Source organism: Cupressus sempervirens, chromosome 1, assembly GCF_028749045.1.
Source record: "Cupressus sempervirens isolate cs-2001-9-10 chromosome 1, ASM2874904v1, whole genome shotgun sequence".
Taxonomy (NCBI): Eukaryota; Viridiplantae; Streptophyta; class Pinopsida; order Cupressales; family Cupressaceae; genus Cupressus; species Cupressus sempervirens.
The window spans coordinates 693,098,839-693,159,786 of NC_143118.1; the positions used below are offsets into that span (position 1 = coordinate 693,098,839).

The window sequence follows — 60,948 nt, forward strand, 5'->3', positions numbered from 1 at the left end:
TTTGGGTTATGATATTGGCTCTCTCCCTTCTATGTATTTGGGGCTTCCTTTGGGGACCAAACCTCCTGACCTCTTTTGGAACAATCTCATTGATAGATTCAATAGAAAGTTGGCAGGTTGGAAAGGCATTACCCTAAGTTAGGCCAATAAAGTGCTTTTGATCAAATCTACTTTTCAGATTTTTCCAACTTATGCATTAAGCCTTTTCTCTATACCTACCAAAGTGGTTGATACCTTGGAGTCCATTCAAAGGATTTTTTTGTTGTTTGGTATTGAATTAAATAAGAAGTACTCGTTGGTGGCTTGGGAGACTATTTGTAGAACTAAAAAGTAGGGGGGTTGGGGATTAGAAATCTTAAGCAGTTCAATATGGCTCTGCAAGCTAAACAGATATGGAGGATTTTTCAAATCCACTGGGGAATGGAGGGATATTTTGAAGGACAAATATGTGGCTAATATTAATTTTAAATAGTTCATCAGTAGGGACTATGACCCAAGGGGATCCAACATCTAGAATGGCATTCTAACGACTAAGTGCATAACTACTGAGAAAGCAAAATGGAAACTTGGTAATGGTGAAGATATACATTTTTTGTATGATGACTAGCTAAGAAAAGGGTCCTTATGAAACATCAAGCCATATAATAGATGTGAAAACTTATGTATGGAAAGATTTGGCCATAGAGTGAATGACTACAGGGTCAATAGTGAATGAGTGAATCTAACTAACTTGTCCCAAGAGCTAAAGCCATTGATGGACATAATTATGCATATCCCTATGTCCCTCAACAAGGATGCCATTATTTGGGGAGAGATGAAGGACGACAACTACATTTTTGCCTCAGGCTATGAAACCATGCAAAATATTGAAACAATCCCTATTTGGGCCAAAGCTTGGTATCCTGGACTTATCCCCAAAATAAACATTTTTTTTCTGGATTATGCTCCAAAACCGTATCTTGACGGTGGACAACCTTACCAAGAGGGGGCATCTAATGCCTAATAGATGCATTCTCTACAAAAACCTTAGTGAGAGTGTGGATCATATCATTATTCACTGCCACTTCACCAAAGACATATGGTCTTATTTCTTGTCTTTCTTCAAGGTGACCTGGTCTTTTCCCAATAACACTATAGAAATCTTTGAACAATGGAACTATGGTGTTATTGGGATGTGAATAAGTTCTTGTGGGAATGGAATTTGTCTCATGTCCATTGGGGAGTGTGGAAGGAGCAAAATATCAAAAATTTTAGGGAGAAAGAAACTAATGCCAAAGTTATCTTCCACAAAAGCCTTAATGCTTTGTTAGAAAACTATATTATTAATAAACTTTATAACCCTCTTCTTAGTATAAAGGAAATTGATATAAATAGGAGGGAGGACTGCATATGGACTCTCTCGCCTAAGGGTTGGTGTAAAGTAAACTTTGATGGGGCTGCTAAAGGCAACCTTGGTAAGGTTGGGGTGGGGGAATCATCAAAAATGCCCATGGCAAAGGAATTGCTTCTATTTATTCTCCTCTAGGGTTGCAAACTAATCACTATGTGGAGGTAACTATGGCACACCAAACCATCAAAATTTCTCAGGACATGGGAGTCAGAAATCTATGGCTGGAAGGAGATTCTAAGATATAATAGTTTATCTTAATGAGAAGAATGAGCCTACGTGGATGATTGTGAATATCATTGAAGAGTGCAATTAGATCCTTAAGTCCTTTGATAATATATATGTGGCGCATGAGTATAGGGAAGCCAATCAAGTGGCTAACAAGTTGGCAAACTGGGTAGTCAAGAATGATGAAATGAAAAGATGGATGGATAAACAAAATATTATGTTGGAAATCTTAGATTTGATAGAAAGGGAGAGGATCCTGAGCAGATTGGGAAACATTAACGGTCAATTATGAAAGGTTATGTGTTATGGAAAATGTGTCAAAAAATGATGTGTAAATACAATAGCCAAAGTATGAAGCACATTATTAATATTCATCAACACACTTTGAGGCCTGATTTTGGGTATAATTTGCATAAGGGTAAAAGAAGTTTTGCAAAAATAATACATAGAAATTGGAATCGAGCTTCAAAAGATATCACTACTAGAAGAAGACATTACAAAGAGGACGGAAGTATGGTGGGGTAAAGACATAGGAGAGAACCTGAGGATGAAGCAATAAGTGGCATCAATGCTCTAATGTGTGGAGCATTTTGGAAAAAGGTGAAGTTACCACATTTATCGAATGACTTCATGGGTGGAAACCCTCTATTACACGTATCATGGTTAAGAGTTGGAATGAGGGGATTGTCAAAATTGATGGAGTGGATTTCATGGTGATGGAGGAGGTTATCTCTGCAGTGACAAGCATACCCATTATTGGGAAGAAATTCTACAGAGATAGATGTATTTTTGGGCAAGTTGTAATCGAATTTACCAAGGATGTGGAGGAAAAGAAGGCTTTAGTGAAGAAAAGTACCTACTATTTGTCAAGCTCTATCAAGGCCCTATGGAGGCTTGTGTTGATGGTTATTGTCAAGTACATCTCCCTGGACACAAGATTTGACTGCCTCTACACTCATCACTTTGTGCTACTTAACCATTTTAGGTATGGGGCAAAAGTTTCAGTTCCTTTTTTCCTATATTCATCAATTAATGAGAACATTAATGACTATAGGGAGAAGTCTATTGCTAATCCTACTTTCCACGAGGAGATTTTATTGTTAATTTATGAATTATTTAAGACTAGGACAATGGGGAAAGAAATTAAAAATAGGAAGGTGAGCAAGGAGAGTAAAGATGAGTGGGATGAGTGAGGAGAAGATTATATCCCATTCGATACTAAGGATAGTCAAGAGATGCATTGAAATATAGATGAGGATGCTACCCCACAACATAAAAAGGGGAAAAGGAAAATCAAAATGGAGAAAAAGGAGACTCCAGACCCTAAATAGAACATTGAGATCTTGCCTGACAGAGACTACAATGAGAGGGTAGAGGGCATGGATATAGAGGGTGGCATTGCTGATGGGGAGGAAGATACAAATTTTAGAGAAGAGGAAAATAAGGAGAGGACAGGAGGAAAGAGAAACATTACTATTAAGATGCATGTCAATAGAGAAGAGGATTAGGATGGCAAGCCTTTTAGGAGGCTGAAAAGAGGGAAAGATATCAAAAAAGAATCCAAGGAGAAAAGGCAGGAGGGGGGGAAGGATAGGGATGAGAAGATGAGAATCAGGGGAGTGGGGAAGAGAATGAGCAGGTTTTTGAGGAATATGGGTCTAGCCATTACACTTGCAAGATTTTGGGCAAAGACAAGAAGGTGGTTTGGAGGAATTTTGACAATGTTACTGCGAGGATAGGGCTCAATAAAGAGATTATGAAAACTCTGGTAAAGGAGAATAAGGAGGGAAAAAATCAAATGGAGGAGCTTATTCATCCTGCCCTTGTTATTTTGAGTGAAATCACTAAGGAGAACCCTCAGATAGATGTGCTTAATAATTCAAAGAACAATGCAATTGACAGCTTTAGAACCACAAAATGGATTTACCATGAAATCTAGGAGCTTATATATAGAGTGGGCATATTGGAGAGGGACAATTGCAACAATAAGAATAAGAAAACCAAGGAGGAAAAGGATATGGAAAACAGAGTGGAGGAAGTGAAGAGGAGAGTCCAAAGCATGGAGGGCACCCTACAAAAAATTGTTGAACAAAGCTATAATATTCTTAAAACTTTTAATGACAACATAAAGGTGTTGATAAACAAAATTGAGGAACATTGGGTTAGTAAGGAGGAAGACCATTCTCCCAATAGTGGTAAGGATAAGTCTCATAAGGATGGATCGGGGAAGAGGACCAAATCTAGTCTAAAGAAAAAGGACACCCAGGAACTTGATAAAGATCTTTCTGACCTTAAGGAGGTGGCTGGAAGACTGTCCAAGCTAGAGATTCGTGCTGTAGAAATTCTCAAAGAAATTGCCTAAGTTGTTCTCCTAGCTTTGGGCCTTTCCTATTTTTTTGTTCTACTTCCCTGTTTTCTTTTTTTGGTTTTATCTAGATATTCCTGAGGTAGGCTATTGTTTTTAGCTTGTGGCTAGTATGTTGTCGATACTTTAAGTGCATGTTAATATTTTAGTTATGTGGAGTTTCAGGGCCCCATCAAAACCTATTTTCCTTAATAAAAAACAACAAAGAATAAAGAATACAATTGTGTCATAAGATTGAAAAATGAGGCATAGATAAAACAACATAAGAATATTGCATAACGCATGATTCACATAGAAGAACTCTTGCAAGTAAAATCTCTGCCATGAAGAGAGGCCAAGAATGCATTATCAACACAAATCTGATTATAATACATTCACTTTTAGTAACCTCTTTACATTCAAAATAACATCATTTGTGTACTTGTGAAAAACCTCCTTATGCCTTACACTTATTCGTGTTCTTACTTATGCTTGGTCATACAAATTAGCTCTACATTCAAATATTATTCATACTTTTTATATCCAATAATTTTCTACCTTTGACTTCCTTCATATAAGTTGAAACGAAATTGGCATTGGCTGCAATAATTTTCTTCCAAATTTGGGTGCTCAATCTTGTAATATAAACATTACATTAAATGTAATAATTGACACATGTTGCCTCTTTTAGGCTCTCACTTAGAGAAGCCCAAATACCACTCATTTATCCACTTCATATGTAATTTGATTATCTTATTCAAGGAATCAACATATGAGGAATATTAAGATTAAATTATTATGCTCATAATTCACCTTTACCATTGCCAGTGAAACCTATCACCCCTTATGAATGTATTTACAAACAACTATAAGAATAATTGTTACAAATACATTTTCCCAATCTATTGCATCTTATAGTAGGTATTCAGGAGGTTTAGGTAAAGCACCTTCTGAGTGAAGGTGGTACCACCTATCTATATTTCCACTGATTCTTTGAGGTCCCTAGAGAGGTCAACCTCAACACATACCCTACGTTGGGGCTGAGCATTGAAAAACTTGTCTGACTCAAGGAAAACAACCTTGCCGATAGTTTGCACAATGACTTGCAAAAAGGACCAGCATGGGATAGGAATCCAACGGAACTCCACCTATATGGGCACCTTAAGCTTTCATTTATCAAAAACAACAAAATCACATGACTAGTGCTGAAAAACAAAAAGAGAGGAATGGATAGTCCAGGGACCTCGAATAAAAACATGCTCAACTTGGCCAAGAGTGCCAAGATGAAAAAAGAAAAAAGCATTTGGTAAGGCTTTGAGCACTATTGCCAATGGAATATTGGATCTTCATATATGTGCTCAAAATAAAGTGAATATATTTCCAAAGAAAAAATGAAGATAGTATTGCCAATGTCGTACAATGCTTGGATAATTTTTGCCTTGACTCTAGGTCTGCTATTCAATGACACAAGACCCTTTGTTATAGACAATTCTTCTTGACATGCCTTTAATGGCTATAGTGCTACAGGTGGAAATGGGTTCAACATGGAAAAATCTTTAAGTTTTTGGGCATTCTATTGGCTTTTCAATCTTCTCCTGTGGAGTTGTGGAATATTGTCCTAGCACAGATTGAGAATAAATTGGACTATTTGATCACCAAGCCTCTCTCCCTTGTAGGAAAATTTTAGATTTGTTCTAAAGTGTTGGTTGTTATGAATGTCTACTACTCCTCATGTTGGGCTCCTTCCAAGGCTTCATACCTCAAGCTTGAGTGTCTCCTAAGGCATTTCCTCTAGGCCTATGATGTTGTTCATCACGACTTTCACAGAGTTTCCTAGGATTTATGTTGTTTGCCCAAAGACTTTGGTGGTCTTGGACTGCTTTCCACTTGCAAATAGGGGATTTCCCTCTATGTTAAGTGGTTCATTTGGGCTCTCACTAGTGATGAGGCCTATAAAATCTTGTTGTGGAATTGCATATCTTCAAGCTTTCTGATTAATTAGCCAGCTTGGAAGTGGATTGTCTTTCAAACCCTTCTCGTGACCACTGAACCTGTGTAGATTTAGGGTACTTTTGTTCCTAAAAGCATTTGGAAAGCCTTGGAAGCCATCAAGTCATGTCTTCAATGGGTTGGTAATGGGTTCAAAGATGGGCTCTCTATGAACCAAAAAAACTTGTGGTGGTCTCCCTTATTTGTTGTTCAAGGTGTTCCATTGGCTAAAGTTCAAGCAGCTAGAGAAATGCACTTATTTCTAAGGGGAATCAAGACACCCAAATATTTTTTTTCCATGGTTACTATGAGCCTTCTCTCATGGGAGGACCTATAGGTGTAGTTCAAGCTTATCCATCCAAATCGACAGACAATTGATCTTCTAGTTTCTACAGTGCCTCCCTATTTGTTAAACAAGCTTGAAATTCACTCATCTCACACATGGTGTAAAGATTGGAAGTGGTATCCTACCACTCCTATGACCAATTACAAACCCAAGTTGGGCTTTTGATGGTTGGTTCCCCACCTTCTGGTGGTTGATACTCTCAATCAACGTTGGCATTTGCAATCCTCTCACAAGGCATGGAGTCTTAGATTTTCCACAGTTTGGAACACCATCACGGAGCCAAAAATAGCTCACTTTTCCTTGTGCTTCCTTTTCTAGGGGTTTCCTTTGGGCCGTTGGATATAACATATGGGAGTCCCAGACCCTAGATGTCCTTTTTGTGGTCAGCCAGAAAGCTTCCTGCATATTTTTTGGTTATGCACGCAGGCCCAGAACTATTGGCTCTAGATCCATGATTTTTTTAAGCCTTTCTACCCACAGGCTTTTACATGGCATATTGTTGTGCTGGGAGATTTTCCCAAGCTTCCTTTCAAGTACTCCCAGATATGGCATGCTTTTAGAATGGTGATTTTGTTACTATTTGGAAGGACTATAATGTTGTTTTATTCTCTCACAACTTTCTTGATATACATGTTGTTGTGTACTCTAAAGCACAATTTGTAATAATGTCATGATGCAGACTCAATTATAGATAGATAAGGTCAAGCTAGAGGTTTCTCACCTCTAGGAGCTTTTAACACATTGGAGAAATGCCCCTTGTACGATTGCCCAAGTGCCACCAGATGCCTTTTCTGGTGATCGTCACTCTCCTAGTGGTAGTTTTGGCGGTCGTTGTCACTCAGCCTCACCTCTGTGAAGGTTGGATTTGGGTTGGTCCCATGTGGCTCCTCCTACTGCCTCTAATGTGGGCTAGCCTTTTTCTCATAGAGACCCTAGGCTTTTCCTTAGCTGGACTTAGCTATCTCTCCACCTAGGCCAGAGGGAGAAAAAGAACCTGATGATTTTGTTGTCACCCCTGCTGATGGTTGGGCTCCCCCTGAGCCAACTTCCAAACCCCAGGACTTATGGGGTTATGATGATAAGGACCCTCCCTCGACTAGCACTGCTCTTGCAGCCTGAGGGCTTTATTTTGTTACAATTTTTTTAATGAATAGTTGTCTTATCTGCCTTCGTGCTGAGTGAACTCGCGTGGTGGTCTTGTATCCCCAACCCCTTTTTTTGTGGATATGTATCTTTAGTGTTGAATTAATAGGAAAGGTCTATTCATAAAATAAAAAATGCATCCCTACTCACATGCATACATGCCAACAAGATAGTTTTGCACCTTGTGAAAATCCAAGCAATTGGATTGAATCTATTGATTAAAAAGGATGCTTTTAGATTTTAGGGTTTTGATTATGAAAAATAACATGATCAACTCAATCATTAACACCCTCAAAATATATCATATTATTATCAATCAATTCTAATGCACTTCATGTTTAATGCCAAGAAAGATTATGTGTATGATGTTCATTAAATCTATGATAATGAAAAGCACATACTCCTTATATACTTTAGGTAACCCTTTTGATAGTTACAATGGATGGATTGGAGAAAGATCAACAAAATTAGCATTATGTACAATGTCTTTCTATCAATTTGAGCCTTGAAGCAAAGACAATTTAGAAGTATTAACTACATGATGACTGTTAATATTTCTCTTTCTTATTGATACCAATCTAAAAAGTACTTAACTTTTTTTTTCATGAAAGCTTGAAAAATAGGAAGGCACATGAGGCATATGCCACAATGCATAAAATCTCAAAATTTTACTTCTAGATTTTCTTAAAATGACTATGTGAGTCTATAAATGAAGAATAGTTTTTTATTTATACATTGTCCTTAGTTGAAAATAACAATTCCTTAAACATGATACTCTAAGACTCATCAAAAAGAAGCTAATGCTAAATCATAACACATAATAAATAAAACTTACTTTATTCATTAATTATTCCAACAGATTCTTGTGCACACTAGAACAAATTATAAGATATTTTATTCAAAAAAATTAAGTACAATTAATCAAAAGATTGCATGACACCAAGATTCAAAGAATACAAAAATATTGAATAATATATTATCTCAAATTGTGTGGAAATGATTTATCTAGTATGTAAAGCTTGATATTTCCAAAACTTATGACAAGGCTAGCTAGAACTTACTTTTTGTTCTTCTTTCAAAGTAAGGATTCCATAATGACATCATTAACATCATTCGGGAGATTGTTTGAAATGTTCATTACTCTATTCTTGTCGATGGAACCCCCTAGGGGTTCTTCAAGGCTAGGAAGGCACTAAGGAAGGGAGACCCCTCTCACCTTATCTTTTTGTATTGGTTGTTGAAGTCATGATCATAAAATTCTCTCACTTAACCAACAAAAACAACATTCAAAGTATATGTGCTACCACCACCCATTCTTTGGAGGTTTTGTTGTAATTTGCTAATGGAAATTTTATGTTCATGGTCTCCTTGGTCATTGAGGCCAAAAATTGGAAGAAATTCATAGATGACTATGCTTTAGTCTCTGGCTAATAGCTCAACTATTACCACTACTATATTTTTGCCTAATTTCTAACAACACTTTGTTGCTAGTTCTGAAAAATTATTATCGGACAAAAAATGAATGTAGTCGTCGATAAAATGTCATTGAAACTATCAACTAGGGTAGAAGTCATCATCCACCCAACAATATCTACCATCAAAGACATAGGGGAAATCAATTACATTATCTTGACCAACAATGTTGTCATTAGTGATATGATACACTCATCAAAACTCGTGTCAAAGATGATTGTATTAGCGTTGAAAATATGATGACTAATTATGTCAGGCAAATGATATGGGAACTAACAATTTCCATTTTGGTAGTAGTATAGTGGACTCTCATCATTAACCATTTTTTAAGATTTAACTTGAAAATTATAGAAATTATCTAAAATAACATGAAAATGATTAGCTGAGAGTGTTGTACAAGGTTCATATATCTAGCTTAAAGGAACATTATTGTAATGAGAATCAACTTAAAGACATTTACACAAGAGATTGGCATGATCTCTTTTGTAAATGTCTTTAAGTTGATTCTCATTCCAATAATGTGCCTTTAAACTAGATATATCACTTTTGTACAATCAAGATTGTTCATCTAATCATTTGCATGTTATATTAAGAATATTTCCACAGTTTTTAAGTTAGACCTTAGAAAAATAGTTTATAGTGAGAGAATATTATACCACTACCAACATGAAGACCGCCAATTACCAAATCATTTGCTTGACACAATTATGCAGTACATAGGTCATTGGACTTCCAAAAAAGAGCACCAGTGTGATTTGCAAGTCCAAAGAATATAGAATAATAGGAAATATCAAAGCACATTATAGGTTTATTAATATTTTCATAATTTAAAAGGGGTTCCATGTTACTGATGTTCCATTTATACCAAGTAGGTGTTGCTACAATGATTGTGACAAGCTAGGTGGATAATTCCATGAGACATAATAGCATGTACATTATATTACCAACTACAATGGGGTATGTAAATGGTTGCCTAAGAGAAATATGATGCAATAACTAGTCACTTGGAAAAAGTTGCAAAAAAAGCAAGTCTTTTTCCTAAGTTTAAAATATACTACTCATCAAAGTTACTATAACCGTGCCATAACAATATAGAAAAAAAAATCCCCTAATAATTGTTATGAGATTTTTTCGAATGTGGAACCAAATTAGTTCACAAAAAAAGACCGAGCTTGGGTTTGTGGGGAAGCACTCATAATTTACTTTATTATATCTTTTCACTGATAGACTTTTAAGTCTGCTTGCCCTGTAACAAGCCATTGCATAGTTTGAACTATACTTAATAAATTTACTTGTGGCAGTTTTCTCCCACAATGAGTTTCTAACATAAACATAATGTTAAGGTAATTTTGTTGAAATAATTACTTTCCATTTAACTTTATAAGTTATTATCTCATGGTATACGTCTATTTCATTTCCAACACTATGTCAAGTAAAGAAACATATGTAAGATGATTTTATAAAAACAACAACATTCCATGAGACTTATGAATGATATGGTCCTAAGGTGGAGTTTTACAATTGATAGAGCTCTTGAATGTGAAGGATTTTTTGTACAATTATAGTTTGAGAAGGTGATTGGGTATTGAGTTAATGACATAAAAGAGTATAAAAAATAAACCATTTAACTTTTTTTATAATTAAATATTTTATTACTACTTACCAGGTTAGTGGATTCTATGATACTAATAGTCCATATTGAAGCCTCTCTATATCCTTATGTTATCCAAATTAAGGATTTCAATTTATGGAAGAAGAGAAAAGTGAAGAAGATACTTTTGCAATAGAATATCTTCAAAGATCATCAAGCATCTATAGTTCAATTCTAAGACAATATAATCTAAATTACATTAGGCTGACAATCATGCTTTAGTTCATATATTGCAAATTTTTTATGAACTATTAATTCATAACTGGAATAGTTAAAAGTAGTTGGCAATCATACTTAGAATGATTCAATTATTATGAACTATTCTAATAATTATATACATGTTCAGCCTAATTTTTTTTATAAACTATTCTAATTATAAAAGTTCATCCTAATATATAATTTAGATCATTATGAAATTTTCTCTTGTTCATTGTATTATGTGAAAGAATAATGTGCCTTGTCTATTATTCTTTATTTTGCATACGTATCTACTAGTACATTTCCAACTATAAAAATTATTTAACAACAATCCCACACTTTACCGTTCACTGTGTCTATAATCCCACACATCCAGTTGATCTCGAATGATGATATGCGCTTATTGAATGTTGAGTGTTTGTATTGAGTACTCCAAAATCATCCATTTCATACCTTCATTTGTACATTGTGTCTTTCTAGTCTCTTTGTTCTCACATGTCCATTTCATTTCATTCTCTAAAACTTTTCTCACAAGATATAATTATTTGATTTCATATGATCATTTCTAGTTTCTTTATACTCACAAAATATAATAAGTTTATTGAAATGATGTCTAAAACCTTTCTCGTGAGATAATGTGTTATAGTCTCTTCATTAGTGGCATGGAACTTGAATCCAAGATGTAACCAAAGTTACGAGCCCCCATTATTGAATTATCTTCCCAATCTACTCACAAAAATACAAGAAAACAAATGGATTGTTTCAACTACCCTACCAAATTACCAGATGCCCACTTATCCTTTTGCAAAATTTGATGTATGGTCAGTTGTGGGGAGACGTTGTGTTGACTTCTTATATGGGTGTTACAAGAGGTGGGAAAATGGGACGAGATGGGATGTGTGGAGAGGCACACATCAAAGATGAATACAAATGAATCTTATGGCTAGTCTAAAATGGATTCCCTCAGCCTGGTGTGTACATGTGTAAGAAAAACATCACCATAAACATGCTTTCTTGGTGTTGGAAGAGTATGTGTATCTATCATTGTCATTTAAGGAGGGGGAAGGGAGGTTTTGGTTTTGTAGGGGTGGGGGGTGTAATAAAATCTCCTCCTATGATGTATCTCAAAAGCCTAAGAGAGACAATGCATGTGTGTGTAAATATGCACGTGTTGTCGGTAATGGTAGAAAGTAAGTAAATGTAAAGCAAGGTCATAGGGGAATAAAAAGGAGTTTATGGGGTTGTAGCTAAGATTGATAAAGGATTATTTGGATTTCCTATTGTATACTCAGCATGTGGATATACTTAGGGCACACATGTACTATATGAATATATGAATACCATGGGAATGGACATATTGTACAGTTGGGCCAAGGGGTTCTATTTGTGTTGCAACTTAGTGCTGACAAAAAGTCATCCCTAAAATATTGGTGCCACAAATTATGTTACTCAAATGTGACAAGGGTTACAATGTTCTTAGGGTGTATTTCATGGTGTTTTCCACATTTTTTTCCATTCCAAAAAAAATCATTTACAAATAAAATCAGTTTTCAAGCCAAGCAATTTCATTTTCAAATGACATAAATTAGGTTCATCAATAGTGCACAACATTCATCAATATTGATTAGCACTTATCATTCACATTCAGGAGCACATAAAATATTCAACCATTGTCAAATAAAGTACATTAAATTATTATTATTTTTTCCCTTCAATTAAAAATATTTTTTATTTAACTTTTTTACCTATGTGACAGATCTAATTTAATGTTTCCCACTCTATTCTTGAGCCTGTTGAACCTTAGTTGAATAGCCTTCCTTGTAGACTTTCTTGACCTCATTTACAAGAAGTTTGTTGAACAAATAGCCCTATACTTTTGCCAACATCATATTTTTTTTCTTTCATTGTTTCATTCAAAAAAAAATTATTTTCAATTTATAAATATTTTGGTACAATATTTCATTTACTAATACTTACAACTCATGCGACAAGTTTCACATATGATGTTCGACCTTTTACGCATGATGGGCTTGAATATCTCCATTTTAATATCGAATGAAGGCACAAGACACATGACACAATTTGTATATCAAACATAGGTTATAGTGGATGAGGTAGTATATACATGCACAATTTATATGATACTATGAGAAGAAATGAGTGTTTGAGATTATCCAAGCATAATTTGTGTGTAAGGGTGTGTGTGCATGAATATACACTCAGTATTTAGTATGCACAAATCATTGTTTGAGATCAAATGGGTGTGTCAAGTTATACACATAGTGAAAAGTAGAGGAGGGAATTAAGCATACTAGGGAGGTCCCAAGGCTCGCAATTGTTGAGGTCCACTTCAACAATTGCCCTTCCTATGAATTGTTGTCTAAAACCTTTCTCATGAGATAATGTGTTCCTATTTACACATGCATCTTGATGGTAAAAAGTATCTTTCCAAAATAGTCATTCAAACATATATATCATAATAAAGAAATATGATCTAGTTGTGGTCCAGTTATGGTCCAAAACAAAGTAATCAATCCTTATACAATTTCTTGCTATCTTCTTTTTCACATATGGTCCCAACAAATAAGTGCAATTATAATGCAAAGAAGACATCGTAAACAGAAAAATTTAGCCTACCAAGCCTTACAACAATTACAATCGATTCCTTTGTCACACACTATAGTTATTGATTGTGCATCACTGACCCAAGTAAAGTATCCACACCCATTATTTCCTTACATTTTTAAATCTTCATTAACTATTACTATAACAATTAGTTATTACACTAATTTTTAACACAATTAATAATTGTATTAAAAACCCTTTATCTATTTGGGAAACAAAAAAATTGAATCCCATGATTATTTTGTGTGTTCAAGGTCTTCAACTAGAATGTCCCCTTTTCAAATAATTAAATAATAATAACTTTTGCTAAGGAAGGCAGACTCAAAAAAGTGAAGTTTCGGCAAAAGGGGCTAATCTTTGGAAACCAATGGATTAATAAATGAAAAATATTATTAAAATATGTATTATTGACCCATCTTGGTTGTGAGTTAGGGTTGTGCCCTCTTCTAAAGGGATTTGGAGGCATTTCAGGCTCATTCTAGAACTTGATTTTTGCTCATTACTTTGTTGTTCTTCAGAGGCTGCCAAACCTGTGGAGAAGGGGACCCAAGGACAGGAGTTTGTAGGTTTCTAGGGAGGCGAAGGATAGGATTTTGAGGCCATTCCATGTGCAAGCTCATGTAGAGTTTTCCCTTGTGCTTAACAATGCAAATTTGTGAGTTTTCAGGTGTGTTTATTGTAAGAGTTTTGTCACGCCCCACCAAGGGATCCAAAAGAATTAACCTAAAGTTTGTCGAACAATTTTTTAAAAAAAAAGAAAACATGAAAGATAACATCATACACCTCAAACACATAGTAGCGGAAGCAATGACATGTAATCATCTAAAGAATACATAACGGGTTACATTCCTTAAGGATCCCAAGACGTTGAGTCACATTTAATCTAACTATACTAAGTCTAACAACTACCACATCAACATGAAAGAATAATCAAAAGTCCAAAGTTCATGATATACATTTGTTTCAATGCCTCTTCGCAAATGAAATTTTGGAATGCTCAATCATCCACTGTACATGTCACAGGGTATGAAAGGCTTAAAAGAATAAACACATGTGAAAATAAAAATACTTCATCCTCATTGAATCCATGATACAAGTATAGTAAAGTCAATGATACCATCCATCATACATGATCATCCATCTATTAATTAAGATTATGATCCATCATAAAACACAATTAATCTAAGTGCGCAGTTCCTCCCAATCGTTAATAGCATCATTAGACCATCGTGGGCCCTAGCCATCCCCCGCGCATAACATTCCAAGTCACCGAAGAGATCATTGGTATTATCATATTAGGAATGTCACTCCTAAAACATACTACAACATATGCATAAAGAAATCTAACATGCAAGAATAAAGCATAAGATGATCCTACAAAGCAAATAACATCATCTATCACATGCTAATCATCAATATAAAGAAACATACCAGTAAATAACATCCATCATAATGATCCAAGAACATAATGAAGGTAAATGCCAACAAAGATAGCGCTGGAGGAGATGGTCTCAAGTCAAAATCCACATGTCAAGAGTACATTATCCAAAAATTGCCAATCGTCATCAATGAAAGTAAATAACCACAATAACCACATCCAACAATAAGTACACCACCAGAGGTACACCAACTCTATAGAGGAGACTCACGCTACATTCTAGGGAGTGTCATCACATGGCTACTCTAGTTACCCTTGATTGGTCTCTCATTAGACCCCGGACCTTCAAGCAATAAGTTACCCTGGACTGGTTACTCTGAACCTTGGACCCTCAACGTGGTACATGTGGAACTAGAAAGCCCTCTCGTGAAGACAAGGCAATCATCCCATTCCCATCCTCAGTCTATATAAGTACTCAAGGTATGGGCGGGTCAAATATTTCTAACTTATCTTTTTAATGTGTTTCCCCAAAATTATTAATTGCTAGGTTATCACTTATTACATAACTTGCAATAGGTTACCCTGGTACTGACCACTTTGGGCCTTGGACCCCTACTACAAGCCACTCCCAAAGACATGTACCTAGACAACCTCTCTTAAGAACTTAAAGCACCATTTTGTCCCATACCACAACACTCATAATAATCAATCTTGGTTCCTTAACAGGAAACCTGACAAAAAGATGGTACTTCCACTCAAGTGTACATAATTGTTGCATAGAGTAAACCTCACAAATATAATTTTCAATTTCAATCATAGGACATATCATAATATCTAGCCACATAAACAGTATGAAAGATATCTCACAACACATCTAGTGTACGCTTATGAAATCACAAATCCAGAATCATATAAATCACCTCAGTCATAAACAAACAACTGGAAAGCATCAAAATATATCCCACTATATTCACATTAGTTCTCTATGAGCAACTGGAAAGCACCAAAAAAGATAATCATAACATTTGCAACAGTTCTTTACAAATAACTGAAAAGCATTAAATGATAACCCGCAAGATCCATTGGTTCTCAAAAAGTAACCGAAAAAGTATCTCACAATAATTTTGATCGAAGACTCCAAAGTGAACAAGTCAAACATGTCACAACATGACATCATCAAGAACAAATCATTCAAAGGTAAAATGTAATTTCATGTTCTGGTTTTATTTTGAAACACAATATCAGTTCATAGCAAAGTTTTGATTTTCAATTCAATTTCAGTTTCCAAATCTAAAGAGGTACATCTTACTCGAAATAGTTTTAACCCTTTCCCATATTTGATAAGAGTCCATTTACCCCACTTGATTTAAAACAATTTTTGAAAATAATCTGGGGCAAGCTATTCATTTAACTTATTGAAGCAAATAACTCCGATCTAAACAATAATACTAAGAATAATGTTAGAGTACATCCATAACATTCATTTGATTAAATTTAATTAAACAAATTTTTAATTAAATTAATCAACGATTATCAAAATTTGAATACTTATCTTACTACATCAAGAATTATTAGTCACAAATAATTAATAAAATTATCAATAATTTTATTAATTAAAATTTAGCTAATATTAAATGCATCACTACTTATAATGAATTATAACAAAATTTCTTCATTTATTTTTATTGAAATAATAATGAATAATTATAAAAATCTTATTAGATAATTATAAATTCAATCTTAGAATTCATTTACAATAATAATAAACTAGTACCAAAATCTATTTGAATTGTTTTGAGTAAATGAATCATATGTGTTGTGATGATTCATCAGAGGAATGTCTTGTACACTAGTTTTTATTGAAAACTGGCCTAAGATTTGATTAGTCTATGAAATACTAATTTATATTCAAATGTTTGCTGAAGGATTGGCTCAAGACTCAGGTGGGGTGGAGGAATGATATTCATATTCAGATGGATTGTTGAGGTTATAAACAATTAAAACATGCGTCATTGGAAGCGTTATATAATGTCCAGGTGTTGAGATAATGGGTGTTGCACACATTGCATAATATTGTTATATTTTATTTTGTTATGTAATGTTGTGCCTAGATGGACGTGCAACATGTAAAGATTTCCATGAAATATTCTTGATTAGTTGTATTGTAACATTGTGATAATATTTCATGTAATTATTTAATATTTGGGAAAAGAATTAAATGCCCAATATTAAATGTGGGGTCAGTGGGTTAGGAAGCACATGGTTTATGTAATACCACTTGGTGGTTTTGTGGGACTTGCTACTATATAAGCAGCCACAAGGGTAGTTGTTGTAGAGTGACAAGGAGAAGTCAAAAGGCAAGAGTCGAGCAGGACAAGGCTTGACAGGTTAGCCAAGGGAGCATTTGTGAAGGTTGAAAGCATGGCATGGGATGTGTGGATTCATGCTTGTTCACATAGTTTGCTCGGTTGTGGCTATGGCCATGAAGGCTTCCATGGTTGTATTGCAATAGTATTTTTGCTGAATAATACATGGTGATGGATGCTTTTGGAGGCTGGGTTTTTCCCTCAATGAGGTTTCTCAGGGTATATCTTGTGTCACATTTTGTGGGTATGTTGTTTATTCTCTTGCATGTGGATTTTAATTCCGTATTTATTTAAGATCTATTATGGGTTATGTGGAAATGGTTATATTCTTTGTTGCCAAGTTTCCTTACAAGTGGTATCAGAGCTATGATTTTATTATTGTAACCCTAGATTGAATCCATGGGAATGCATGAGAGGATAAAGAAAGGGCAAGATAAATGAATGATTTATTGCAGATCTGAGGGTTTTGGGTTTGCTATTATGATGGGATGTTAAAATATTTGGGCATGTGAAATTGTTGGACCAAAGGATTTTTTTCGGATGTTTCATTTAAAATGAGGGTTTTGGGGGGTAACTTGCATAAATGGCCTCCTGGGTAAAAATAGACCTCACCATTGGGTCCGGGTTGACATTTTCATAAATCTTGATATATAATATGCCCTAGTTTGGCCATGTTCAAAGGAAATGAAAGAGTTTTTAGGTTTCAGCCCATGATGGCCGTCAAATTTAATTCCGTCAGAATTTTCGTCACTGAAAAAATAAAAAATAAAAAATCATACTGAAAATGGAAAAAAGACTGTCTTAGTAAAACGGCCATAACTTTCTCTCAGAATATCGAATTTCAGAGTTCTTATAGGCGTTGGGAAGCTAATTCAGAGCACTACAAGATGGTGTAGGTTTGGTTCTATAATTTTGAGATTTTGTCAGTTTTTAAGAGCCCTAAAGTCAGATGTTGTTTATTTTGAGCACGAATTGGGGCATAACTTGGGCATACGGAGTCAAATTTTGGACTTCGAGTAGTCAACGAAAAGCTCTTGGAGAGCTCTACACATTGTTTCAGATTTGGTGTAGGTTTGGCATGATTTAGTTGTTGATATATTGATCTAAATAGTTTATGGTATATTTTGACTATGGTAACATTGTGAGTTTATGGCATTGGAGATTTAAGATTTGATGTCATTGTATACTCAGTTCATATTTCAGATTGGTCTCATGATGATATGGTTATCAGTGTTTGGTTTGGATATGCATGATGACTTGTTGGGTCTACAAGTTGTGCAGTGTTGTAAGCGGTCTATACTTACAGGTTGCATTTATGGCTTGGTTATGGGTTGTCTTTGCCCATTGATCTTTCATTATTGATGCATATTCACATTGGTGGCTTGGATTTGGGTTGTCTATGCCCTAAGTCACATGATTTACTATTTTCTTCATGTAGAAGGGATGAGATGTTGTTACCAGGTACAGTCATGGTGGAGGATTATGGTTGACTATTTTATGCTGACAGGTTGGACATATTGAGAGCCTAGATGCTCAGTTCATGGATTTGATCATGGTGCCATGGATTTTGGCATGACATAATTGGTTATACAAGTACATCCTTGATGTTCATTAGCTTGGATTTCTGATATAGTTATGGTGGTATATCTTATTAGTTGAGGATCATGGTTATTTAGTTTCTTTTTAAGGAACTCATGATGTGCACTTTGAGTTCTTTGATAGTTTGATGCCTTGGTTGATTCTCATGGTTAGAGGATGGATTTGTTCATCATATGTCATGGATAGCTTGGATACACGATTTAGTGGGAGCTTGTGATAGTGATGAGGTGACAGTGCAGGATTAGTTCTTGGTTTGGTTTGGATCTTCATGTAGGAGATGGATTTTATGATGCCATAGGTGACTTGGTACCACAGTTGAGTGGGAGTTTTGTTGGCATTGATATATTTATTGAGTGTTTGCAGATGTTGGAGGTTTGTCTTAGATCCTGTTGCTACAGAAGCGTCTTTGACATTTGCATGGTGCACTTGTTATCTTCATGGTGTGTGAAGATGGTTAGATCTTGAGGACTCATCGAGTTCTTGGTTATCTTCATGGTGTGTGGAGATGGTTCTTCCTAGTATGTGGAGATGGTTTTCTTCATGGTGTATGGAGATGGTTGCATCTTGAGGACTCACAGGGTTCTTGGCAAAGGTGTGGTTTATGCTTTTATTTGGCATGTTATCCTTGGTATGAGGATGGTTTCATTATTATGTCATGGTATACTCTTGATACGCGTTTAGAGTTGTGACAAGTTATGGTGTGTTCATATGGAGCATGTTATCTCTTTAGTTGAGATGGTAAGATCATGTTGTCATGTTTATGTTCCTGAGGCCATGGTTGGAACTTGGACATTGATCTTGGTTTAGTTTTTTGGTATTGAGTACACTAATCATAAGCTGGATACTTCATGATATTGCTATGTTGCATTTGGAGTTGGCATGGATTTATTGGTTACAGGTGCTCATGGATACTTAGAGACAGTGGTGATGCTGATTTCTCTTAGATTAGAGAAGTATTTGTTGGGATGGTTGATAGTTTCAGCAGGAAGTTCGAGGGGCAGTCACCTGATATGGACTTGAGAGGAGATTGTTTTTAGATGAGTCTTGGTTGGAGACTTGGGTATCTTGATGATCATTCTCATTCCCCACTCTTGGTCTACTCGGCGGTTTGCTATTGAGAGGTATAGCCCATTGTTTCTCTCACTTACATTATATTTATTCTTATCTTTCATGGATATGGATCTTGAGCTATGGTACATGAGTTAGTTTTGGAGGGTTCATTTGAGAGATGGTTTAGCATTGGTTATCTCCATGTGCATATTATGTTATGTTGGTTGAGTTTGGGAGATGGTTTTATATTGGGCATTTTCCTTGGATTAGGAATGGTTATTCCTTGGTTTAGGAATGGTTTTATTGATTTTGATCTTCTTGTGAGAGGCTTACATCCATGATTAGTTATATGGTATGGTTTGGGTGTTGTTGAGGCTTCTTGTTGGGGTTTTATGGAGGAGATCATACTTGCACAATTTACATCTAGAGGTGTGTGTAGAAGGACATGATACAGGTTATGATTTATGTGGTTGCTCTAGTCTTGGTTATCTTCCTGGATGTTCAGTTTTGCCTGCATTGGATTTGATATTGGTTAGAGATTGTGCTCACTGGTTTGTGCTCATGTATGTCATGTGAGAGATGACATGGTTATTCCTTTATCTCTTTCCTCTGTTGATTGTGGTGAACTTGGGAGAGCATTGGAGACTTGTTATGAGATTTGTTCTTATAGGATATTGGATTATGTATTGTGGATGTCCTTGATACTACATGGATTCACTTCTTTGAGATGTTGTGAGTGGATTGGTTATAGATTTGACATTATCTTTTGCAGTGGGAGCTTCTTGGTATATATGTGGCAGGTATTGCTCTTGAGGCTTGTGATTGCAGGTTGCAGATTGGATATGTCGGTGATATAAGATTCACTTGTTATACCTTTGAGGTATGGATAGTTGGATGGGTTTGGCACTTTGTTGTGGGTGCTATTTCAGCTATGGATATTTTGACAACTACGAATACATGTGATTACCTTTGGATCAGGTTTTTGTGATTGGAATTTCAGTTGGTACAGGATTTTATGATCTTCTAATGCGACAGGTTGGGTGGCTTTCTCTTTGGATGGCTTCTATGTATGTCCAGTGAGAGTGGCATAATAGGAGGTGAGATCATTCATGTTCGAGATGCTGGATACTTTGATTTTGTTGCGGATACCAGGATGGAGCACTTGGTGTATTTTGATCCATGATGGTGGATGTGCTTGGAGGGATTGTTTCCTTGTTCATTTATGTGGCTACGGATTGACCCTATGCAATGTATACAACAAGTAGGAGATTGTTCAGATAATGGGTGTTGCACACATTGCATAATATTGTTATATTTTATTTTGTTATGTAATGTTGTGCCTAGATGGACGTGCAACATGTAAAGATTCTCATGGAATATTCTTGATTAGTTGTATTGTAACATTGTGATAATATTTCATGTAATTATTTAATATTGGGGAAAAGAATTAAATGCTCAATATTAAATGTGAGGTCAGTGGGTTAGGAAGCACATGGTTTATGTAATACCACTTGGTGGTTTTGTGGGACTTGCTACTATATAAGCAGCCACAAGGGTAGTTGTTGTAGAGTGACAAGGAGAAGACAAAAGGCAAGAGTCGAGCAGGACAAGGCTTGACAGGTTAGCCAAGGGAGCATTTGTGAAGGTTGAAAGCATGGCATGAGATGTGTGGATTCATGCTTGTTCACATAGTTTTCTCGGTTGTGGCTATGGCCATGAAGGCTTCCATGCTTGTATTGCAATGGTATTTTTGTTGAATAATACATGGTGATGGATGCTTTTGGAGGCTTGGTTTTTCCCTCAATGAGGTTTCCCAGGGTATATCTTGTGTCACATTTTGTGGGTATGTTGTCTATTCTCTTGCATGTGGATTTTAATTCCGTATTTATTTCAGATCTATTATGGGTTATGTGGAAACGGTTATATTCTTTGTTGCCAAGTTTCCTTACACCAGGTGGGTTATGAAGGAATCTTATTCAGATTCACTGTTAAAGAATGACTTATAACTGGATAGAGTGTAGACATCACGCCAGATTGGAAAACAGAAATGGAACAATAGAACATAGGTGTAGATTTATTTATTTTTTCTAAAATGAGAATTACACATTTAATTCTTAGATACTGAAGAAAGAACAAAATCACCAAAATCTATCAACAACTAAAGTAGTTAATATTAAATTGCCGGATTAATGCTTATTGGCCTTGTCACCTGAAGGGTTTTGCTGAAAAACCTACCAGGCATCCAAATTTCTCAAACTTCTCTTTGCCAACCGAACATGAACTTCATAATAATAAAGAAGAAAGAAAACATTAAAAAAAATGATTATTAACATCAAAGTTCCACATGGCTTAAGTACTATAACCCTGTTGGCTTTTCAATAAACAAAGGGCCATGCAATTAAAATCGTAGGCCTACATGGTTAATTCGCCATCCATGGGAATAGCAGGGGGGTAGGGAAGAATCTTATTTGGAACAAGTTTTTTTCCAAGATATATTTGCTACACACACTACTCCCATTCCCTCCAAGATAGCTCTTTTTAAAAAAATGAGAATATAATCCAAAACATCTAATTTTTGCAACAGCTCACACATACCGTCTCAGACGCTTCCAAATACATCCTTCAAAAATGTGAACATAAAACTAGCACATCCAATTGTGTCAAAGCTGGCCTAACATAGTTCAAACTAGGATTAAGCTAAGTTCATAAGTTAGCGAGGATTGATCATGATACATGGTAATCAACCTAACTTACTGCTACACCACAGTTATATAACATTGGTTATTGCATACTGGAGCAGGTGCTACGAAACTTCCATGTCAAACTTTTGTGTGTACAAGCTGATGCAATAGTTCATTCGGATACAAGGAAGATGAATTGATGACCTCCAAAAACAAAGGATAGTAAGTACACATTAAGTTTTCCAGCAGACAATAGACCCCAACAACTCAACTATTAGGAGTCTTAGAATATGAAACCGTCAACTCATGAGATGTCTAATGATGTGGAAGAGAAAATTGTGACATAAATAAGAACCACCAACATAAAGGAAAGATTGTGTGGTGCCAGGAAAAACTAACTGGTGTTCATGAGTGCTCTTATTTTGACTGTGATCCCCAAACAATATTGTGTAGATCATGCAGAGTTACGTCTACAGAGATATTACCCACCAGGTATTTGACCAAATCCCCTGATGAAAGTTCCTTGTGAAATAGGGAACATGTGATTGATAGAATGAGCACTATGATACCCATGGTCTCAATATGAAAAGCCAGTTTAAATGGATACTATGTTCTTTGAAGAGGAGTGGGCATGCAAACCTCAAAGGGGCATAGGATTCAAAACAAAACTCACAAATGAGAAGTGAGAGACTCAGAGTTGGTGGCACGAGAAGTAAAATATTACCTAATGGTGATTGAATTTAATATATATAAAAACTAGATTCTCAAATCAAATAACATATCACATATCACATACATTGACGATGATCTCTCCTTGGTTTCATATGTGTAGGGTATTATACAATCGTCTGTTATTATTATCAAATCGTGTGGCTCCCCACATCGCAGGTACACTGCAGGCCACACGTCAATAATGAATATTGGGTTTGTAATCTTCCATCTGGGCACATATATCATGGTGGGATATATCGGACGAGAATGGAAAACAAGTTACCATAGCTGAGGAGTTCAAAAAGACAAGAATACGAACACAAACAGCACATACTAATCGTTGATTTACTTGGCAATTAGAATAACAAAGCAATAGTAACAGATCCTGTGTATTTATTTCAAACCAACATAACTACCCACTTGATGAATAAACAAATCAAAATTGAGAGAAAGCAACTGAACTCACTGGGCACCCTCGGGAGGCTGCACTTCTTCATACTAAAATGGTCCTTCTAAAGAATCAAGATCGAGCTGCTTGTAGTCTTCAAACCCCAATTTTGTGACTTGCTGATAGAAGAGCATACAAATTTGCAACCAAAGACAACGTAGCTAAGCCCAATTGTGAAGTCCCCCCCCCAACTAAACTCCCAAGTGACTAGGAGTGATGGATTTAAAGACCTCTCAGGGAGCACCTAGAATCCTCTAGAAGCAACCAGGAGATAAGCGGTGACAACTAAGCACGAGCCTTATCCTACCTTCTAGATAAATGAATGAGAATGATAAGGTTGTAGACACCATGTTCTTAATTAGTACGCTAACGCCTATGTCGTAGACAACTCGTGCATCAAGGAGGTACACATACTTCTAGGTGAGTAATTATTAAAATAATTCACATTACTTTATTTAATATTCACCTAACCATTTTTTTCAATTAATTTATTATTTTATAAATCTCATGCACTTATAATGCAATTCATGACATTTTTTATAAATTAATTTATTTTTCACTTTAAATTTTATTTTTTTGAAACTTAATTAATAAAAAAATTATTTAAATAATAATATTATTTAACATTTATTTAAAAATGAACACTAAACATATTATTATTAATTTTAAATATTATCACGTTCAAACTTTGAACTTATAATTTTCATCTCCAAATTTAATTAGTTTATTTAATTAATTTCCAAATTAATTAAATTAAATTAAATAATAAAATATCATATTAATTTTCCATTTAATTAAGTTATTAATTAAATCTTTTAATTAAACCTAATTAATAGAAAATATACCAAGGACGCACAAAGTAAAATATAGAAATCCATCATAGCGAAATGCAAACTAGGGTAGGCACTACAAGTTTGGTGTTTCCGGTTGAGTATTTCATATCGGTTTAGTTTTCTGCTATATTGCAGGCATTTAGATGTTAAAATAGAGTTGAATATAGGTATTGGGTCATGGTTATACTTCTGTAATAGATTATTAGTGTTTTGTGGTGTTTCTGGGTTATTTTGTGTTGTTTTCGAGAGCCCGATGAGCATTGTTTTTGTCCTCCATTTGGGAGTTGTTGTGTAAACTCTATACAGATCTAGAAATGTCATTTTTTTGGACCATTATGCTGGCAAAAATTTTGTAAAAATGTCTACTTTCAGATTTATTAATAATATGTGAAGCTGTGAAGTTTTTGGCACTAATTTAGGCATACCCGATTTGGGTTTATTGAGAAATTGGTTCATCTTTTGAAATATTGGTTGTTTGATTTTAAAATCTGATTAGAGGCTTCAAATATCATATAAAATTAGAAAGGGGATATTTTAGTGCTATTAGAGCTATGATCTTGCCAGCCTGAGGGTTTGTAGAAGTTTGCATGCAACTAAGTGAAAGAGAACAGAGATATTCACAGCGAGAAAAAGAATAAATAAATTTTGATCAAACCTATAGTTAAAAGTAAAAGAACAAAATCCAAGGAAGGAAAAAGTATGGCTGACCCATATGAGATGGCAAAAAAATTCTTCCTAGATATCCAGAATACTCAGAAGCAAACAGTGGATAGTTTGGCAGAAATTAGAGAGGCTTTGCGGATATTGACAGGAAAATTGCAAGGAGTTGCATCTACTAATGAGAAAGGGAGCACTTCAAAGGAGCCAAGAAATATAAAACTCATACCATCTAAATAAAAAAAAACTATTTTCATGCCTGCAGATGAGCCACCAATACCAAATCCAGCCCTTAGTCCTGTGGAAGAGGTTACAGGTAACTTGATTGCATTAAGAGCTACTAACAATGGCTTAGATGATGACTTTCATAGTTCGATTCCTTTTAGAGAATATGTGGATATGATGAACACTTTGATGCCCAAGAAAGAGTACATGAGGGAGCATGACATAAGTGGAAGAGAGCTCAAAAGTAAAATAAGCAAGTTTACAACACCTACATTTGATGGAACAAATAAAATTTCAGCGAGAGCATGGCTACAAAAATTATAGACCTTCTTCACACTTAACCCCATGAAGGAGAGTGGTGTCGTTCAATTTGCAAGTCTACACTTGGAAGATGTAGCCTATGATTGATGGTATCATGGAATGAATACTCAAGGTCATGATCAAGTAACTATATTTGATGATTTCAGTCAAAGAGTGATAGATAGATTTGACCTCAAGGATGATGAAGAGTATTTTAAAGAATTGTCAAAGTTCAAGCAAACCAAATCAGCTAATAATTATATAGAGGAGTTTCAAAAAGTGGTTGTTATGGTCAGTGAAAAGAGGATTGTATATATTTTCCTTGATAGTTTGGAAGATTCTGTTAAGGGTCTGGTTAAGGCTTTCTCACCCTCAACCTTAAAGGAAGCTATCAAAAGAAGCTTGCAACTTGAAACTTGTGTCCCTATGAAACCAATCACCAATCAAAAACCCCCAAATCTTTGGCAACATAAGGAGAATTTTTAGAAAAAGACTTTTCCAGTACTACCACCAAAGAATGTGATAAATGTAGCAAAAAAGAAGGTAGATGAAGAGACTAGGAGTGAATTACGAAGGAAAAAGATTTGTTTCACTTGTAGAGAACCATGGGTTCCAGGACACAAATTTTTGGGGAAAGGTCAAGTGCACTATATTGAAGTTGTTTTAGAATTTGATTCGTATGAGCACAAGGAATTTCATGACACTAAGGAGGAGGAAGAAGAAGGGAAGGAAAAAGAAATCAACAAGGATAGCACTTTAGCATCATTATCAGGAGTCCCAAGATACCATCCCTTTCGAATTCGAGGGGTACTATCAGGGCAAAGGTTGACAATTCTTCTTGATTGCAGGACAACTCACAATTTTATTGATGAGGGATTTGTCATGAAAAGAGGGCTTAAAGCAAAAAAATTTGAGGGATTCAATGTTACTGTAGCTGATGGATTCACTATGCCTTGTACACAAGTGGTGAAACAACTCAAGATGACCTTAGGAGATTATGAGTTATGTGATGACTTCTATGTTGTTGGCATTAGGGAGACAGATCTTGTATTGGGTGTTCAGTGGTTGCACTCTATTGGAGGCTATTACATGAACCATCAAACTATGGAGTTTAAATTTCATTCCAATGGGAAAGAAGTCTTATTGAGAGGCTTAACGAATGGAGCACCTAAGGTGGTCACTACAAAGAGGATGGAGAGGACTTTTCAAAGAGGACAAGTAGCATGGATAGCAGGAGTCATAATCCATCCAACAAGCTCTCCAAAGAATCAAAGTAATTTCTATTTTGAAATTCGAAATATTCTTGATAAGCATAGTACAATTTTCAATGATTTGCCTCTGAGATTACCACCAGATAGAGGTTTTGAGCATGTTATAGAGTTAGAACAGGGTGCCAAACCAATTATAACAACTCCATACTACCATCCAAGAGGTTATAAGGAAGAAATAGAAAAAACTATTAAGGAACTCCTGGACATAGGATTCATAAGGCCTAGCTCTAGTCCATTTGCATCATCTATGGTACTTGTTAAGAAAAAGGATGGTACAATGATAATGTGTATAGACTACAGGGCTCTAAATAGGAAGACCATAAAAAATACGTATCCCATACCACACATAGATGAACTCATTGATGAGTCACATGGTGTTGTATACTTCTATAAAATTGACTTAAAATCAGGGTACCATCAAATCCGAATGAGGAGGGAAGATGTGGGAAAGACTGCTTTCAGATGTCACTATGGGAACTTTGAATTTCTTGTTATGCCATTTGGCCTCACTAATGCACCATTAACATTCCACTCTTGTATGAATAAGGTATTTAGCAAGCATCTTCGAAAATTTGTTTTGGTATTTTTTGATGATATCTTGATTTACAGTAAAACATGGGAACAACATCTAAAGCACATAGACACTATTTTGGGAATCTTGGAGTAGAAATCCTTCTATGCTAAGCTATCTAAATGTGAGTTTGGTTTGACAAAGATCCTATATTTAGGACACATTATAAGTTCTAAAGGAGTATAGGTTGATCAACAAAAAATCCAGGCAATTTTGGATTGGCCTCCACACACTAATCTTGCATAGTTGAGATGTTTCTTTGGGTTGTGTAGCTACTATAGGAGATTTGCAAAGGGATTTTCTCAAATTGCTTTCCCTTTGACTAATTTGACAATGAAAGGGGCTTTTGTTTGGACATAAGAGGCACAAAAAACATTTGATAAGCTTAAGGAGGTAATGAGTTCATGCCCTATGCTTGCAATTCTAGATTTCTCTTTACCTTTTGTTGTTGAATGTGATGCTTATGGAGAAGGTATAGGGGCTGTCCTAACTCAAAGGGGACATCCAATAGCATTTGAGACTAGAAAATTAAATCCATTAGAGAAACATTACTCCATCTATGATAAGGAAATGTTGGCAATCATACATGCACAAGTTCATAAGTTTAGACAATATTTAGTATGTGGGAGATTCATTGTAAAGACGGACCATAATAGCCTCAGGTTCTTCTTGAACCAAAGGGATTTGAATGATCATCAACAAAAATGGGTAAGCAAATTGCAAGCTTATGATTTTGATATTGAATACATGAAAGGAAAGAATAATGTGGTTGTTGATGCTCTCTCAAAAAAGCCCACTTTGTGTTCCTTAACATCTATCTTTGCTGATTGGAAAGTCTTCATAATCTCAGAGTATGCTAAAGATTCCTTTGCAACCAAGATTTTGGATAAGTTAGTGGATGATAACAGGTACAAGTTTTTTGATGAATTGATTTATTACAAGAATAAGATATTCTTAATGCCAGGATAAAAAATTGAGAGGATATTGAGGGTCTTTCATGACACACCTTTGGCTGGTCATCAAGGATACTTCAAGACATACAGGAAAATTTGAGAGCGGTTTGCATGGAACGATATGAAGGAGGATGTCCTTAAACACATTAAGGAATATATGGTATGCCAACAAAACAAGAGTGAGCAAATTTTTCCTACATGGTTGTTGTAGCCACTTCTATCCTGAACAAAAATGGGAAAGTATTTCCATGGACTTCATCACTGGGTTGCCCAAGGTTCAAGGTAAGGATTGCATATATGTTGTGGTAGATAGACTAACTAAGTATGCACATTTATTTCCCATCACATCTAATTTCAAGGCATCCCAAGTGGCTTAATTGTTCTGCAAGGAAATTTTTAGATTACATGGCTTGCCTAGAAACATTGTCAATGACTAGGACAGTAGATTCCTCGGCTCTTTTTGGAAGGAGCTCTTTCATTTAGCAGGAACTAAACTCACTCCTAGTACTATCTATCACCCTCAAACAGATGGACAAACAGAGATAGTTAATAAATGGATAAAGGGATATTTGAGGAACTATGTTTCAAATCAACAACATGCTTGGCTGAAATGGTTGCACGTAGGGGAGTATTGTTATAATACATCTCATCATATGTCTATTGGCATGTCTCCTTTTCATGTTCTTTATGGTTATGATGCCCTTTCTTTTGTTGATCTAGTACTTTCAGATAGCAGAGTACCTACAGCAAGTGATTTTTTCAAGTAAAGCCAAGACATAATAAAGTCCCTCGAGGATAATCTACAACATACACAGAACCAATAGAAGTTGTATGTTGATAGGAAAAGGACTGAAAGATCTTTTGAGGTGGGAGATTTGGTATTTTTTAGGTTGCAACCATATAAGCAAAGCACCTTGAAGAGGAGTGGGGCAGAGAAGCTCAAGCCAAGGTTATGTGGGCCTTATAAGATCGTCAGGAAGGTAGGAGAGGTAGCTTATGGATTGGAGCTCCCACCAAACAAAAAAATACATAATGTTTTCCATGTCTCTTGCCTGAAGAAGGTTCTAGGCTAGAAAAACATAGTATCTATAGAATTACTACCTCTTGATGATGAAGGTAAATTAGTTTTGATACCAGAAGAGGTTTTGGATACAAGAGAGAAAAGATTGAGAAATAGGAGCATCATAGAGCATTTGGTCAAATGGAAAGGATTACCATTGGAGGATGCAACTTGGGAAGGACCACATATTCTTGAGCATCCCAACCTTCATTTCTTGAGAACAAGCAATATTTAGGAGGGGATGACTTGTCATGTCCCCTTTTCAAATAATTAAAAAATAATAACTTTTGCTAAGGCATGCAGACTCAAAAAAGTGAAGTTTTGGAAAAAGGGGCTAATCTTTGGAAACCAATGGATTAATAAATGAAAATTATTATTAAAATATGTATTATTGACCCCTCTTGGTCATGAATTAGGGTTGTGCCCTCTTTTAAAGGGATTTGGAGGCATTTCGGGCTCATTCTAGAACTTAATTTTTGCTCATTGCTTTGTTATTCTTCAAAGGTTGCCAAACCTGTGGAGAAGGGGAACCAAGGATTGGATTTTTTAGGTTTCTAAGGAGGCTAAGGATAGGATTTTGAGTCCATTCCATGTGCAAGCTCATGCAGAGTTTTCCTTCGTGCTGAACAGTGCAAATTTGTAAGTTTTTGGGTGTGTTTATTGTAAGAGTTTGGTGTTTCCGATTGATTATTTCATATCAGTTTGGTTTGATGCTATATTGTAGACATTTAGATGTTTAAATAGAGCTAAATATAGGTATTAGTTTGTAGTTATACTTCTGTAATACATTATTAGTGTTTTGTGTTGTTTTCAAGTTATTTTGTGTTATTTTCGGGAGCCTGATGAGCATTGTTTTTGTCCTCCATTTGGGAGCTGTTGTGTAAAATCTATAAAGATATAAAAATTTCATTTTTGTGGTCCATTATGCTAGAATTTTTATTGTAAAAATGTCTACTTTCAAATTTATTAATAATATGTGAAGCTGTGAAGTTTTTGGCACTAATTCGGGCATACCCGATTTGGGTTTATTGAGAAATTGGTTCATCTTTTGAAATATTGGTTGTTTGATTTTAAAATTTGATAAGAGGCTTTAAATATCATATAAAATTAGAAAGGGGACATTTCATCAACAAACATGGGCCAACATCATGTTGGAAATGTTTTAGAATAATTGAGAGGGGAGGGCAGGGGTTGAATCAGTTATCCAAGGTCTAAATACCCTAATAATACGTTTTTCACTAATTATAGTGAGCCCATTAAACTATTCATCCATCCAAGCTTAAAACAACCATCTTAGAAAGTTACAAAAAAATTTCATGCAGGAATAAAACATGCAAGATCAACACATGACACAGTGATTTACGTGGAAACCTAATTTGGAAAAAACCACCAATAACATGCTACTCAATTTTCACTCTTCTGAAGTGATGCCTTGTTAAAGGCTTACAACACATTGTTAAATGTGACCTTGTTAAAGGATTTCACCACACTGTTAGGAATGGTTCTGGTCAAAGGACTTTGGAACATTCACTTGGAATGTCACCCTGTTAAAGGATTTACAACATGGCTATTAAACCAACCTAAGTCCATAAGATTTATACTAACTATTACAATTGCTAGAGAGTAACTATAAGGGCTTTTGATCTAATACAACTCACAACATATCTTGCAAATTTTAGATCATACTTCAGTTCAATCCTTTTCTTGGCTTCAATCACTATGGCTCTGACAACTTGTCTTCCTCTCAAGCTTCGTCTCCTTGAGTCTTCTTGCTCATCACACCAATGCAATCATCTCTGTGGTCACCTATCGAAACAAAGTTTTTGTTCTCTCTTCCTCCTTAGCACCTTCTTCAACACTTCATGCTTTCATACTTGACCAACCCTTAGCTTCGTGACCTTATGACTCCTTAAATAGAAATCTGGAATAATTTTCCCGCTTGATTCTCCCTCTCCAACTTTCAGGTTTCAATAGATTAGGTAGCATACAATGTATCTATCCCATATCTCATTTTTATCTTGAAATTTCATCTAGAATCTAGTTGTATTCACCCAAAAATGTTTTACATAGAGTTTTGTGCCACCAGCTCATCATTCTTATCTTCTATCTGGTTCACAAATTTCTAGATAACAACCATGTCAGCTCAAATCTGGTGAATCTTTGACTTTTCAAATAATGCAGCAACTCGGGACTTATTGGCTTGCTAATGCTTGACATATGAACATAACTCGGTACTTGATCTTTACTCAGCACTTGATCTTCACTTGACACTTGATCTTCACTCGGCTCCTATTAAAAATTTGCTCGGCTTGAACTAGCTTACTCAACTCCCTCTGATGAATTTAATCAAGCTTTGCAGACAGTCATATTACGACTTCTTCTTCTACAGTTTCTAAGTGTATTCAACCTCTTCATCTTCAAGTATATTGTCAATACATCACTTTATCATTGTCTTAACTGATCTTTTCACTTCATTACAAAACCATAACTCAACTTTTCCCTTAGGTACTTTTGTTACATCTTATTGATTCTTCATCAATCAACTAAGTGATAGTGCTTGGATCTTATAAGCAATTGCCATTCCAACAAATAGCAGGTTTGACATCAGTGACAAAATAATGATTGAGCACATTCTGTAGCAACAATATCTTTCATACAATGATCTTTTTCAATCAGATTACAACAATCTCCCTGTTTGACATTGATGGAAAACCAAATTGATCAACCAAACCAAAACTTATTGATCAACCAAGTTAACAAAATTCTAACTAGGCTAAACCAGTAAATCAAATGCCAAAAAAAAACTTGTTGACTTTTGTATCTCCCTCTGATCTCTTGAGCTACTCCTTCTGAGATTTGTCATCTTGATTTCTTTCTTTGCTTCTGCTCCTCCCTTTCATATCTCTTGTCCTTTTCACTTCATGATCTAATTAGTTTCTGCTATTTCTCTATTTCATGGATTTGACCAATTGTAGCTATTTCTCCCTCTTTTCTAGATTTGATCAGTTTCTGCTATTTCTCCCTCTTTGACAACAATGCCAAAGACATATTATTTCAGCATCTAATCATGCAAGTGTAGCATTTACAAGAAATTCTAGTATCTACCTCTGTCACCTTACTTGTAACTTGTTTGGAATGTCAGTGCTTTGATTACTTTAGGCTAAACCTAAAGTAAGTACCCTCTGCATCAACTTATATCATCTGAACAATCAACTCATTTGATGTAGCGTAGTCTTGTTGTTACTTAAGTAGCCTTGGTTAGGGGTATCACCCCTAACTTACCTCTAAGATATTCAAATGCATCTTTAGGTAATGGTTTTGTGAAGATGTCAGCAGTTTGTTCTTTTGTATTGATATATTACATCTTCACTTGCTTGTCTTCCACCAATTCTCTTACATAGTGATACTTGATTGCAATATGCTTTGTTTTGGCATGCATCATAGGGTTCTTTGATATGTTGATAGCACTTGTGTTATCACAATAAAGTATCACAGACTCAATTATTTCTTCCTTCATTCCTTTCAACAGATGCTTGATCCACACAATATTGGTACAATTTATAGCAGCAGCAATATACTCAGCTTCTACTCTGGACTGTTATGTACAACTTTTCTTTTTACTAGTCCAAGTGACTAATATTTTTCCTAAGAAAAGTGCTCCTCCACTAGTGCTTTTTCTATCATATATGTTACCTCCCCAATCTGCATCAGCGTAGGTCTTCAAATCAAATTTTTCAGTCCTCTTATAGTAAAAACCAAAATCATCTATACCTTTTAGATACTTCATTATTCTCTTGATAGCCATAAGATGATTTTCTCTTGGGTTTGCAAAAAATCTTACCACTATTCCAATAAATAAAGCAATATTTGGTCTACTATGTACAACATATTGTAGCTTTACAATCATGGATCTGTACACTGTTTGGTTTACTTTAGCTGAATCATCATTCTTAGATAACTTATGTCTTGTCACCATTGGTGTACTCACTAGTTTTGATTCATCTAAATCAAATGTTTTGAGTATTTCCTTGATATATTTTGATTGGTTTACAAATATACCATGTTTTAATTGATGTACTTGCAATCCAAAAAAAAAAATTGATTTCTCCAAACATTAACATCTCAAATTCATGTTTCATCTGATCAGAAAAATCTTTGCATAGAGCATCTTTTCCTCCAAATATTATATCATCAACAAAGATCTCAGATATCAAAACATCTTTACCTTTCTCTTCCTTGATATAGAGATTGTTGTTGTCAACTGTTTTCTCAAATCCTATCTTGACAAGATATTTGTGAAGTCTCTCATACCCTGCTCTAAGTGCTTGTTTCAAACCATAGAGTGCTTTATGTAGTTTACAAACCATATCCCTATTGTTCTCATCAACAAATCCCTCTGGTTGTTCAATATAGACTTCCTCTTCCAATATACCATTTAGAAAAGTAGACTTTACATCCATCTGATAGACTTTAAAACCTTTATATGCAGCATATGCAAGTAAATTTCTTACTCCTTCCATTCTAGCAACAGGGGCAAATGTTTCCCCATAATCTAATCCTTCTTCTTGAGCATAACCCTTACATACTAGTCTGGCTTTGTTTCTATTAATCTCACCATTCTCATCTAGCTTTTTTCTGAATACCCACTTGGTGCCAATCACATTCTTGTCAGCTAGCTTGGGAACTAAACTCCAAGTTTTGTTCTTCTTTATTTGATCAATCTCTTCTTCCATAGTTTTATACCAGTCACCATCTTGTAATGCATCATACACTGTCTTACGTTCAAATTTTCTTAACAAACGTGATTCATTTCTTAGTCTATTCCTTGTCATTGGTCTTGCATCTTTGTCACCAATTATCTGTTCAATAGGGTGATGTCTCTTCCACTAATACATTAGGGGTCAATTTGCGACGTCAATTTGCAACGACAAGAAAATGTAATGTGTTTTTGGCTTTAAAAAAAAAAAATTAGCCTGATGATGTCACAATTGCGACGCTAACGGGATATAAGAGAAAAAAAACCAAAAAACATTGCTCATTTGAAAGAAATCGACACAGGGTTCTTCGAAAAGGAAAGGCGGGAGACTTTAGTAGCATTGAGAGGGGAAGAGACCCGCATGTGGCGCTAACTCGAGGCATTGTGAGGGGCAGAGACCTGCATTGGCTAACTCGACACATTGAGAGGGGCAGAGACCTGTATTTGCTAACTGCTTGCTTGACCTACTATATTCTATGGGGATCTCTGTGGCGAAAGGGCCAAGGGCAACATTCAGAGGAGGATGATGGCAAGGTGCAAAACAAACAAACCCATTACTCTTAGAATCCTTTTTTCTCCAATCATTATTATTATTATTATATATATGAAGTAGAAAATGGGAGGAGACACAACCGTACCAAATGTAAATTATCTCCTAGCTGCCAAAAATGCGGTGGGCTCAAGCTATTTGCAATTTATCTTCCCATGTCCTACAGATGGTCATGCATTCTCATTATAACTGTAAATGTTTCTCATGAATGCCCTTTCATTTCTTGAACAATACACTTGTTTTTAAGTGTTTCCATTGCATGCCGAGAGCTCCATGTTGATGCCTCCCATACTTCCATGGCAGTGTACTTGGATTTGTCAACAAAAAAACATGCGAAATCCATGAAAATTTGTTGTTCCTCATAGTCCAATGCATCAAAGCTTATTGTAAGGCTTTGGTTTATGTCTCCAGGCAATGTCTTGGTAACTTTATTCAATTCTAACCTCCAATAATTCTAATCTCTGCCACGAACATGACTGCCAAGAACTTGAAGTGACAGAGGTAATCCTCTGCATACATTCAGGACGGAGTTAACCAGATTCTCATTACCCTCAACTGGACGAGATTTTCCAAAGGAATGCCAACAGAACAACTCTCTAGCATTGTCTATATCCACCCCTTTTAGATTATAAGCAACACTAATTTTTGCATTTATAAGCACCCCCACATCACAAGTTGTAACTATTACAAGGCTATAAACCAACTTCTTTACAATTTCTATTATAAGTAGAGCATCTAACTGCTGCAGGTGATCAATATCATCTAGAACGATTAGAGAACTTAGCCTATTGTTCCTGTCTAGGCAATTCACTATATGATTTTTTCCTTCCTCTGTAGATTGAAAATGGAATGGATTTCTCTGGAATAGATCTTTGATGAATTTCATTTGTAAACAAGAAAAACTTATATTTCCATAGGCTTCCCTCACATCGAACAGAAAACATGCTCGCTCATATTGGGAGCATTTTCGGTTAAACAACTCTTTGGCCAGAGTTGTTTTGCCAACCACACCCATTCCAAAAATGTCGACGATCTGAACCTTCTCTTTGTTGCCTTCATTCATCTGGCACAACCTCTCAAAATCTTCCACAAGCTGATCAAGGCACACCCTTTCAAAATCTTTCACAAGCATGTGAAGTCCCACTGGGTATTTGGCGACATGCAAAGATCTTTTTGTTTCAACTTCTCTTTGGACAGCTGACACTATATTTTGGCTGTCACTAATACTTTATGAAAGAAAAGATCTTGATAAGAAAAATTTTTGACTTGCTAAAATATAGTATTTTTTATATGAAAAAATGTCCAATAACCAAGCATAATGGAAACACAGAGATCTTGTTAATAAGCTATGCTTACAGACACTGCCATGCAGCTTAATATTTAGAAAAATGTAAGAAAATGATTTGAGTACAACAAAAATTACATAAACATATTTTGGTAGCATATTAATTTAGTAGTTTAAAATATTAATTTTATAAATCTATTGATCCCCCCAGATTTTAATTAGAACTTTTTTCTAATTAATATATTTTCTGCTTCTTAAATGCATGGAAAAGTTAGTGTAATGAATGCTAAGTATAGCATTCATTTTCATGAGAGGTTCTTCTGAACCACTTCTGGTGAAACGTGGATCAACAAGTTTACTCAAATATTATATAGTTTTATTATAGAATATATATGTTTTGAAGGGATCTAGAATACTTTTTACAGACACAATGGATTCTAATCATCGTAAAAAGGACTACAAAAGTCAGTCACAAGTTGTTACAACAAATTGTACCCTAATACATAGTATCGATAAGTTTAAAGCCCCCTCTCATAAGAACCTACACATCACAATGCATCTTTATAGTCTCTCCATACCAATTGCACTCTCAATAGTAATGAAGTAAGTGGAGCGTTCTAGAGACAGTGAAGCAAGACTCACTCATTGTCATCAACATAATAGCCATTAATTGAAACATTCCCAAAACTTGAAAAATTCAACATCGATAACAAATGATTTGGCATTACAGGAACAACATAATTCTTGACAAACAATAGTAACCGTCGCCCTAACTTTTAGGGCATGTGATTACTTCTAAAAATACCCAATTTTTATTCAGAAATAAATAAAAAAGCACTGCCATTTAAAAAAATCAAAAATAGAAAAGATTCAATTTATTTGGCACCTTTAGAGTTGTAATACTGGTTTTCAATGGTGACATCTTCTTCATCCGGATCCTCATTAGAATAATCGAATCCATAATCCATTTCGTCCATGTCTGAAATGATCCTTGTCAAAAAAAGACACTTATTGAATTAGGGCTTTATTCATTAAAAATCAATTGAAGAATTTTTGCACAGAGGGTTTCAATGACTTTCTCATTCGCACTAGCCACAATAATTGAATTATAAGACGGAAAGTACAAAAAAATGTAGGGATTTTCAACAGTACCTGACATTCTAAACAGTCGAGCAACAAAAGAACTGAACAACAAAGAATAAACAAATAGAGGATATTTTGATAAGAAATCGTTCTCTGTTACAGTTACTGTTGATGCTGCTTAGAAAACCTGCAATTTATAACGGTTAACGAAACCTCAAGGAGCCAAGACTTCAATGAACCCAAGCTACTTTATAACCATCACATAACAAAATTAATTTATTTAATCCATATATATAAAGAAGACATATTTGTTCAACCAAACCTAGCAAATATGATTATATCAAGGGCAAGATGAATATGAAGATTGAATCAAAAGTTAAAGTTGATTGCATATTGAGATATGCTTTCAAAAAATAATGCCATTTCAATACCAAAGGCACCTCATTATGAATCCATATGCAACAGTGACGGCCACCGAAAGAACAATATTAAATGATCAGCAGAAGTGGCTAACCTACATTTACCCCATGGAAAATTTGCATTCACCATAGGTTATTTACAACTGGTAAAGTGGGAAAGATATAACTAAGAAACCAAAGAGTCAGAAACTGGATTACCAACCAATTTTCTTCCTTTTTCTTGGAAATTGATCTTTTGTCTTCTAACATTGTGAATCAAGGAGCTATTATAAACTTCTCCATCCTTGTAAGATTGTTAGATAATACTAAAAATTGATGCTTGGGCATTTGTCCCTTGGCATTATCTGGCACAAAAGAATCCAAGACACAAACTATTGCTGGTATTAATTTGATATAGTCAATATCTAGGATAAAGTGATGATTTTGAGAATGATATATGGGACATGACTTATCATGGTAATATATATATTATCTGTGGATGGAAAGTATATTTATTCACCATGATATTATTACATTTGCAGTGTATCTACAGTAATAATCCAGATTTATTGAAGGAACAATTCAGGGTATCATTAAATCACAACTGTGAGGAAGAATCTATATTGGGTGTGGTCTAAGATGAATCTTTATTGGAAAGTATTGTCTTTGATAGAGTCAAAGTGTCTAATCAAATATTATGATAATATCTACAATGAAAATCAGACAATCATTTTACATTTAAACCATAACCATATTAATGCAAACAACTGCAGTTCATATGTTTCAACATATTCAACCTGGTAAATAAGGGAAATAAATAACAACAGTTTCACCAAAATCTCAATGCACCAAATATTGGAGATAAATAGACACAACTTTGAGTAGCCAAAAATGGACACTGAGTTGTTATGTTGTCAGATGGAGCAATGAGGTCCCAAGTTGAAGGCGGGCATGAAGGTGCTTCCATGAAAATTAGGCATCCATATGGCTTACCCCTACAAACTAAGCTTGCCACATTGTTCACATGTACAAATCCACTGATCACATGTATTTCCATTCTTATTATTTTTAAGCTTGGCCATGCTACCCTCCAGTAAACACAAACCTCCATACCTATTTTTGAGCAAATTTCTTTTACTAAGCATCTCTATTTTATTCATAAATAAATGAATGTTGTAATTTGGTATACTAGTTAATAAGAGGAAATAGTTAGTTCAATTCAATACCCCATTAAATTTGAAACTAAAGGCATAATTATTTAAATCTAGATTGACTTTTACAAAATAAAACTAAAACTAAAATAAACAAGATTTGAACTATAATAATATACTAATTTGTGACATTCTAGAGTTACTCCCACACATGACATGTAAGCTTTGTGATGAACGACTATACTAGAGCTAAAAAAAAACATGGGTCATCCACCGCTCTCTTCCAAATCCACTGGTACCACTGCACACTCCCGATTCACTCTCTAGAAGAAATTGATATTAAAAAAACTTTTTGCAAATAATTCCAATCCATAACTTGCAAACGGATAGAATATAAATTCACATAATCATAATATAGCTTAATGGGTCAAGACTACTATCTCCAACATAAGCAACAATAGCAAAATGCATGATTGCATCAAATGCATTATTTTTAAATATGTTATCAACTTGACTTTTCTATTAAAGGCTCTCATGCTGAATTGTAACAAATGGTGACCTCAATAAACAATAATATCTTAAATTCAAATGAATTAACATCATTTCTCAATTTAAATACAACCATTTTCTCACCCAAGTCAACATTTATGAAATGCAGCTGGTTAGAGTTCAAAAATCATTGTTGTAACACACGTATAACTCCTATATTTCCCAAGATAAATTGTCCTACAATTTGGTAAACATTAAATTAACTCCTCCACCATCCTTGACTTCATTGAAAGGTAGAAGAGGATTTGTTACATAAATTTCAAATTACATAGGGGAACATAATTCAGTTTAGGAACTTCAAATTACCAAAAAAAATTGTTGCTTGGCTTGTTTGACGAGGGGCACTAACTATAGTATTTCTTCATATCATCATGCTTAAAGTAGACACGTGCATTGTTTGCCATTTGAGGCTATATCTAAATTATGGGAGGCAAAATATTAGTATCTGAATGGGGAGATTGGAAAGCTGACCAAAATTTGTCAATCTATTTGTAATTTATCTTAATTTTTTGACTGTGTTCAAGAATTATTTTTTTTGTTGCAATTTCAGGTATGGATTTTATGATGAATGTCTGAGAAAATATGGAAATGCAAATGTATGGAAGTATTTTACAGATCTCTTTGATTACTTGCCACTGACAGCCCTCATTGAAAGCCAGGTAAAGAAAAAGATATTATACACTATTTTGTTGCTACCCTGTGCAGCACAACGAACTCGTTCTTACTATAAGAAAATTTTCTTTTCTTTTGTTTCATTGCAGATCTTCTACTTGCACGGAGGTCTCTCCCCATCATTGGACACACTTGATAACATATGAGCTTTGGATCGCATACGGGAAGTGCGTCTATACACATAACTATAATGTTATGTGTTGCATAGATTTGAAAAGAATGTCACAACCATAACATTCAGTTCTATGCATGATAGTGTCTTAGATCTGGTTCTATGTAGTGTTCTCTATTAGAAGAATTTTCTGTCCTGGTTACTAAATAGTTTCTATTTGAAAGTATTTTGGTTGTACTGGCTATGTAGTGCCCCGCCAAGGAACCCTTGGAACTAAGCATAAAACATGCAGGGGATTTTGTTAAAGCAATTGCATCATTACACACTTAAATTAGGACAACAATGCTAACAACATGAACAAAAATGAACAAAAAATCACTATCACTTTGTACTTGTGCACAAACAGTTGTAAACACCAGCATCTACATGTGAAAATCTACGATCTCACTTGTTTCCTGTTAGAAGAACCTCCTATACATTCACCATACCCTTGATGGTGTGTTAAATTTTGTGCAATGATGATAAAATCACTGGAAAAAAGAAGCTAAAACAGTGGCCTAGAGATGATATGTAAATCTTTGGGTAATGCAATAATAAATGTGGCATGGATGAGCATTGATTTTTCTTCGACTTCATGCCAACCACATAAAGGACAATTTTCTTGGAGCCTTCAAATTGAATCTAGTAGTTGTAGGGTCAAATCAAACTATCAATGAAGCTCTGATTTGTTTAAGAGGATAGGTGGGACCTGTGGTGAAAAAAGTCACAATTCTGGGTACATTGGTGGATTTGGGAACTTTCTGCATGCTGAAATGAAGACTTGAGGGATTTTGGAGTGCATTCAGACCTTTGTGGGTGAACACAATACAGACATCAACACCAATCAATATAATCAAATGAAACTCAGATGCAATCAATGAATAATGCAGATGTTGAAGTTCTAAACCATCCAAATAGCCCTAATAATTGTTGGACCTAATTTATTGCCAACCACTATAGTGTTCAACATTTAAGGTTTGATTCTTCAAAAATGGCCATTCACATCAATGCATTTAAAAAAATATATCACGCCTCCAACAGTCTACCTTCGATAAAATGTGACTAAAATGTTTCTCCAAATAATAGTATCTCCAATGTTGTTAGACGTTGAATATAATTTTAGGCTACTAAAGTTATCAACTTGCATAAATGCCGAACATTAGAAGTATGGGGACAATATAACAGATCACACCTTAATTCCTTGCCCCATGCAGAAAAATCTAATAATGGAACCTTCTACCGTCTCTTGTCTCTTGTATTTTGAGTTCCATGGAAAATCAGTTTCATACATATCATTGAAGGAAAAGAGCTTCTAGAAGTCTTTTCACTGCCTACTCTAAGGAGCATGCTCAACACGTTGAACAGTCTCAAACTCTAAAAAGTCAACATCCCCTTTACCATTGTTAACATTTATGCCACCAACTATGAAAAGAACATTGTTGGAATCTCTTCAAGTATGCTAAATCCATCACATGCATAAATAGTTTTAAATTTTTTTGGAAAAAAGGAAGTCGTCAAGTGAAGAATCTAAATGGTGAATCAGTGGCAGATATTATGGATTCATCTAAACATGGTTAAATCCTTCCTATCAAAGGAAAATATTCTTGGACCAATAAAGATCTAGCAAGCAATTCATTGCCAAAAAACCAAGATCTTGCATGCTCTATCAGTAAACTAAGCAATGTAAATTTATAGTTTGTCTTCCAGCAAATGCAAGTTGTAGCACTAAATAGTCTAGAACATAAGAGATGACATTTAAATACTCATCATTATCCAATCAGAATTTGGTTAGATCTGTCTTAAGAATTTGAAATGGAGGCAATAATTCTAAGAGCTCCAGATTCTGAACTAAGACTTAACGAATGGAAAAATAGCTTCACACTACCCATTGCCTTTCAACATGACAATTTAGAAGCATGTTGAAGAATGGAATTAATAATTGAAAAATCTTCCTAAAATTAATAATGCCGAATTCTAATAATTAAAATTTAAAAATACAGTCTCCTATTTTTTCAGATATTATTGCAAAGATCATTCACACCAGTCCAAGATATCAACATCACCCTTTACATAACAATAAAGGGGCATTTGGACGGCGTAATCATTCTTATATATTCAAATGTTAGGACATTGACCCCTTCATATCTGATCACCATTTAAACCATCATAATAATAATGTAATTAAATATATGCATTTAAATAGCATTTAAACAGCAACAATGAGTATATATCAAATCTTCGAACCAGATAATAACAAAGCATTATCAACAACAATATGTCAACAAATCAATAACCAGATAATTTATGTGCTTTTTCATGACTATGTTTGACTCATATAATTGTGATCTCTCTAGCACTATGATGTCATTTAATATGTCTTGGTAAAGCTTGTAAATTTTGTTCCTTTTGCCATGTCATGTAATATGTCATGCCTTGTAGCTTATATGTTTTGAAATTGTTTTTAGGCCTTGTAGCTTGTATAATTTGATTGCTAGAGAGCTTCTACAGCTAAGTAAGAAGGTCGTTGCACGAGTTATAGTCGCACGCTCGGGTATGAAAATTGTATATTTTTTAATCTAATGTATATTTTAACTAGACTTTTAGCTTATATGTTTTGAAATTTCTTTTAGTGGCTTAATGTCGTAAGGTCTCTTTAAATAAGATCTTTAGGCGGTTGGTCAAAGTTTTACAAATAATCTTATCCACAAATTTGCCTGGAGCAATTGACTGAATGTTATAAAAGGTGATTGGGTTTAATGTCTTAGGAATAAAGTCAATTAAGAAAGTATTTTTAAAATATTAAAGTATTTAGCCAGGTCTAAGAAGATTTGTGTACTTTCGACAGTTTTGCTTAGTTTGTGAAAGTTGTAGACCAAAGTTTTCATAGCTCGATTTTTGCTTCCTACAAAGAACGATCATGTCAGATAATATAAGTGAAGAACAAAATAGGGAGACAATCGATAGATTTTGGTCTAACTTGAAAAGAAAAGGTGATGGAAAATGTTATTGTCCTTGCAAAATTTGTAAGGGCTTAAACTATAGAAGACTGCTAATCAGAACAGTTAAGAGACATTGTAGGGAGAATGGTCACATTGAAGGGGGGCATGACTATCATCCACTGGTAAGTTGTTCTTTATATCATTTTAACAATTTATATACATATGAAATCACTTGATGATTAGTTGATGATCATGGTTAATTTATGTTGATCAATTTTGTATAGGTTGATCTCCCCAAGGAAGTACATGATATGAACCACAACAATCCAGAGAATATGGTTTTCAAAGTGGAGGAACATGGAAGTGCGAATATCCAAGGTGAAGATAATGATCCCATGGAAGATGATGATCATGCGCCAAAAAACACAATTGAAGATGATGGTACAAATACATTGATCCATGACACATTTAGTCCAAGCATATCTGATCATGATGATGATGATAGCCTCGATGTACCTCTACTTCAAAAGGCATACGAGCCCCTATACAAAGACTCCCAAACAACTCTTCTCTCTGCTGTATTGTTGTTGTTGAACTTGAAGGTTATGAATGGTTTATCCAACATAACAATGTCACGTATGTTAAGGTATGTCATATATGTCTTTATAGTTAACAAAGGGTGAATAATGTACCACTAATATTGTTTATATTAACAACTTATATTTTTTGCTAAAGATTGATAGGGAAGTTTTTTTTAGTACCATCAAATATTCTACCTCCCTCATATCGAGAATTATCTATTGTTATGAAAGATATTGGAATGGAGTATGAAGCAATACATGCTGGTCCCAATGATCATATTATATATTATAAAGAACATGAGTTTGCAACACAATGCCTTGTATGTCATACGACTAGATATCGAACAGATCAACTAACAAAAAAGGTGCCTCAAAAGGTTATTCGTTACATCCCCATTATTCCACGGATGCGACAATTATTCAGGTGTAGTAGCTTGGCTCAATTGATGGATTATCATGCACGCAATAGAAGTTGAGATGACATTATTCAAATCCCTGCGGATGGTTCAGCATTTATGCACATAGAGGAAAAGTGGCAACACTTCAAAGAAGAACCTCGTAATCTCAGGCTTTCATTGGCAGTGGACAGTGTCAATCCATTTGGAGAGATGAGATCTGTATACTTGGTGTGGCCTGTGTTTGTTATCAACAATAATATTCCTCTATGGCTGTCAATAAAGAGGGAGCACATTATGTTGGCAATTATTGTTCCAGGTATCTTATCATTTGATAGTTATTAATTTATATGTACTTACGAATCTTGCAGTAAAACGATCACAATAATTATGTAATGTTACTGTTCATTCAAGTAGTTAAATATCAAGTTAAAGATATGAATGTATATATTGAGCCTCTTATCGATGAGTTGGTGGAGTTATGGAATGGTGTCACTATGTATGACATGTCTAGACCAATAGGACAAAGACAATTTCAATTCCATGCAATACTTGCATGGACAATACATGATGCCCCAGGGCTAACATATTTTTGTGGTGTGTTATAGTGAATTCAAGTTGTGCACGATAATTCTAATTATAAAAATCAACATATTTAATAATCCAATTATATCATTATCTTGTAGGTCTTCAAACAAAGGGAAAACTTTCATGTCCAGTTTGTGGTCCAAAGATGAAATCTTGTCATTCAAAAAGTTTAGGAAAGCAGGTGTTTGATGAGTGTAGACACTTCCTCCATAGGAATCATAAGTATCGAAGTATGAAAAGACATCTTTTCAATGGGAAAGAAGAGACTACATCAAAGCCACGAAGAATGACACCTCGCCTATGGAAGTTGGAATATAATAAAATTAATCGTCGAGGTAATGTCGTTCCACCTAATGGTTTATGTTTGTAATTTATATATTTTTATTGTGATTTTTGTTTACTAATTGTGTAATTGATGATCGTGAAGGTTGTCAAGGCAGTACTGACAACCTTCCAAAGGGACTAAAAAGCTATCCCAGACAATTTAGTAGGTTGCCCTACTATGAGCACTTACACATTGTGTATTTCTTTGATACTATGCATATTGGAAAGAATATAATAGAGACATTGTGGAAAATATTGGATGGAAGGCGTGGCAAAGAAAAAATTGTCAAAATTTGTAATGACATTCATGAATCCAATCATGCATTGAAGAATTTCATTCACTCAAATAGCAAGAGAGATCATATTAATATAAGTGCCCTTCCTTGGTTATTAACGGAGCAACAAAGTGATGCCATCAAAGAAGTCATGTGAAAAATTCGATTTTCCACAGGATTTGCTGCAAACATAAACAATCTCATATTAAAAAAAAGTGAATTTGGGCCAGGGCTCAAAACACATGATTCGCATACTTTCATCAAGGTAAGTTATGTTCTTCTGTATTTACAATATATTCATAAACTACGTGTACTGTTTGTTATGTTATGTTAGAAAACAATGAAATGATTGGTTTATAATTACTGCAGTACGTGCTTCCTCTATCTCTCCCAGAGCCCTTCAACAATAACATCAAACAAGTGATATACGATCTTGGAAAATACATGAGGTAAGTAGTAATATCTATTCAATTTGTTGTATATATTAATTATATTCGTGATTTGTTTTTCTTGCTATGTAATCTATTGTATATTATTTTGTAAAGTCTCGTATCTATATATTTTTTGTGACTTGAATCTCTTAATGTAGGTGGTTTTCATCTAAAGAAATCCATAAAGAAGATATAAACTATTGGAAGAGAAGAATTCTCCATTTACTGTGTGAAATGCAAAAGTGTCTACCTCCAACTTTTTTCAATGCACAGGAACACTACCTCATACACCTAGTTGAGGAGATTGAATTGTGTGGACCTGTACACAGTAGGTCAATGTGGATGGTTGAGAGGCACTTGAAATCTTTGAAGGCTTTGGTTCAACAAAGAGCACATCCTGAGGGTTCTATGGTAGAGGGATATATGGTATACTAGACTATGGTGTACATTACTGAATATCTTCCTAAGTTTGCATCAAATATCCATGTAGATCGCATTTGGGATCTCGAGCCTTTTAAAAAATTAAGGGGAGTACTTGATGGGGAAAGGTACATTGAGGAAAGTGAGAGGTAATAAATTATAAGATGTTATTGTAATAAATTATTTCTTAATCTTCAAAGTAAATCAGTTGTAAGTTGTCTATTTTATTTTTGTACAGATGCTCGAGAGTGGGATGCACTACATTTGTATATTGCAAATAATCTTGATTGGATGATGGTATGGATTGAACGATGTCAACATTCTGGTCAGACATTAACATGGGAAGGTGTATCTTCATTGGTTAAAGAAGCTCATCATAATGGAGATTCCGATGTTACACAAAGGGAAATAGATTTAGCACATGGTTTAGGAGATTTCCAGGTACGTACAAATTTATTAATCACCCGTATGTTTATCAAATCATGATACAATAATTTTGACATGTTTCACATATTATTGCAGGTTAAACACCACAAGGCTATGTTCTGTAATGGTCATAAATTTTGCATCAAAGTGTTGGATGACATGAAGAAAACTTGTGATTCAAGAATAACTACAGTCTTTCAAGTGACTAATATTTCATCTAGAAACGACTTACATCCTCGAGAGTCTGAAAATCAATACTATGGCATTTTGGATGATATACTTGAGTGTGACTTTAGTTCCTTCAAATTAGTACTCTTCATTGTCAAATGGTACAGGCTACGACTTAATCCAAATGATCGTGATAGAACTATTATTGAACATGATAATGGATTTACAATGGTTAATACAAGGTCGTTTGAGCCAGTTGGGGATGAGCCCTATGTTCTTCCAAGCCAATGTGAGCAGGTATTTTACTCAGAGGTTCCACATAAACTGGGTTGGTCATTTGTTGTTAGACATGAACCGAGAGGAAGGCCAATAAAGTATAATGCGATGGAAGAAGAAGATACTGAAGAAGTAGAAGATGATGTAGATGGTGATCACGATCGGTAGTTATTGGATGATGTTCTTGACACAAATTTTCATGAAGAAGAAGAAGATGATGATGATGATGATGATGCTACTGATGATGATGATGAAGATGATGTTGATGTTGATGATGATGACAACGACGAAAATGACGACGACGACGATGATGATGGCGAGGATGATGATGATGATGACGATGATGATGATGAGGAGGAGGATGATGATGATGATGATGATGATGATGATGACAAGGATGATGATGATGATGAAATTTAGAGGTATGCCATCAATCCTTAATCTATTTAATATTCATTTCTTGATAGAAATATATTTGTCTTATATATATGGTTACATAGTGTATTCATTATCTATTTAAAAGCTACAAGTTTCAACTACAAATAGAATACTGCTAATCTAAATTAACTATTAATCTAAATTAATTAAATAAAACTATTTAAAACACATATTGATACGTGAATGTATTGAGCCTTATTTTCTTTCAGGTCAAAAGCATTTGTAAGTGTTTAGTTTAGAAAAGGGAATTCATTAAATATATATAAGGGAGTTGTACCTAGAATAAAATTCATAGGGAAAACATAATATAAGTGCTTACCCAATTTTTTGGTTAATAATTATGCCTCTATAGGCGATGCAGAGACCCTAGGTGGACTTGCAATCATTCATAACAAGAGGGACTTCCATAGTGTTCTCACAACACCAATCAAGCATCTTAATAAGATCCCTCTCCTTTATCCAAGCCAACTCCATAACCTATCAGAGTGCACACCAAATACTTATGCCACCTTAGGTTCTACATCTTTGGAATAATCCCATGAATGTCCCTTAATCCATCCAATGGATTCATCTAAGCAATCTAATCAACAAACTATCAAATGCTCACAATGCCTCAATAGGCGCCAAACTTTACTTCACCTTAACTAGGTGTTTCCTCCACCTCCACACACATCAAACAACTTCAAATAGCATGTCCCCAAGGTGACTAAGCCCTCAACTCATCAGCTGATACTAAAACCCAATTAATGCCCTTCACCAGGCCTACTTCCCTAGTAGGCTTATAATGTGAGCCTGATTTATGTGTTATATTGTGTACCTTTTAATGTTTTTAATTTTTATGTGATGCTAATGATGGATTTGATTATGATTATGATGTGATTATGCTCATGATAATTGAATTACATTTGCAGGAAATTGAACCCCTTTCAGGAGCATCCCGCACAGTCTCATGGATCGACAAGTATAAGTCAATACTCCTTAAAGATAGTCTATTTAATACACTTATCAATAGTAAGATTGATATCTTCTAATATCTCTCCCATTTGTAGGTACCAACGAATAGGTATTTGTTCGAAGTGTCTTCCTCGAGTGAGGGAAATATAGGAATAGAAGAGGAAAGTGAGACATGCAGTTTATCTAGAACAAGGAGATCAACTAGAGGTCAAAGGACTAGAAAGAAATTCAATAAATGCATGAAATTTTTCCTTGCTCAAGGGGGGTCATGTTCTTATGATGATGAGATGGAAGGTGACATCGACGTGCCCTTGAGGTACCAACATCTACAGAAACATTGGGTACCCAAGGAACTTCCTCCAATAAACACTGATTTTTGTGTTAACGAGAGGATATATCGCATAGCACCATCATCACTACATGGTTTGGGCCTATTTTCTATGGATGGCATAAAGGTGTCCTACAACAAAGTTTCTAAATTGATGGAGTATGTTGGACCATGTTACGATTATAAAAGTTGGATGCATATTGTTCAATATAAAAAAAAGTATGTGTAGGTATGCCCTCTTGGCAAATTATATACAACATCAAGACAATAATCAAAGTAAAAGTGTGGCTATATACATTGATGGAAGGCCAAAAGCAACAGGGAATATTATGGGTTTTATAAATAGTACACGACATGGGTCAACTATAAAGCAACCCAATTGCATATTTGAGGTGCGCGAGGGAAATCGTGTATTCATCTATGCGATAAAATCAATACATGCAGGGGAAGAGCTTCTTATTGATTACAATTTGAACCAAATAGATATAAACGAGGCTACTATCATGGGGGTGGTACATACTATTAAACCAACTTCTAATCAATGACTCCAACATACCATATAGTCAATAAATTTTTGGCTAACATTTTTATACTTGATCTTTGACACAGGGGCACAATATGGAGCAACCACCCGGAGGGAATGCTGGCAATGTTCCCGGCTCATCTACACATGAGCAGGTAAAACTCATTGTAATTGTGCAAACTAGATAGAAGCAAAATGTTATTTTTTTAATTTGTTTTCTTCATTGTTTTGGAGTAATTTTGATAATACTAATACTATTATTGTCACAGAGGGCCAGTGGTCGAAGGGATGGAAAGGAACCTGCAGTCCCTGATCAGCAGCCCCCCCTTGAGGAGGACCCTTTTTATATTGATTTAGCAAACACTGATGACCCAATCGGTTTGACTAAAAAGTTGCTAAAGAAAATTGGCAGAGAAATTTTACATTTGACAACCATAAAGCGTACTACTCAGGAAATAAGAGAAAGGGGATCTGAATTGATGCACACCTCTGAAATCTTAAAAGTAAGTATTAATGAAATTTTTAATTATAACAAGAGTTCAATAATGGTTTTTATGTTATGCTCTTTTATGGCATTAATTAAAAAATGGATGCGTTGTCTTTACAGAGTTTTTTGCGTGATTTCGAGCCCCGTTCCCATGATGAGGGTGCTGCAGGTGGTTCAAGTAGATCACATGTTCCATTCCCCACTTCTATTTTCCACTAAATATATATAGGAATGATCGTAATCATTGACAATACATGCTCGAACAATCCTTTTTTTTAATGCTCTAACAATCTTGTCCATGCTAGTCCACGCGTTCTATATTTATGCATGCTCTAACAATTTTATTCTTCAACTTCACATAAATTGAATCCTATGATGATGCTGCCTCCATCTAGGACAACCAAAAATCTCTTTTCGACTGCTGAGTCAGCAACATGCAGCTTACAGGCATCGACTGTTGCACCATCTGCTGGTACACAAATCCCTCTTTTTCTCTCTTATGACAGCAACAAACAGTTTTTTTTTTACAACTTTTTAACATCAATTATCATTTGTTCTTTTATACTTCATGACAAAGACTAATGAAACTTATGAAACTTTTTGCAATAGGAGTTGCAGCATCATTTCCTGGATGTTCCTATGTTCCTAGTACGGGAGCGGTGAAGGATGTCATGTTGATTGTCAGCGACGATGAAGGCATTCCATTAAAAGTAGCCAAAGTTCCAAGTACTTTAAAGTTATTATTATTCTATAGTGATATAATAGTAATTTAGTTTTTTATCACTCTTCATCGACTAATGATCCCATGATTGTTTTGTAGGGAATGATGTTTTTTGGAGAAAACTTGGTGATGAGTGTTTTTGAATATTCAGGCCCACCCTGTGTACCTGGTGGAACATCATATCCTAACTAAAACTCCAAACCACTATTTTGATTTCATATCATTGCTATAATAGTTTTCCTTTTCATCCATTTCTTGAACTATATTAAATGTAGCTTCACTTCATTTATGAGTCTAACATGTTTTTTTTTACTTAAAAGGTGGAATAACCAATGCAAACCGTTGAAGGATGATCTTATAGAGAGCATGACCCAACTCTTTGGACCTCGTGCATTCGAGAGAAACAAGCTCCTTGAAAAAGCTGGTTTATGTTTGAAGTATATTAAGGACCAGTACAGAAAAAATTTAATGGATAACCCCAAGTACGAGCATCCGCCCTATGTTCTTGAGGCTGAGTGGCAGGCTCTGATTTTGGATGGAAAGTATAAAGCTGACAAGAAAAATAATATTACACCAGTGGAGAGTACAACAAGGTATGTGATATTTTTGAGAATATAATTATGTACTAATTAACCTCTATATTTATACTATCTAACATATTTCAAACTTTTCATAGATTGCCTGACACATCAAAGGCAACAAAGGCAAGACTAGAAAAGCACAGGACACACAAGCTCGGCTCTGGTGGTTTTTCGAAACTTCAAGCAAGAGTTGTAAGTATTAGTAAATGAAAAATTGTATCAATTTTTTTATATAATGTGATGGGAAATGCTAGGATAGACTAGCTTGTCTATTCTCCTAATCCTCAACTTGGATCTCAGTGTTCCTCCACACCAATATATGATGTAGAGTAACACACTTTGGAAGTACTGGTGTAAGATAAAACTCCTGGGCTTAGTTTTCCACTTCCACCAAGAGATTTCTCTTATCTCCTAGTATCCTATGCTTCTATAGGATCTCCTAATAGGATTAGATCATTAACTAAATTCTATTCACTCTTTACTACAAGAGTCACACCTTGAAAACTCCACCTTGGATGATCCACACCTTAATTTTGGTTCTCTTTCTGACTTTCACTTAGATGGATCTAAGTGCCAAATCCACTAAAACATCACAAATTTCAAACTTCATTGTGGGGACCTTCTTCACATTGAATTCATTCATATTCCATCTTATTTTACTGATTTGGGAAGGTTCTTGGCTCTTAGGTTTATCATATTCAAGATTTCATCCAAACCATTAACACATAACATGAAAAAGTCTTCAAAATGACTATAGAACACGTCTCAACCACTGTATCAACACATTTTAGGTTTCAAGTATGATTGTTCCTTCAAAAACTGAAATATCACTTCAAAAACAGAGTTTTCCAGCCACTTCATTAACTCAAACTTTTTACAATATGCAACCAATGCTTGGAGATTCAAGACATCACTCCATTAGGTGTCTTCTCCACCATTCTAGGGCCTATTTGGTCAAAAATAACCTCCCACAATAAAAGGAATCCAAGGCTATCCATGTTGCATGGAATATTTGCAATAAGTGCAAAGTGTTGTTATGACAACATTCTTACAACACTTGACAACTTTGATAGATGCCTTAATCCTATATTATAGGCTTCTTATCCTCACATATTTTGAGGATCCAAGATCATTCATGGTCATCATATTAATTTAATAACCATTAACCATTCTTAGGCCTAAGACATATTAATGACTCAATCTCCCTAACTCCTAACATTAAGAATTTAAATAACAACTAACAAAGGCTATTTGTGTGACCTTAGTCTTAGTGACTAATTCACCTAGCCAGCATAAAACAAGACCTTCTAAGGTCCTCAACCAAATTACACTAACTTCTTGACTTGGCTAGATTCAAGTACAAGCCAAAATTGACTAACTAGTAGAGGTTAGCCTAGGTGCTCCTGCACCAAGCACCAACAAACTCTTAGCACCTTGGAACAACTAAGCAGTTCAAGTTATCACCCCAATCCTTTGTTCTCCACAAGAAAATTCAAGGCTTGATTCACCTTCAAACAAGGAACTAATCTATTGTTACAATGTCTGCTCCTTTAATTCATAGAGCCAACTCATCACATAAGGTTGCATACTAGTTACTTCTCCCTTGTACCATTCAAGGCCTCATACACCCAACCTTGACACCAAGTGTTTTGGACAACTCCAACCCTCTAACATAAATGGAAACCAAAACAAACATCAACACAACCCAAAACAAATCAGGTCTAAGGCAAACTTGTTGTTACCAGTGACAGGGTAGATTGCAGCACTTGACCTTTATTCTATACACCCAACCAAGAGTGAAATTGGATCCTCTAGGACTCCCAAAGACCAAAGACAGTTTAGAACAACTCCAACATGACCAAAATAAGGTGTAACAAGGGTTGGAAACCCTGCTAACTATTTACCATTTCCTTTTGATATTTTAACTACCCTCCATTGGTTGATGAAACAATGCAAGTAAAATTCACCATACCACGCAAAAATGCAGGGCTCAGAGTTCAAGAGATGCCTCACAAAAGAGGATAAGAGAATTGGCTTCCAACAAGGCTATAGAGCCGTGGGTGAATAACTACGAGCTGAAATTAGTGTGGAAGGTTCTAATAATGATGCATCTAAGCCATAGGTAAATAAGCTAAATGAAATTTATTTCAAATTGAATACTTTACCAATTAGTCTATTTGATGTTAAGTTCCAATATAAAGTGACTATATATGTTTTAAGCAAGCAATGATAACAATGTGTAGGATGTTGGAATACAGCCTGACAATCCTTCTACACAATCTGTGGATGTCGAAGGTTTGCATGATGTGCATCCGAGTGGTGGAGGTATACATTTGCTATTAAATTTTTTATATGTAATTGCAATTGGTGTTTGGATTAATGTAACATTTTGTATAGCAGTTGTAGAGGATCGAGGGGTCGATGTTCATGACCGTGTTGACGTTGAGTCTAGACAAAATGATGTGGTTAGATCAGGTAAAGAGCGCCACAGTTATGTTATTTAAAATAATTAAATACTTGTAACAATTATAATAAATTATTTTTAATTTAACTCTTTTATTTGTTATTGCAGAGGACCCCCCTTTGCAACAACATAGGAATTTGAGATCATCAAGAACAGAGAACAAAACAACTGATGAGGGGGGAATTGATGATGAAACTGATGCTCCTCTTAGAGCTTATATAGAAAAAAGAAATAGAAAGAAAAAAAATAAATGATTGTCATCTACATACCTTAATTGATAATGATTGAATTTTATGTCTCAATGAATTTAACTATGTGCTAATGAATGTTCATGAATTATGTGTTAATGCAGAATATTGATGAATGTTGCAGGTTAACGAATCTAATGTGTTAATGAATGTTATCATGTGATATTGATTTAATGTTACATTTTATTAATGGTTGAAAGAATGAATGAATGTTAGATGTTAACGAGGAATGTAGAGTGATGTTAGGGGGAGGGGGGTGGGGCCAAATGAGCTTCCACCTTCATGTGGTTGGCCTTGTTAAGTAGAGAATATTAAACTATTCTCGAAACAAAGTGAAGCTCAATAAGATACTAAATATTTCTCTATTTTGTCCTGTGTTTAGATTTCTGTCCTATGCATCTAAGGCTTCATGCTTTGACAAGCTAGACAAAGCTTATAGCTAATTGAGTATAAAGATGCCTTGAACAAATAATATACCAATTTTCAATGGAACCAAAGAAATATCAACTAGGCCATGGGTTCATAAATAAGAATATTTCTTGGCACTCAAGCCTATAGAAGAGAAGACAATACAATTTTCTACCATGCTCTTGATGTTGAAGTCACACCTCCTTCTGAACAATACAATAAGAACTTCAGGAATCAAAAATTAGATGATGAATCAGATGTGAAGGCTCCTAATCAGCCTAAAGTCACATCTCCTAAGTTAGGAAAAGAATCAAGTAATGAGTTAAGAAGAACGAATCTTTGTTTTCATTGCAAAGAAAATTGGAAACCAAACATAGGTCTCTTGGTAAGGGTAAGGCATACCTTATTGAGGTGAATTCTGATGCGGGCAGCGATGAGGATAAATGGGTGGTTTTATTAGCTTCATTGTCATGGAAAACCTTTGGTCATTGAGTTTCTCCTAGATTCCAAGTGAATTTAGACATTCCTATTATTTGATGGTAAATATATGTAGACATAGTAGAAAATAAGTCAAGTTAGTTCAATTCATATGTTTCTACAAATGACCTTTTTGATGAAATGATTGCTCCTCTAAAGGTCTCTTCACTTGTTGAGAAGTGGTGGCGAGCCCATGATTTGTGAGACTATGGCAAGTGAAGAACTAGGAAAATTAAGGGATCATGCTGAAGATGTTGAAAGAGCTCTATGATATCTAGGCATGCCAAGATGATAGCTTCACAAGAAAGAGAGAAGTTGCAGAAAATTAAATAGGAGAGATTGTTTAGACTAAGTATTGTAATTCGAATATTGCTTCAAGAACTTCACTCACATTTACCTTGTCAAAAATCTCAACATATAGAATTGAAGTCATTTAAGGATGAGGTAACAAGGCAGTAAGAAGAAATAGATCAATAGCTATATATCGTAGGACCTTGGATTGATATAAGCGAAAAAATGATAAGTTGTTAGATGTTCATGAAAACATAAAAAATAGAAAATCAAGGTGTAGGAACAAAACACTTCAAGGAACCAAAAGACAAAGGAAGAAATGATAAAGTGGACAACCTAGCTGAGACCTATGACCTGAAATGTTGTCCAGAGAAATCAGACAAGGAAAGTTTGGAAGAAGAGAGATTTGACTTCAGAAACAAGGATAACTTTCAGCTTGTTAATAATCTCTTATTTGAGGTTAGAGCTAATGTTTGATGTTCCCTTATATGACTCCTAAGGGTCTATGACTAAATCCTTATATTTTAAATCACAATAAACTTCTTTCTATTATTACTTATACTCAATTCTTTATTTTGCCACAAATAAATGTTAGGTATTAATAACAATATTTTTTCATGGTAGATATATCACTGCAATTGTGCATGTATCTTGATGTTATGTACAAGTAATATCACCCATGCTTCTGATATATTCTTTAATTCACTGCTAGAGAGATGCAATTGATCTTTGGTAAAGAATATAGACGAACAATATGCAAATGTCTTTTTAAGTAGTTTTGATATCTTTAATCAAACTTTGATAACCAAAAACACTTCCAATAATGATGGAAATGACTTTGTGAAAATTCCCAATCCAATCAATATCAAAGACTAAACAAGGATTATATATATTGAAGTTGGAAGTATAGTGATAGTCAACTAAATGACCTAATGTCATAGATCCTGACGATCTAATGTTGATTACTGATCTGCAATAAGTATCATTAGAATTTCTATAGAGTAATTTGCAAGACCAAGTAATCACTGTTACAGATTTATCATAATGTAAAAGTGATATGTACCATACTAGTCTGAATTTATTCACTGTATCTGATATCTACCTTATTGAAATGTGATATGATTGATTATGTTTGGTTTGTAAAGACGTTGGATATTTATTTGATCTCTGTCTGATATAATATCTTTGTAGTGGTGATGACCCAATGATGGGTGATCTGTACTGTTGCAATTTCTGATGTAACTCTTGTTACTTATGTGATATATATGTCATTATTCATGATCTTAATCATTGTACTCATGGGATTTGGCTTTCTGATGTCTAGTGGATTACTACCACTTATGTCTGTATAGAATATAAAGTAATCTTCTATCTGAATAATGTCCTTGGACTGGTTATTGATGCCTTTTTAATCTCATTTGAAGAATTGCAACTCTTCATTGCATCTTTTAGTATTTGGCTCCTCTATCATTATTGCACCCTTTTGGATAACTAATCTGTGATTAGTATTTGTTATCAACATGATATAATTTAAAGAGAAAACACTTACATTTTAGTATCAAGCTTGTTTTCTGAATGAATGGAGAAAAACTAGCGAGATATCCATTTCAGCTTTGTGTTTTTTACTGTTAGTATTTGATTATTAGAACATAACTATACATCCTTGTGAATTGGAGTTTCAGCAAAGATTTAATATTATTTGGATTTCTTTCTTATTGTACCAAAGCTTATGGAGGCCCTAACATTCCAAGAGGTGTCCGGCGTGTGCTTTTTTGAACACTTAATACTGACAAGTATTTTAAGTTTTAATAATATGGATCTATATAATTCTAGTTTTAATACAATCTTATTGTAGGTTGATAGATTTTCTTATCAAGTTTTCAAAGTGTTTTCTGTAAAGTCATTGTTCACTCCAGTTCGATCATCCTGACTTTTAGCTACAGGTGCCTTGCCTTTGGTCAAGCATAAAGCTTTCCTTAGGCCCATGTAATATGGTGGGTAATTTGTTGGGTTTCTCCTTACCAATGAAAACTTTGATGTGACCCTTACTGTATGCTTTTTCCATGCATAACATGAATAAAAAACTAGCAATACTACATTGATGTGCAATGGGTACACTGAAGAGGTAGAAAATCAAATAGAAAAAATACATTGTTCTATGTTTTGCATGTATTTATGTAATACATGATTACTAGGCACCATTACAAATATCTTCCTTATTTGTCCAATGAGATAGGACTCTAATTGGAAAATTTAGGAGCGTATCTCATGATTTCTGTCTTCCTCTTGCTACCTCTCCCTATCTCCATCTCTACTTTAGCTCTCTCTACTCATTTTATAACCTATTTATCCCTCTATCCCTATCACCCTCTTTCTATATCCCCTTATATCTTTCTCTCTCATTCACCATCTATATATCTCTTTATCGCCCCTTCTCCTTATTCCTCCATATCTCTTTATCTGTTCCTCTCTATCTTTCCCACGTTATCTCCCTGAACATCTTAGCTTTTAGAGAAGAAAAAAGCTTCTACTAGTCAGGATCAAGTGAAGCAAAAGGCACTGTAGATTGAGAGCATGTGGGCACGAGTAGAAGAAATGGAGAAGGTTTCCAGGGGTATCAGTGGTGTCCTCAAGGAAATGTATCAGAAGCTTGAAGATATGGAATAGGAAACATCAAGACAAAGACAACGTGCAATAGAAAATGAGCAGGAGCTCTGCAAAGTTAGGCATGATTTTGAGGTTCTAAGGTCTAGTATTGATAATTTAGTTGGTGCATGAGAGTCTCTCTTTTCCTCTAAGAAGTTAATCCAAGAAATGGAGAAAATTTTGGAAGGGTAAGCCTGCTCATCATCTATTATATATGTTTTATTTGGGCCAACTATCATGCTTGTTGAAGCTGACTTTTGACTGATCTAAATTTACTAGGTACAGGTTTTCATTGAATGTTCTCATTTTTAAAGAAATCTTAATGTTTTCTTATTGTATTTCATTCACCGTCATCATTTTATCAAATGTCAAATAAGCTATATCTTCATAGGGTAGACATCATGCAATATAGATGAGAATGTGTGGTAGGAATTTAGAATTTAATGATATGTACAGGCCATCAACCAATTCTAAATACCATGTTATTGCTTTCTATTTTAATATAAAATGGTATGTTCAAAAGAAATAGAATTATAGTGAGGAGCACTACTCTTGATTGATTTAAAGCAGTGTTTACAATGAATATGGTCCATATAGTTTTTTAGTCACGAAAGTTAGCCACATTTTTAAGATATCAAAATATGTAAATATAGGTCATGGAAGATATTAATTTATTAAAAGAACACTAAGCATTCATTTTCACATGTGAAACAACATTTATTTTCTCTAGATTTTCATTACCTAGATTTATCAAAAGTTTCAGGTCAAAAAAATTCATGGAGGGGAAATAGACTTTGCTGATTATTTATTTATGAAATTCAGGCATGATTGAGAGAATGTTGTAAGTCTATCCATCAACACCAGAATATGAGATATTGATCTTCTACAGAATGAGATGCATGATGTAGAATTACATTTTTATACATTTGCTAAACAATTATTTACTCAGACACCAGGTTGATTTCATTTCTCAGGTTGAACTAACATATTTTTGTTTTTATAATTTCAGTTTTATGCATGTACTTATTAAAATTAGTAAAAGGCTATTGAAATATCCCAAAAATCGCACTTTTTTTTTTAGAATTACAGGCTTATATTATTTGCCCATTCTTTTTTCATTATGCCAGGCTGGCTCAATTTTGTATTACAACATTACATTTGTTATATGCCCAGCTAAATTTTTGAAGCAGTTGAATTTCATCTCTTTAGCCATTTTGTTTCTTAATTGATTAATCTAGATTGCTCTGTATCCTAACATATTACATATGATAAGAGGAAGCTTTGTGAAAGCTTTATATACTAATAGAAGTCAAGTCACAAAGTTTGTTGTATATTCTAGTTCAACACTGGAAACAATTTTTGTGACTGGTAACAATATTCACTTTGTTTTCACCAATCAGAATCATCCACAAATAGAATGACGCACTAGATGATAAACAAAATAAAAAGATGTTAGAAAAAGATTGATTATGGTGTTCTTGTTCATGATGGCTGGAGCACACATTCTGGTCATTATTTCTGCTTTTTTGAGTCACTTAAACCTTTCAAAATTATTTTTATGCTGGGAACTCTAGGTTATAGTCTTAGAAAAGTATTTTATTTGTTAACAATTGCTTCAATCTAGCTTGTAGGTGAAGTGCACACAATGTTCTTATTGCTCAAATAAGTTTGATCCTTTCTTAGATTTGAGCCTAGAGATCATTCGAGCAGATTCCTTGTTGAAAGCATTATCCCATTACACGGCAGTGGAGCAGTTAGATGGGGGTGTGAAAAGATATCAATGTGAACGATGCAAAGTAAAAGTGAAGGAAGGCTCTAGAACAACTCAAAATTGATAAAGCACCACATGTTCTTGCAATTCATCTCAAGTGCTTAAGTGTAGTTGGATCTGGAGGAAAAATTGACAAAAAAGTAGACTTTGGTTGTACGTTGGATCTCAAACCATTTGTTAGCAGTTCACATGTAAGTAGCCCTTACAATATTATTTGCCAATGGATCACATTTTCAGTGGAATCTAATAATATAGTTTTTGTAATATCTACTGGTTTTATAATAAATTTTGCACATTTGAATGATATTCTAGTTTCTCTATCTATTGATCAATCACAAGAGGGCAATTTTAAGTACACTCTTTATGGTGTTCTTGTTCATGATGGCTGAAGCACACATTCTAGTCATTATTTCTGCTTTTTTGAGTCACTTAAACCTTTCAAAATTATGTTTATGCTGGGAACTCTAGGTTATAGTCTTAGAAAAGTATTTTATTCATTAACAATTGCTTCAACTTGGCTTGTAGATGAAGTGCACACAATGTTCTTATTGCTCAAATAAATTTGATCCTTTCTTAGATTTGAGCCTAGAGATCATTCGAGCAGATTCCTTGTTGAAAGCATTATCCCATTACACGACAATGGAGCAGTTAGATGGGGGTGTGAAAACAGATCAATGTGAACGATGCAAAGTAAAAGTGAAGGCTCTAGAACAACTCAAAATTGATAAAGCACCACATGTTCTTGCAATTCATCTCAAGCACTTCAGTGTAGTTGGATCTGGAGGAAAAATTACCAAAAAAGTAGACTTTGGTTGTACATTGGATCTCAAACCATTTGTTAGCAGTTCACATGTAAGTAGCCCTTACAATATTATTTGCCAGTGGATCACATTTTCAGTGGAATCTAATAATATAGTTTTTGTAATATCTACTACTTTTTAAATAAATTTTGCACATTTGAATGATATTCTAGTTTCTCTATCTATTGATCAATCACAGGAGGGCAATTTTAAGAACACTCTTTATGGTGTTCTTGTTCATGATGGCTGGAGCACACATTCTAGTCATTATTTCTGCTTTATTCGTTCATCCACAGGCATTTGGCATGCTTTAGATGATAATCAGGTATACATTTGCTACAGTTGTGAAGACATGTTTAATTTTGTGGAGCTAGCTCATTATAATTTGTGTATAACAGAATACACAAAAGAACTACAATTTTATGTTGAACCTTTTCTTTATATGGTAACACTAATTATACTGAAGTTGCTTAGATTGATTGAAGTTATTCTTATGACATTTTGTAGTCTAGGTCTATTCAGTCAGTGAGAAAAGTGTGCTTTCCTAGAAAGCTTGCATGCTATTCTATATACGAGATAAGAAAACTAGCATTCAAATAGCAGGTGGGTTTGAATCTCGGTATAATGGCTCTAAACGAAAGAAGAGGGTGTCATTGAACATTGGACATCCAAAGGAAAACCACTTACAAGATTCATATAACCCCCAGGTGATAGAAAACATGCATTCTTTCCAAATGACAACAATCTCTTTTAGTGTTGTAGGTGTAAACAAGATATCCCAACAGGTAGAACATTTGTCAAATGTCAATTTCATTTCAGAAAGTCTTGAAAAGAACACAAGTTCTGGCCAGTCATGCAGTAAATCCATATCATTAGCAGATCATGATGCTACATTACAGATGGTGC

General features: G+C 34.7%; 1 protein-coding gene across 1 annotated transcript; it reads right to left on the minus strand.

Moving 5' to 3' along the window:
* Window positions 1-35,247: 35,247 nt before the first annotated feature.
* Window positions 35,248-37,055, minus strand: LOC149579833 (disease resistance protein Roq1-like). Its single transcript, XM_089802593.1, has 2 exons — window positions 36,965-37,055; window positions 35,248-35,996 (listed from the first exon to the last, which is right to left on the minus strand). The coding sequence occupies exons 1-2, from the start codon at window positions 37,053-37,055 to the stop codon at window positions 35,248-35,250; spliced, it is 840 nt and encodes a 279-aa protein (XP_089658719.1).
* Between the last annotated feature and the right edge of the window lie 23,893 nt (window positions 37,056-60,948).

What these genes read in the sequence shown, in the direction of transcription:
- LOC149579833 (XM_089802593.1), bottom strand. Translation starts at nt 37,055, where the DNA reads ATGGACGAAATGGATTATGGATTCGATTATTCTAATGAGGATCCGGAT. An exon ending in CCAGTATTACAACTCTAAAG is followed by an intron (nt 35,997 to 36,964) that starts GTGCCAAATAAA and finishes GCCAAAATATAG; the next exon opens with TGTCAGCTGTCCAAAGAGAA.